General features: G+C 46.9%; 3 protein-coding genes across 6 annotated transcripts; 1 reads left to right on the top strand and 2 right to left on the bottom strand.

Annotated features, from left to right (window-relative positions):
* The first annotated feature begins 29493 nt into the window (after positions 1 to 29493).
* Positions 29494 to 34580, top strand: LOC136500813 (ethylene-overproduction protein 1-like). Its single transcript, XM_066496260.1, has 4 exons — positions 29494 to 31855; positions 32832 to 33123; positions 33195 to 33504; positions 33841 to 34580. Exons 1-4 carry the CDS (start codon positions 29793 to 29795, stop codon positions 34071 to 34073), a joined length of 2898 nt encoding a protein of 965 aa, XP_066352357.1. The 5' UTR covers positions 29494 to 29792; the 3' UTR covers positions 34074 to 34580.
* Positions 34581 to 35430: 850 nt separating this feature from the next.
* LOC136500791 (protein MALE DISCOVERER 2-like) lies at positions 35431 to 38319 on the bottom strand. 4 transcript variants are annotated; one of them, XM_066496226.1, is made up of 6 exons: positions 38036 to 38319; positions 37887 to 37944; positions 36905 to 37389; positions 36630 to 36820; positions 36421 to 36553; positions 35431 to 36286 (listed from the first exon to the last, which is right to left on the bottom strand). In XM_066496226.1, the coding sequence occupies exons 1-6, from the start codon at positions 38115 to 38117 to the stop codon at positions 35703 to 35705; spliced, it is 1533 nt and encodes a 510-aa protein (XP_066352323.1). In that variant the 5' UTR covers positions 38118 to 38319; the 3' UTR covers positions 35431 to 35702. The 4 variants fall into 4 exon arrangements, with proteins under 4 accessions (XP_066352323.1, XP_066352338.1, XP_066352330.1 ...); XM_066496241.1 differs by having other exon boundaries at positions 36905 to 37380; XM_066496233.1 differs by having other exon boundaries at positions 37887 to 37941.
* A 25930-nt stretch (positions 38320 to 64249) lies between these two features.
* LOC136500782 (ubiquitin-activating enzyme E1 3-like) lies at positions 64250 to 70332 on the bottom strand. The gene is made up of 7 exons (XM_066496213.1): positions 70151 to 70332; positions 69729 to 70020; positions 68873 to 69090; positions 67237 to 68043; positions 66288 to 67156; positions 65678 to 66110; positions 64250 to 65130 (listed from the first exon to the last, which is right to left on the bottom strand). The coding sequence occupies exons 2-7, from the start codon at positions 69901 to 69903 to the stop codon at positions 64534 to 64536; spliced, it is 3099 nt and encodes a 1032-aa protein (XP_066352310.1). The 5' UTR covers positions 69904 to 70020; positions 70151 to 70332; the 3' UTR covers positions 64250 to 64533.
* Between the last annotated feature and the right edge of the window lie 415 nt (positions 70333 to 70747).

The raw sequence follows: 70747 nt of genomic DNA, 5'->3' as shown, positions 1-70747 counted from the left end.
GGAGCCTACCCTCGGACGTTGGGCGAGGCGAAGCTAGCCCTCAGCCGTCGGGCGAGGCGGAACCAGTCTTCCATCGTTCGGGCAAGATGCGTAGTAGTGCTCTTTGTCTGACTGAAAGCATCAACATTCGATGGTCATTAGTCCCACCTCATTGGGTACCCCAATATTAGGTCCCCAACAATACGTATGCCGCATCTTCAGGCCCATGTGCAGGTGTATGGAGAGTTTTGTATTTTCGTATAGACCAAAATACCCCTCCACTCTATCTCACTTATAGATGGGCCCAATGTGTCATCCCCTTCCTCTCCCATGTCATCCCCTTCCTCCCCCTGAGCTGCCGATGTCCAACACAGCCATCGAGGAGCTCGGCCTCGGCTGCTGTTCCGTGCCCCAGCTCCAGCGCCCTCACTCACTTGTGCTCTCCCTCTTGCTCGCCCTCGCCGCTCCCCATCACCTCCCTCGCCCTCTGTCCGCGAGCGTAGTCACGACCACCATGGCCGTGCAGCAGAGCTTCGTGGCCATAGCTCGTTCCCCCACCACCGCCCTGTCGCGTAGCCCCAGCCACCACCAGCAGCTCCACGACCCTTTCCTCTCACTCGCGCACTCCCGTTCGAGCCAGCATCGCCATGCTGTGGATTTGGCTACCCCTGTCCATGGTCACCAGGAGATGCCGTGCCCCTGTCGCGTCACCGGGCGAGTAGGTGACCGGCTTTGCCGCGCCACCGCCAGGCGAGCGCGCGGGCAAGCTGCCGCGTCAGTCCAGCCGAGCCACTGCCGGGCGAGCGCGTGCACTCTGCTGCGCCGCCACCGACGAGCAGGCGGCCACACCATGGCCGGCAAGCGCAAGCGGGTGGCCCGCCGCGCTGCCGCCGAGAGAGAGCGTGGGGGGCTGCATCGTCGGGCGAGGCTGTGTGTGCTGTTGTGAAGCCACCGGACGAGGGGGTAGCCGCGCAATTGACGACGAGCGCACGCGTGGGTGAGCTGCTGCGCCGCCGCCGGGCTTGCGCGCGGGTGGGTCGCCGCGGACGAGGGCGCAGGTGGGCCACCACGCCACTGCTGCACTGCAGCCAGGCGAGCGTGTGGGAGGTGGAGTCGCGCCCCCGCTGCCAGCAGGTGACCGGAGACGAAGAAGACAACACAGAGAAGATGTGCATGGCTGATGAGTGGGGCCCATATGTCTGTGATGGTGAGAGAGAAGAGGAAGGGGGTAATCTTATCCATATGGATATACAGTGCCCTTCATACGTCTGTCAATGGGCCCAAGTCGCCTTCAAGCGTACATAATGGCGTATCCGAAACATCTGTAAAGTTATAATGGCACTGGCATAGTTTCGCGAATAGTAATGGTGTGTTTCAGAAACGGTAGAATTATAATAGCACAGATCCAATTAACCCTTATTTGTATAACACAAATATTTCACATGTATGTTGGTCATACATAAGGTAGCACCATAGTTACTACTGCGGGATCTACACTAAGCTCTAACTTAATGACTATCTTCAACATGCGTAACCAACATCATAAATTGAAACATACAGTCTACATCTTTTCATAAAATGACTACTATTAATTCGCATTCTTATTTACCAAACACAAGGTAGTACCAAATTACTACTAAGGATCTACGCTAAGTCCATAACTTAGTGACTATTTTCAACGTGCGTATCTAATTCGTTTGTGAATTACAATGGTCTACATCAACTTTTTGATGATTATCTTAAGATGTGTTTTTACAAATTGCATACACCTCTTGACATCTATATACTACTACTGCTTATAATAATCCTACTCCTACTGAACCCGAGTTTGGAACCATTTGTGGCTTCTGCCACACGAACCCGTATGGCATTGGCACCCATGACTCGTGATCATGCACACATGGATGCACAGATGCAGCAGTGCACCGAACATTCGGAGCCTGGTCACCTTTTCCTCCCGCGCTGCGTGGCCGCATAAAACAGGTCGACAGCGCACCGCGTCCTCCGTCACTCCGTCCGCTTGGTTGATGACACAACGAACATACTAGCTCTTGCAGCCATTTATTGGCCACGGACAAAGGGGTGCGAGCGTGCGGCCCATTACTGGGAGGACTCTCGATATAGCGAGTACTATTTCCATCTTCTTGAGAAAAACGAGAGAGCAAAAAACGCATGACGTTAACCTACCTGTAGCGTGAGATAAGCTCTTGCTCTTCTGAAAAGTCCGAGGTCGATTTGGACGCGTGCATGCGCTGCTTGCGCAGTTGCGCCGCACCGCACGAGCTTGTCGCGACGCGCCGCTAGCAGATCGCTGCCGTTATCAAAGCTGGGACCTGGGAGGCGGGGAGCTTGGATATGATGAGCAAATGGGGGCGTCCTCGTAGAAACGGTACATAATCATTAACCATAGATCTGACATAGATATATGATGAAGTGTAAACCCTAAAACATATACTAGTACGGAGAAATAGAGAGAGTGTGGGGATGCGGATGGCAAACCATCGACCGCCTTCGCAGAAGATGAGCTGGTCATCGCAGTGCTTGGTGGAGACTCGGTGGAGGGTGGTGGTGAGAGGCGACAGTGCAGTGGCGGCGTTGTCCACGGTGAAGTCCGGTGACATAGTCCGGTGGCGGCGAGGCAATAGAGCTTTCCGTCACTGGCTGCACACCCTCTAGATCGAATTAGGGTTATGTCGGTGGGACGACTGTGGTTGCTCACGGTGAACCTCGTGAAGAGAGTCACCGGCTCCATCTCTCTTTTTATAGCGCAGTGTGATAGAGACCCACCAACCATATAAAGCTAGATACTCTCGATTAGGACGTAGATCAAGAGTTCAATTGACCGGCAGAGATCATCTAACACGTCCGTCTCCCCCATCTTGCACAGCACAAGCAACCCATGATGGGTGGCGAGCTAGATTAAGCGTAAACAGTGTGTAATGCCCCCACCAAGGTGACGACGGGATCCACGCTAATCCCCGGTTGCTATCTCTATCGCTGGTAGTATCTGCTGATCTGCCCTCCTCAGCCTACCACTTCATCAGCAGCACCCCATGATTGCTGCTCCTCACGTACACGTACGTGACGTCCAACCTTTGCGGCTTTGCCCAGCACTGGTGGGCCCCCGCGCCCCTCGTCGTTCCATATCATGATCCCGCGCATTATTATCAGGAAGGCAAAACAGTGCCATTCCCAACTTACAACAACATTCCATCTTTGAAGTTTTATATGTGACGCTATTAAAAAGGTGGAGGTCGAAAAATGCAGTAAATGCATGTGGAAGCGTTTTTTTAGATCTCTCATCTAAGGTCCTGTTTGGAGGAGCGCCGGGAGGCTCAGCTCCGATACTGTTCATGCACTGTAGCACAGAGCCGGTGAAGCTCGAAATCGTGGCTTCGCCGGCTCCTCCTCTTTTCGGCTTCTTTTCAGTTCATTTTGCGCCTCGGTTTTCGAAACGGCTCCTGCTACAGTGTCGCTACAGTACCACGAGGTGAGGAGCCGGAGCCGCCAGGAGCAGCGCCAAACGCGTCCTAAGTACAGTTGTAATATCTGTTTGATACAAACACACACGCATACCTCACACACATACACCATAACACATACTATATACAAATCAACCTACAACTATACCTAGACAACGAACGCAGCTGAAAAGTACTCGAAGATCACCAGACTCCGAGCATAGCGGGCACGTCACTTGATCATGGTGACACATCTGCGTGAAAGGCAACTGAAATTATTAACGGAGAATAAATCTCCGAGGCGAGGCTCCTGGATTGATTCCAGGAAGCAAACCCAGGATCGGCCGCTCATACCACAGCGAGCAAGCCAAACGAGGCAAGGAACACACCCCCCACCGAAAAAAGAGGCCAAGAATATGATGATTTTTTCCATGAAGCAAGCTCCAAGCATGTTCTGGTATTGTCGGTACGGGACCCACGGGATACCCGCAAGGAAGGGAGAAGACGTAGTCTAATTAGGATTCTTCTCCTGTACTCTTAGTAGCAGTATTATTCTGTAATCCTACTAGGAACTCTCATTGTAAACCGACTAGGACTCTGGCCTCCTGACTATATAAAGGAGGGCAGGGCTCCTTGGATCGGGAAAAAAAGAACAATTGTACAACACAACACTTTACGATCAATCCAACGCAAAGGCTAACGCTGACTGGACGTAGGGCTATTACTCGATCAAAGATCGAGGGTCCGAACCAGGATAAATCGACTATCTCTTGCGTTAACCGTCGAGTTCCGCATACGCTGAAGCCCGAACAAACTGCCCCAGGTACCCCCGTGGTAGGCTATCGGTGGTCAAACATCGACAGCTGGCGCGCCGGGTAGGGGCTTTCGGTGACTTTGCATCCGAGAGTTTGATGGACCTCGACAATATGATCTTCTCAAAGGGATCAACCTTCATCTTCGGTTCATGGATCTGTGAGGCAAGTGACGATGGCAAGCTCCAAGGTCGTCTTCTCGAAAATTCAAATCATCATCAGGACTTTTTCATTTCGGCGACAACGACAGATCAGCTTGCCAAAAGATTCACGCAGCTCATGATGTCCAATCCAACTCAGATTTCATGACTTCACGCATCCGATTCAAACTCAGGTTCCGCTTCTGAGACGGAGTCTTATCCGAGTTCTTTCGGAAAACCGAGTTCTTTTCTGACAAAGCTCCGGAACACGACGTCAACCTATCAAGAATACTACTTGGAGTACACTCATAGTACTTTAAAGAAGTCGGGTCCTCTTTCAGGACTCTACAACATGGCAACGTCTTATCAGACACGGCCCGAAGGATCCACCAATCCGGTGCTTAGAATGCCACTGAAAGGAGCCCAAGAAGGTCTCATCTTAACTATAACATCTCAAGACTGCATCGTCCACTGGCCAGGTTATGTTCTTCAGGATAGCGGCACTCAACTAGTCGACAACACGACAACAATAGCTCTACCCTACCAAGAAGGAGACTCGATCTGTGACCTTGAAGCCTCTACTAAAGTTATCAACAACTCTGGCAGTACGAAAGCCAAAGACGATGACAGAACAACTCACGCTAGAGAAGTATTCATGATTTGCCATCCTCGATCATCATTGGTCCCCCTAGAAGCACCCGACGTCGGGTCTTCAGATGAATCCGAATCCAACATATCACCATTTATCCAGGGGCACGATGGTGAGACTGAGAGTCAGAGGCAAGCCAGAGAGAGAAAGAACAAATTGAAACAAGGACGTCAACGCCGTGCTAAGTAGCGAAAGTACACTTGGATCAAATATGAGTCAGACCTAGCCGAGTACAATAGAAGAATCAGAGCGAGAGGTCAAAGAAGGACGAGCAGTGAATACACCCTACGATAAGATCCGAGAAGCACTAGAAGAACTCAGGGCGACTTCACATCCCAATGAAAAACAAGAACAGCTCCGGGACTTCCTCGATCAATAGTCCTAAGGACGCACGATGGAAGGGCCCACTCAAGACTACCTGACAGGTCAACATCTCATGAGCAGGAAGATCAAAATCAAAGGAAGTCCGCTTTCGAGAGACTTGAACCAAGTGGAAGTCACAACAGAGAAAGTAGAAGAAATCATAGTCAAAATGATCGAGTCGAACAACCAGAAAGGCCAGAAGCAAAGCACCTACATGGAGAGCCACGCAAAACTACTCTCACCAAGACAACAGTTGGCAAGAAGGGGGCGCTGAATCAGAATACATAGAAGCCAGAACACACGATAGATTCCCTTATTTTGCAAACAGACTTGCTTTAATACTACTTGCCTCACAAGTTCAAGGCATCCAACCATTCCAAGTATGATGGCAAGACCGAATCAAAGCAATGGCTCAGGATTTACTCGCAATCGATTGAATTGGCCGGAGGAGACGATAACATCAAGACCTTGTTCTTTCCCATGGCCCTAGAAACCATGCCACTTCAATGGTTTGACAAATTGAATCCAAGATCAATCAGAAATTGGGAGGATTGCAAAGAGCTTTCTGTGAAAATTTTGCGGGTATCATTATACACCCAATCACCCACGTGGAGTTAAAAGGACCTCAAGCAAAAAGGAGGTGAAAGTCTTAGAAATTACTATCGACGATTTAGCGAACTACGAGCTCAAGTACATGACATCACACAACGAGAAGTAATCGAAGCTTTCTCTCATAGAATCATGGCTAGGTGGCAATTTCAAGATTTCTATAAAGAAAATCCAAGAAACAATGAAGAATTCAGACGAACAGTGGAAAAGATGATTACTGCAGAGAAAAGACACGTGAAAGATTCCCGGATAGAAATAACAGAGACAACCCAGACAAGCAAAATCCTCGAAACAATAGACATCAGGAAAGAAAACGTGGTCTAGACAACATCCGTAGCAGTGACTGACTAAATCAAGGAAGTTTTCAAAGCCAAGAAGGTATGACGACATTGAAAACATGCGTTGCCCCTTGCACCCCAAAGGAAATCACACCATCGGAGATTGCTATACCTTCAAAGATCGATACACGAGGAAAGATAGTAAGGAGAATACCAAAGAAGGCAATCAGAAAAAAGAAGAAGACAACCACGAAGACAAGGGATTCCAAAAATCCAGGGGGACAGTGGCAGTAATCTTTGCCGGGGTTCCTAGATTCTAGAAGCAAACATCAATGAAAAGCTAGCGTTACGAACCATCATGGCAGCAGAACCTGCTACACCAAGATATCTCAATTGGTCAGAGTATCCAATCCAATTTTCAAGAGAAGACCAATGGACCAGCGTAGGAAACGCAGGCCATTACCCACTGGTTCTAGATCCAACCATTGCTGGAATGACTGTTACGAAAGTACTAATCGACGGAGGAGCTGGACTCAACATCATTTTTTCATAAACTCTAAGGAAGATGGGACTACAACTCGCTAGGATGATCACACCAACAAGCACGCCTTTTTATGGCATAGTACCCGGCAAGGCAGCAATGCCACTTGGACAAATCACTCTACCGGTTACTTTTGGGACTCCCTTGAACTACCGTACAGAGTTCATCAAGTTTGAAGTCACGGACTTCGATTCATCATATCACGCAATCCTCGGGCGCCCAGCACTAGCAAAATTCATGGCAATACCGCAATTATCCATACCTATTGCTTAAGATGCCAGGGCCTAACGGTGTTCTCTCTCTTCGGAGTGATTTGAAGCGTGCATTTGACTATGATGTTCAGGCAATCCAAATTGCAGCAAAAGCACAGGCCAACGATGGAAGAAAAGAAATAACCATGTATTGCAGTAGAAATGAGCCCAGAAGAGCTAGAGATACCGGCTAAAAAACCCAGCATCCTAGCACCACCAAAAGAAGCCTAACGTCAAGCAAATCGACCTGGGCACTGGTGATCCCTCAAAAACGGCAACCATCAGCGCCCACCTAGTCGGCAAAATAGGAACTCAGCGCTCACCAACTTTCTTTGGGACAACAAAGATATCTTCGCTTGGAAGCCGGCCGACATGCTAGGGGTCCCAAGAGAGTTGGCTGAGCACAGAATTGATATCAATGAAGGCTCCAAGCCTGTGAAGCAACTGACTACGACGATTCTCACTAGACAAGAAGGCAGCAATTAAAAAGGAAATTACAAAACTAATGGCAGCCGGATTCATCAGAGAAATCCTCCATCTAGATTGGCTAGCAAACCCAGTTCTGGTATAGAAAAAGAATACGGACGAGTGGCGCATGTGTGTCGACTACACAGATCTCAACAAACACTGCCCGAAAGATCCGTTCGGGACTACCACGCATTGATTAGATAGTTGATTCAACAGTAGGATCTGCCCTATTATCCTTCCTTGATTACTATTCAGGATATCACCAGATTGCATTAAAGGAACAAGACCAGAGCAAGACATCTTTCATCACTCCATTCAGTGCCTACTGCTACAAAACCATGTCATTTGGACTCAAAAATACTGGTGCACGACTTACCAAAGAGCTATCCAAAAATGCCTCGGTGATCAGATCAGCAAAAACATAGAAGCATACATGGATGACGTAGTGGTAAAGACAAAGAACCCGGATACACTAATTGAAGACCTAAAGCAAACCTTCGAAAACCTAAAAATATGGAGGTGGAAATTGAATCCAAACAAATGTGTATTCGGAGTTCCTTCAGGACAACTACTTCGGATTCCTGGTCAGTCATCATAGGAATCGAAGCAAGCGCCAAGCAAATTCGAGCCATAATAGAGATGGGCCCTCCTTGAAGTGTCAAAGATGTGCAGAAACTAACAGGCTACATGGCGGCCCTTAATTGTTTCATATCTAGACTGGGCGAAAAAAGGGTTACCTTTCTTTAAATTGCTAAAGAAGACAGACAAGTTCGAGTGGACAGAAGAAGCCAACGAAGCTTTCAAGAAGCTCAAGGCATATCTCACATCCTCACCCGTTCTCACACCTCCGAAGAAATATGAAGACATGATGTTGTACATTGTGGCAACTTCTACTATGATCAGCACTGCGATTGTCGTAGAAAGAGAAGAAGAAGGGCGTGTATATAAAGTACAACGCCCCCGTATACTACATCAGTGAAGTACTATCAGAATCAAAAATCTGGTACCCGCATGTGCAAAAACTACTCTATGCCCTCCTGATCACTTCACGCAAGCTTTGTCACTATTTTGAAAGCCATAGGATTACCGTGGTGATAGATTTCCCACTCGGAGACATCCTACACAACAGAGATGCAACAGGGCGTATATCTAAGTGGGTAGTTGAACTTGGTGCTCTCAATATCGATTTCACCCCACGAAAGGCAATTAAATCTCAAGCCCTGACTGATTTTGTTGTTGAATGGATAGAAATTCAACAACATGTGTCAAGTACCATCCTTGATCATTGGAAGATGTACTTTGATGGATCACTCAAGCTAGGCGGAGCCGGTGCAGGCTGTCCTCCTAATTTCTCTAGACGGAAAGCAACTCAAGTACGTCCTTTAGATATTATGGCAAGCTACAAACAATGAAGCAGAATACGAAGCCCTCATCCATGGGCTACGAGTGGCAATTACCCTCGGAATCAAGCGTTTACTCGTTTACGGTGATTCAGCAGTGGTAATCAATCAAGTCAATAAAGATTGGGACTACACCAAAGAAAATATGGGCGCTTACTATACCGAAATACGAAAGCTCGAAAAACATTTTCAAGAATTAGAAATTCTACATATCCTACGCGATTCTAATATTATGGTAGACGTCCTCGCCAAGCTTGGATCAGACAGGGCGAAGATCCCACCCGGTGTATTCATAGAGGAGTTATCAGCTCCCTCTATCAAACAACCTAGTGAGATAACCCCTGAAATCTCAGCCAAAGGCACCCAGATCTTGGTAATCACCACTTCATGGACCCAGGTTTTTATTGATTATATCAAAGAGAATAAGTTGCCAACGGAAAAAGAGGAAGCTACCCAAGTTGTTCGTAGAAGCAAGAATTACGTCCTAATAGGAGACAAGCTCTATAGAAGAGCCGCATCATCAGGAGTACTCCTAAAATGTGTCTCATTTGAAGAAGGCAAAGAAATCCTAGACTGAAATACACTCAGGTTGCTGTGGAAATCACGCCGCTTCAAGAACACTAGTCGGCAAAGCATTCCTGCACCGGTTTCTACTGGCCAACCGCTTTGAAAGACTGTAGAAGAACTCGTCAGAAGATGCAAAAGTTGTCAAATGTTCGCAAGACAAGCTCATGTGCCAGCTCACAACCTCATCTGCATACCACCTACTTGGCCTTTCTCCTGCTGGGGGCTGGATCAAGTAGGACCTCTCAAGAAAGCAAAAGGCAGGCTTTGAGTACATCTTCAGTGGCAATTGACAAGTTCACCAAATGGATTGAATTCAAACCACTCGCAAAATACAGCGTAGCCAAAGCAGTCGAGTTCATCCAAGACATTATGCACCGCTTCGGCATGCCCAATCGAATCATCATGGATTTGGGTTCTCCCTTCATAGCCATAGAATTCCAAAGTTGGGCATAGGACTGCAACTTCATAATAGATTACGCATCAGTCGCACATCCAGAGGCCAACGGACAGGTCAAAAGGGCAAACGGACTCATACTAGCTGGATTAAAACCAAGATTGTATGAAGAACTAGTAGAATATGGATCAAAATGGATTGAAGAATTACCCAAGGTCGTATGGGGGCTACAGACTCAAATAAGCAGAGCCACTGGATACTCACATTTCTTTCTGGTTTATGGATCAGAAGCCGTACTACCTGTAGACTTGATCTGGACGTCACCAAGGATAGAATAATACGATGAAGGAGAAGCAGAACACACCCGAAGATTAGAACTCAACAGTACAGAAGAAGTTAGAGTAAACGCTACCCTTCAATCAGCAAGATACCTCTAAGGACTAAGACGCCACTACAACAAGAATACCCAGTCTCGATCATCACAAGTCGGAGACCTAGTACTAAGAAGAATACAAAAAACCGACGGACGCCATAAACTACTCAGTCTATGGGAAGGTCCTTTTATCATCACAAAGGTCATCAGACCGGGCACATACAAGTTGATAACTAAAGATGGAAAAGAAGTCAACAATATATGGCACATCAGTCATCTACGAAGATTCTACACATGAAAACTACTCAAGGGAAAATATGTATACAACACACAAGAGATCAACGTTCATGGTCAACAAAGATAGCGCTCATCAACAACATATGTACCATTGTGATCTATCAATATTCATGATCAATAAAGATGGTTCTATTTTCGACAAACACATGTCTCATTATGGCTTTCCCCGAGTTGTTTCCAATATGAACAAAAAGCAAAATGGTTGAAAAGACGCCTGAGCATACCGACCGAGAGCAAAAGAGCTAAAAACATGCTTGAGCCCGCCGATGAGGGTAGCTAATAAGCTAACACCCGAACTAAAAAGCAAAATGGCTGAAAAGACGCCTGAGCATACCGACCAAGAGCAAAAGAGCCTGAAAACATGCTTGAGCCTGCCGATGAGGGTAGTTAATAAGCTAACACCTGAACCAAAAAGCAAAATGGCTAAAAGACGCCTGAGCATACCGGCCGAGAGCAAAGAGCTGAAAACATGCTTGAGCCCGCCGATGAGGGTAGCTAATAAGCTAACACCCAAACCAAAAAGCAAAATGACTAAAAAGACGTCTGAGCATACCGACCGAGAGCAAAAGAGCTGAAAACATGCTTGAGCCCACCAATGAGGGTAGCTAATAAGCTAACACCCGAACCAAAAAGCAAAATGGCTGAAAAGACGCCTGAAGCATACCGGCCAAGAGCAAAAGAGCTGAAAAGATGCTTGAGCCCGCCGATGAGGGTAGCTAATAAGCTAACACCCGAACCAAAAACAGAACGACAGAAACTAAGCCTGAACATAAATCAGAGCAACTTCAAGACAAGACCCTCCAGCTCTTTGTTCCAAATAGCAAGTGGCTCGAGGGCTACACTCAGAAGGTCCCAAGAAGCACTACACGGTTTTGCTCAAGAAAGCACTCGGACGATGCTTGTTCCCGCTAGACAAGACTGGAAGGAACAAGACAAGGCTTCCACAACTCAACCATAAAGCGCTCGGGGGCTTGTCGATCCTAGGATGTTTTTGCAACCAAAGATAAGGACCAGATGCTAACCATGCTCTGAGTTAAGCCGAAAAGAAGAAGCTAGAGATGTCCTAAGTCTTTTCAGTACTAACAAGAACAAAAAGTTTGTCGAGACAACGATCTATACCAAGTTGTTTACAAGTCACGGACAAAAGCTAGACAAGCACTCGATAGATCAAGGAGGCCAGCCAAAACATCAACCTACATATACCGAGTTGTTTACAAGGCACAAACTAAAGCCAGAGAAGAACACAACAGATCAATAGAGTTTGTCAAGACAATGATTTACCTAACCTAGGTTGTTTACAAGATAAAGAAATACAAACAAAGAAGACATCAACAAAGAACAAAAAATCTCCATTCAGTTTTCAAGTATAGTGTTTTGTTACTAGAAGCTAGAATACTAAAAGTCGATTACATCAGGCATTATCATCAGGAGAAGAAACATCAATGTTAAGATTATCTACAATCTTCCTAGCTAAGTCATCGACCTCAGGCTCCAACCTCTCAATAGCATCCAAGTACTCTTGGCTCTCGGCTTCATCGGCAACCTTGGACAAAGGAAAGTCCAGAGGAAAGAACCCGGACCTAGGCAAGAACGTTCCTAGGTACATAGATGGGCGCACCTCTTCATGAACTCCTAGAAACGAGTTGGCACTTGGGGAATAAATTGAGCCCAAGATTGACCTGTCATCTGCTGGAGTCCGGAGAAGGTCGACTACTGACCGAAAAGACTTCCACAAAGCATTCTAGTTATTAGTAGCCGTTGCTAAGCTACCAGTCAAGTCTTGAATAGTTTTTGGGCCTGTATAAGATCCCTATCAGCTCCATGCCTAATCAACTTAGCAAGCGCAAGTTCTTCTTCAGCTCGAGTAATTACCTCCTCAGCTTTGTTGTGGTTAGTGCGGACTGAGTGCCTTCATCTCCTCGATACCCTCCGAGAGCTTCTGCTTTTCAACTCGGAGAGCTAGGCGAAGCAACAAAAAACAAGGCAGCAGAAAGGAAGTCAGAATACAAAAGGAAACAAGCGGAACCCGCTAATACCTTTGCACTCGTTCTTCATGGACTCCACCGCAGCATCCTTTTGCTTCTCAGCCTCTACCACCTAGGGCACGAAGAGCCTTCTCCTCCTTCTGATGCATCTGACGCTTAGTCTTCTAGCTCGGCCCGACTAGAGGTCAAGCTCTACCTTCAGGGTACTCACCTCAGAGGACAACTTTTTCTCATTTTCAGACAAGAAAAAGAAGCCGGTATGATCATGAGAAAAAGACTGAGCAAAAAGAGACAAAGAAAGACAAGACATAAGGACAGAAGAAAAATGGACATCCTAAAGAAAGAACTACTAGAAAAACTTACCTGGAGCCTTTCCCCAAAAGAAGTTCACAAGGGTCGATAAGCTTCCCCAGGCGGCAATTAGCTCCGACAATCGATGAGTGGCATCAAACTACTGCACCACATCATCAGCAAAAGGTGGACCACCAGAGGCAAGAAGAGGAGAAGGAGAAGCTAGCCGAGGCAAAGAAGGCACGACCAGGGCAATCTCCTAGGAAGACAAGGCCAATCCCTCAGATGAAACCGCCGCCATGGCCACGGTCACCTCAGGAGCCGGCAAATCAGCAGTTGCGGACTCTGTCCCCCTCACAGCCACCTCGGCGACCGTGCGTTCTGAGTCCTAAGACTCAGTACGCAAGGGCGCACTAGAGGTTTGACAAGAAGTCAACTAGAGGCTCGGGGAAGATGAAGGCCTGAAAGATGACAAGGAAACCCGTCAAAAAGAATAAGAAAAAAGAAGAACAGAAGCAGAGAAATAAAACCAGAATTCACTCACTCAGTTATCTTCTTCTTCATAAAACCAAAAGAAGACCTCGCAGGGGGAACCACTGACAGCAAAAATGTCACCGCCACTCGGCGGTAGGAGCGGCGTAACTGGTACCGGAGCCCTGAAAGAACTTAGTACCGGAGCTACGGAAGAACTCGGTACCGGAGCTATAGAAGAACCCGGTGCTGGAGCCTCAGAAGAACTGGTACCCGATGACCGCCTGCTACAAGAGAACAAGACCAAAAGTCAAAACAAGAAGAGGGTTTCAACAACAGGAAAACAAGAAAAGAACTCATCGACGAGTAACGAGGGGAGCATCATCATCCTCTTCTTCCTCACTCTCAACCAAGGACACCATAGCACCAGCTAAAAAAGGACAAAAGTACTCTGTCAAAGATATAAGCAAACAACAAAAGGATAGAGCGTATTAATATGCTCACCTAAGAGCATGCTAGCTACAACTAGAGTACCTAGACGAGTACTTGTCTGATGGGACTTCTTGGCAGCAGATGGAGCAGAAAAAGAACTATCCACTCTCCCCCTCTTTCTGGAAGTACGAGGAGCTCGAGGAACTAGACGAGGAACATACTCTTCATATATGTCAGAAAATGCGGAAGAAACACTAGGAAGCATCATAGTAGTTTGAGACTTACTGGTCAAGGATACCCCAGCAAGACTACCCCCAGCCTCCGCATTTGCAGGGAGATCATCAAGGGGGATTAGATCAGTGAAATTACGCCTCAATTCCTATAAAAGAGTAAAACAACAAGGCAAAGAAGATTAAGCAAAAGTGGATACAATGAAAGAGAATCAAAAGTACCCGAATAAAGAAAAGAACAACTCACAGTAGGGGGCGGGTTCCTTGCGCTGTACTCGAGGACAGCAAGCGGAACGACACTTACTCCTTTCAGCATCTTCTAGAGATGCTCGAGCACTTCCTCATCGGTCAACTCAAGGGCAGGGACCATACGAGAAGGGTCCTCCGCCCCTAGAGTACTCGAAACCGTAATGTTCATGCTCCTTCAAAGGTTGAACTCGGCGGCGAAGAAAACTTGAAACAATACCAAAGCCGGTCAAGCCTTGTTGCTTCAGAGTGCAAATCTTCTCGAGAAAGGGCTTGATTGTCTGGAGCTCAGCAGTCATCACCGGGTTCTTTTCCCATCAGTCATTAACCAAGGGACCAAACCCAGAGTGAACAGAAAGAGGAGGAATCAAGTTGGCAGCATAAAACCAGTCAGCATGCCAATCTCTTACAAAATCAATTAGGTCATGGTCAAAGAATTTACTTCTAAAACCCTGGTGAAACTAAATCCCATAGCCACCAAGAACGCTGGTGTCATCGTGGCGAGGTTGGGGCTTCAAACGAAAGAAGTAACGAAAAAGGGAAAGAGAAGGAGGAATTCCAAGGAAGGTTTCACAGAGATGAACAAAGACAGAAAGATGGAGAACAGCATTGGGAGCAAGGTGATTTAGGCTAATCCCAAAATAGTCGAGAAACCGATGAAGAAAAGCAGAAGCTGGGAGGCAAAGTCTAGCACGGACAAAGGAAACGAAGAGAATGATCTCACTAGGACCTGGAGCAGGGACCCGATGCTCGCCCAGAGCCCTCCATTCAGCAATGTCCTTGCTCTGGATTAGGCCATCACCAACAAGCTCGTGAAGCTGGTCTTCAGTCGTTGTCGGAGCCGGCCAAACCTTCTAGGCAGCCCTCATGGCCATGAACTCTTGGTTCTCGATCACGGAAAGTGATGATTCCTTGTCCACAAAGGCTACCTGGGACTTGCTCGCGGCTTTCTTCCTACCCATGTACTAACGGAGGCAAAAATACACTAGGGAAAGAGAAGGCTCGGACAACAGCGCTCAGATGGCGATGGCAATGGCGACGGTGGAGTTGCGAAGGCTAGGGTTTTCAAGGCAAAGGCAGGGTACCAAAGAAAAGGAGGAGAAAGGCCTTTAAATAGATTTTACACTGGTAAAAACGCGGCCCACCAGGCCCGTTTTAACATGGCATGAGGACACAATGGTCCATTTACCGACGTAGCTAAAATGATGGACGACTCAAATCCACACAATGGTATAGTTCAATGGACAGATTTTAGACTTATCCATCCAGCACCGTGGCAGAATTATCATATCACCACAAAAAGAACTCATCAACAATAAAGCAAAGAAGAGTTATCTCACAAAGAGCGCAACAACCCGGTCCTTATAGAAAGAACTCAGAAATATCATCAACAACCAGGACAATAGGAAAATAAAGAATTGCAACTCAGAAGACAAGATTATTTCCATTATAACTAGTTTCAAAAATAGAAGATTACACATCTTATAAGACCCAACGAACTCGGTACCACGAAAAGCAAAGAAGCAAAGAAGAACCCAGACATGGTTGGGCTCTGGAATGACTACGCATTCCAAATTGCTACTCAGCAGAACAAACCGCCCTCGGCTACACTATTTTCTTCAAAGGACGGGCGTAGTGCATCCAAGGCGAAAATCAACAGCACGACGGGACAACATGGAGCAGAGAAGGCTAGCAGGCATCTGTCTACCCAAGTCCGATGTGATGCTGGATATGGTGCTAATCTACACCGGATAGTCTCAGGGCAGGCGACAAGGATCAACCCAGAATTACCAGATGAAGGATCGCATCCCACATCACAAGACTCCCTCCAACTACCACCACGTACTTCCAAGTATAATGCTGCTGCGGGATTAGCCTACCTCTAATCCCTATCACAAGACTCTCTCCAGCTACGGCAAGACACACAAGAACTGCAAAATAAGCCCGGGGGCTGCTCTACTTCACAAACTACCATATTCATGACTACAGAGACTTCAGAACAAGCAACAAAACGCTCAACGAATCAAAACAACACTCCAAGAGGGTATTTATAGACCGAAGGAGCGGTGCACATGGACCAGGAGCACAAACGAAATAAGCCTAACAAAGGACACAGCGAAAAGACAGAATTCAATGAAAAAGGACTCAGGCGTGAAGTAACAGTACTCAAGGACAAGCATATTCGAAAGGATATACCAACACTATACAACTCGTGAACAAATAGCATTCACACTCAACCACCACCATACAACTACATCTGATAACAGCAGACTACCAGAGAATATGCCTAACACCCTGCATCCGAGTTCTTCCTGAACTAAAACAACCTGGATATATGCTCTAGGGGCTGCAATAGGAGAAGTTCTAGTCCTTTCGAACAACTCAGATTCAAGACCCTCCTAACTTTTGTTTCAAATAGCAAGAGGCTCGAGGGGCTACACTCAGTGAGTGCACTTTTTCCTTCAAAAAGCGCACAGTCACCAAGACGACTACTTCAAGACAACAGTTTTTCAAACTGACATAAGATTCAAGACCCTCCAACTTTTTGTTCCAAATAGCAAGAGGCTCGGGGGCTACACTCAGTGAGTGCACTTTTTCCTTCAAAAAGCGCACATCACTCAGAAGACTTCTTCAAAATAGATGACTTCAAGGCCACACGACAAAAAGAACCTGAGTATATGCTCGGGAGCCTTTCGACTGAAGAATCAGGAGCGATTTCAAGAAAAGACCCTCAAGCTCCTTGTGCCAAACAGCAAGAGGCTCGGGGGCTACATCCAAATGGGAGTACTTTTTTCTTCAAAAAAGGTACACACCACGCAAAGATCTCATTAAGCGCTACACGGTTTTGCTCAAGAAAGCACTCGGACGACGCTTGTTCCCGCTCGACGAGACTTGAAGGAACAAGACGAGGCTTCTAGAACTCAACCATAAAGTGCTCGGGGGCTTGTCGGTACGGGACCCATAGGATACCCCGCAAGGAAGGGAGAAGACCTAGTCTAATTAGGATTCTTTCCCTGTACTCTTAGTAGCAGTATTATTCTGTAATCCTACTAGGAACTCTCATTGTAAACCGACTAGGACTCTGGCCTCCTGACTATATAAAGGAGGGCAGGGCTCCTTGGATCGGGGAAAAAAGAGAACAATTGTACAACACAATACTTTACGATCAATCCAACGCAAAGGCTAACGCCGACTGGACGTATGGCTATTACTCGATCAAAGATCGAGGACCCGAACCAGGATAAATCGACTGTCTCTTGCGTTAACCGTCGAGTTCCGCATACGCTGAAGCCCGAACAAACTGCCCCGGGTACCCCCGTGGCAGGCTATCGGTGGTCAAACATCGACAGGTATCTTGGGCATTAAAGTTTTAATGAAATGTTGTATGCGCTGTTTTTTTTCTCTGAAACATTAAGAATTGGATAGTTGCAAGATAAGTTGAGTAATCATTTGATTCAAAATGTGAGATTATAATTAGTAGCTCATGTGCTATGGCCCTGTTTTGTTACTGGACTAAAGTTTAGTCACCTGACTAAAGTTTAGTCACCCCATTTGGCATTTTAGGGACCAAAAGTGACTAAAGTTTAGTCCCTGAAGTTTAGTCATCCCAAACCAAATAGGACTAACATATCAGAGAATGAAACCAACAATTGTCCTTTCAACCTACATTAACGACATATACGGAACATGTTCACAGGTTGGTCAATTCTAGAAGCCCGGTTTATTGGTCAATTATAGAAGCATGATTTATTAAAAGGTAAAGTTCATTTTCAACTTTAATCTTGCACGCAAGTTCAATTTTCAACTCTGAACTATGAAACCACGTCTTCCAATAGTAGGAACCGGATAAATTTGGTCCTCTAGCAGGTTTTAAAGGTTTTTCTATTTTCAAATAATAATAATAATTTAGTTCAATCTTTAAAAAATCATGCCTGATTTATTTAGATAAGGAAAATATGAAACTAGTACTTGTTTTTGTTCTGGAAATGTTATATGTCTGTTGGTGATCTATTCGGAGTAAATTCCAAATTTATTTATTTCTATTGCTATTTTTTTTCTCACACGACTACAAGCATGAAACGCTAAGAACATGAACAAGTAAGATCCAGATGACTCCAAATACATCACCAAAAGATACATGACAATTTTACAAAAAAAAATTGTATTACTTTTGTGTTTTTTCGATCTAAAATATATTAAACCCCATTGTTTATTATTTTAAAAAAGCAGAAAACCACCTTCATAACCAGCTAGATAACCAAAATCATACGGTTTTTGACAGTTGGAGGACATCCTATACTCGATTTGGTAGTTGAGTGTTGAAAATCTTACTTTTTATTTAGCTTTTCGTTTTTCTTTAAGATCATTTGGAATATTGGATTCTAGGTTTGTTGACGTTCATCGTAACATGCAGCACTTCTAAGATAACAAATTATTGGCTTGTATCCACGTGTAGTGGTTGAGTGAATGCATCAATCGACAGATCGGGTGAACGGGGATAAGAGGAGAAAATATGTAATGTTTCTTTTTATAAAGTGGGTCTGCTTTTTAAGATAAGATAAGAGTATATATTCGTAGGAAATAAATACTACGATTGATCGACGTCTTCGGCTTCTGTGGGCATGTTTGGTTGATTGTATAAGGTGGAGCCAGACTTACCGGATGCAGTTTTCAGCTGTTTGATTGCCTGGACAAAAACCTGAGCTTATGTTGTGGGATGCAAAAGAGCTCCCGAGAAACAAGTTTCATTTTCATTTCTCACGGCTCGTTGGATGCGAGGTCGCTCCCACCTAACGATGTGATTAGCTCATATTAGTATATATTAAGAAATTTAGTGTATTTAAGAGCTAACTAAAACTTAATAAGGAAAATTAAGACTACCAAAACACACTTATATATAACAAATATAAATAGAATAACTATTTTTGTCATACATTTTATCTCATGTGACATATCAAATGCCGTATCTACTAAGCCAGGATGCCTAAGGGCCTGTTTGGCAGGGATTTGGATTCACCAAATTCGGATTCATTAGCTTGGATCCACCAAAATATTTCTCAAACAACCTAGATCCACCAAATTCAGATTCACCAAAATGGTGGATCTGAGGGCTGGATTCACCATTTAGGTGGATCTCCTCGAGGGGTGCTCCACGAATGAACGTTTCGTACCTCCTCGTGGATTTGGGCGGAAATTACCCACCTTTGCCACTGGTTACACACTCCTTCCCACGTACCGGTTCGATTCTTTTCCTTCCCACACCCAACCGCGCCCCTTCTCCTCCCGTCCCGTCGCGCCCGTATGGTCCTCCCGTCGTGGCCACGGTGGCCGCGCTGCCCATCCCCTCCCTCCATCCCTCCCCTCCGGCAAGCTCCTCATGGCTGGATCCGGTAGATCCGGTCCTCCTCAACCTCCTGCACCCCCTTCTCCATCCTCATCCATGGGGAAGGCCACTCCTAGGGTTGGGTTGTCTCGTCAGCTATGGAGCGCAGCCACCGGAGCTCCTCCTCCCGGCGCCGATGCTAACGGCATTCCCCCTTCGGGCGGCATGCCTGGAGTCATGGCTTGTGGCATGCCCCCTCAGGCATCCGCGGCCGGCCTTGGCTCGGTCGACGTATAGGGAGTCATGGCAGGCGTCGAGCCCACCATGGGCGGCGCACAGGCTGCCATGGCTGCCTCCCAGGCCGCCACGGTCGGACACCAGCCTACCATGGCCACCGGTGGTTCTTCGTCGCAGCAGCAAGCGAGGACACGTGCTACGTTGACCAACAAGAGGGAAAGAGATGATGAGGTATACATTTCTCTTCCAATTTTTTTGCAGCAATAATATCATTGTGGGGAAATCTTGATTTGGGTTATGAAAGAATTGTGGGAAATTATTGTCAGGGTGATGCTATGGACTGGGTTGATGGTTATACCTCTCTTGTTTGTAACTTGTTTGCCGAACAAGTTAGAAAAGGGAATCGGCCAAACACTCATTCGAACAATGTAGGCTTTATCGAGGTATCTGATAGGTTTTTTCAGTCTGCCTGTCGGGTTCATAAACCCGGGGTCCCTCGTGGATCGGCTTCTGCGCCAAGGCTCGGCCCAAGAGTCTAAAAACAAACAGGGCAAAGGGCGGTCCAGCAACCGACCGGAAGGCCAGGCCCAAGAAGAGTAACGCCCGCTCATCGGCTACTTCGGCCCACCTATCCAACCGGACTACTCGATTCGGGCTCCAGCCGTCTCTGGACGGCCTCTCCGATCGGAAGGCCTACCTCGAGCCCTACTTCTGACTCCGACCCCGCATCCCTCCGACCGAGGCTCGTAGGAACCTTGCTCACCGCTCTTCTCCGACCGGCGCACTCAGAGCCGACTAGAGCCATCCAACCGGGGACGCCCGTTCTGTAGGAACCAGAAGACGTGCGGAGAAAGGCAAGGCACGGCTCACAAGTCAAAACCACTGTACCAGGGACCATACCCTGCATGGAACAATACTCTATAGCCATCCTGACACAAACAATATTGTAGGCGCCGACATCTCCCTCTACAGTATTGTAGGGGCCGCTAAAACTCCTATATAGTAAGACCCCCCGTGTGTCTCTGGATATCGATAGCGGTATGGGTACTAGGATTTGCCGTACTAGGTGAACATAGCGAGACTCCTCACATGCCTCTAGGCATCAAGCAGTATTTGCAGGTACCGACGTCCACCGTCCCTGAAAAAGGTAGCGTGACCTCCTGTGTGCATCTGACATTCTACAACGATAGCAACAGTATTGTAGGCGCCTACCACTATCTTGTACCCGCCGGTGTGGGCAACAAGGCTCGATAGGCGTGGGCAACAAGGCTCGGCAGCATACGTACCCTCACCCTCTCACTTGTAAAGCCATCCCCTTCATCTATAAAAGGGGGTGCGCTTCCTCCAACAAAGGGGACCGATTCCAGTAGGCCAGAGTTTCTTAGGTCGATAGCTCACAACCACAGAACCACTAGGTTCGGACCTCAAGCACCCGCTTGAACACTTAGCTCATAACGAAGTTCTTGTCACTCTCGGCCCTTCCGGTCGGAGCCGACCAGACCTCTTGTACACCCCATCTTTCTCCCTCTCGTTTGTAACCCCACTACAGACTTTGAGCACCTAGGCTCAGGAATAAAGTCATCGACCGACCCCGACTGGACATAGGGCACATTGCCCGAACCAGTATAAATCCTGTGTCATTGAGTGCTAGGCCACTTCCGATCATAATGTACAGCAAAACTACAAATAATCACTAGTTGGTCACTTTCTGTACCGATAGTTGGCGCCGTCCGTGGGGAAGACGTTGTATGTTCAACACTTTTTTGGTCATCGGATGGGCCATTTTTTCGCCACCCCCGTCGTGGCGGGCTCAGGCGATACGATTCGCTTCGGCTCGTTGGAGTTTCCTACACTCTCGCCCGCTGGGATGTGGGTTCCACCCATCTTCGAGCCATCCTAGGCCTTCCTCTTCGGAAGCCTAGACTTCAGCGCCGACCAACTCGGCGTACTCCACCTCCGTGAGGAGACTCGTGACTCGGCACCCGTCGGGGAGACGTCCTCCATTGATTTTGGGACACGCGACTTTGATGATGCGGCATCTGCGCTTCATTCTGAGCAAATTCTCTGCTCAAACCTCACTGTAAGTAATATGCGTACTACTATTCGCTCTTTATTTACTATCTCCCACCAATCACCCAGAGGGAATGTACCGCCCACACCACAAACACTATACGATCGGTTCTCCTATGGCCTCACGTCCTCCGTGGATGCATACGCTCGGGGGCTCCAAAGGATGCTGGCACCATTTGTTGGAGGAAGCGGTCTGGGGCTATCGAGCTAAGAAACTCTGGCCTACTAGAATCAGTCTCCTATGTTGGAGGAAGCGCACCCCCTTTTATAGATGAAGAGGATGGCTTTACAAGTGAGAGGGTGAGGGTACATATGTTGCCGAGCCTTGTTGCCCATGCCTATCGAGCCTTATTGCCCACACCGGCGGGTACAAGATAGTGGTAGGCGCCTACAATACTGTTGTTGTCGCTGTAGAATGTCAGATGCACACGGGAGGTCGCACTGCCTTTTTCAGGGACGGTGGATGTCGGTACCTGCAAATATTGCTTGATGCCTAGAGGCATGTGAGGAGTCTCACTATGTTCACCCGGTACGACAAATCCTGGTACCCATACCGCTATCGATGTCCAGAGACACGTAGGGGGTCTTACCGTATGGGAGTTTTAGCGGCCCCTACAATATTGTAGAGGGAGATGTCAGCGTCTAAAATATTGTTTGTGTCAGGGTGGCTGCAGAGTACTATTCTGTCTAGGGTATGGTCCCTAGTACAGTGGTTTTGACTTGTGAGCCTTGCCTTGTCTTTCTCCGCACGTCTTCTAGTTCCTACCGAACGGGCGTCCCCGGTCAGATAGCTCTAGTCGGCTCTGAGTGCGCCGGTCAGAGAAGAGCGGTGAGCAGGGTTCCTACGAGCCTTGATCGGAGGGACGTGGGGTCGGAGTTAGAAGTAGGGCTTGGGGTAGGCCTTCCGATTGGAGAGGTCGTCTGGAGACGGCTGTAGCCCAAATAGAGCACTCCGGTCGGATTGGTGGGCCAAAGTAGCCGACGAGCGGGAGTTGCTCTTCTGGGCCTAGCCTTTCGGTCAGTTGCTGGACCGCCCCCTTGCCCTGTTTGTTTTTAGACTCTTGGGACGAGCCTTGGCGTAGAAGCCGGTCCCTGAGGGACCCTGGGTTTATGAACCCGACAGAAGCCCCCAAGCCCCTAGGCGATTCGGGTAGAATCGTCCGAGGGATTTTTGTCTTGTCAACGTGTGCGCACGAGCGCACCCGCGGGTGTAGCCCCCGAGCCCCCGGGTGGTTTGGGTAGAACCGTCTAGGGGGTGTTCTGTGTCATCAGTGGAAGTTTTCTGTTTTGTCGACGGGTGCGCGCGAGCGCACCCGTGGGTGTAGCCCCTGAGCCCCTGGGCAGTTCGGGCAAAATCGTCTTTAGGGTTTTGTTTTAGCGGGCGTGTGTGTGTGTTTTTAGTCTGAGATGGAATTTTGTCAACCAAAGTGACATTGTGCAGCCGAGGCATTTTTAGGCGTGAAGATTGGATTGAAACAGAACTTACTGATCCCGGTGCCGACGTGCACCATGGATCGGGTGAGGAAGTTAGTTTGGACGCGAGAGAGCTCACTGATCCTGGCGTCGATGCACGCCGTGGGATCGGGTGAGGGAGTTAGTTCGGACAGACCCTAGCGTCGGTGCGCGCCATGGTTTTTGAAATGGTCAGTTCTAGGGATGGACGAGACGGAGCCCGTGGGTCCTAGTGTTGATGCGCACCGTGGGATCGGGCGGGTTGGAGTCGTGGATCCTTGGCCTTGGCGTAGCCTGGGTAGCCGAGGTAGTTAGTTCAGTTAGTTTTCACACGAGTTCGGAGTCGTGGTCCCTGGCCAGGGTTTTTTTGGAGTGCAGTCGGAAGTGAAGCCATTAGACGAGCTCGGAGTCGCGGTCCCAAGCCATAGCCGGATGTCGTAGATCCTATCGACGTGAGTTCGGGGTCATGGTCCTAGGGTTTTTGGAGCGCAGTCAGAAGTGAAGCCGTTACGTAAGTTTAGAGTCGTGGTCCCAAGCCATAGCTGGATGTCGTAGATCCTATCGACGCAAGTTTGGGGTCGTGGTCCTAGGGTTTTTGGAGCGTAGACGAAGCGCAGTTAGTTAGTTAAAGATCGGACGAGGCGGTGCTCACGGATCTTGGCGTCGGTGCGCGCCATGGGACGGGGCGAGTCATAGTCGTGGATCTGGCGAGTTCGAGGTCACTTCCTTGGCGTTTGTCTTGAGCCCCCGAGCCCTATCGAGACTTCGTGGGGGTCGATGTGAGTTGTGTGCATTACCCCCATCTAGTTCCTCACAAACTGGAGGGGCTGAGTTTCGTCGCTTGTCCCGATCGCTCGGGCTCGAAGACTAGCTCGGTGAGTTCGCTAACGGCTGTGATCGAGTGGAATCTGGGTCCGTCGTTCATGACGGGGTCGGCATAGCCCACTTGTGACATTCCACTACTCCTTTACCTGCAACCCGGCAGATGCCTAGGTCATTTTGGAGACCGACCCGGGTGGCCTAACGGCCTCCCCTCGATAGAGATTCTGTGGGCCTAGCGAGAGGTTCAGGATCGAACGAGAAGGTTGAGATGACTCGGTCTGTCGGACCGGGCTAGGGCCGCACGATGCTCATCTACGGTTTTCTCCCCTAGCTCTATTGTTTGCTCATGTCGAATGAGGCAACCGCCACTTTGTGACGCAACATAGAGCGTTCTGGTGCATTTCGCTGCACGTGCGATGCTTAGTTCCTGAGCCCCTAGGCAGTTTAGGGCCCGAATCATCTAGGAGGCACGGGCGTATGGAATGAGATGCGTGTATGGATGTATGAAATGATTGTAAGGAAATAGAGGGGGTTGATAGTGCTCACTTTGATGGCTTAAGTGATGGGGGTCGGAGAGCTTCAGTCAGAAATGTCCGACCGGGACCTGCGCTCATCAATCGTGGGTGAGCCCTTGTGTGAAAAGTTTTTGTATTAATGAACGCATGCTCACCTTGATAACCTGAGTGATGGGGTTCAAAGAGCTTCAGTCGAAAATGTCCGACCAGGACCCATGCTCGTCGTTCATGATGGAGTCACCATGGCCTACATGGGGTGTCCCTTCGCTTCCTACTCGTTGCGCTTGACGAAGCCAAGGGAGCAGAACCGAGCGGATCCCTTGCGGTCATAGTAGTATTTGCAGTAGTAGAAAATGTAAAAGTTAAGTTTGTGGGGGATCCCCCGTGTAAACATTTCTGTATGCTTAACGGTTATAATGGTATTTTTGTTTTCTGTGATGGAGTCACTCCGTTCAGGGAAGCTTGTTCCCTTTCGTTCCTTTACTTTTCCTTAGCATAACTTTGTTTTTTATTTCTTTCTTTCTCATACCTGTCAGTTTGTCCCGTAGGCTGCAACCTTGGGAGCCCATGGCATGGCCCGCGAGGCTCGGCCACTCGTAACTGTAGGAAAAGGCGGGGTGCGATCAGTCAGAATATTTTAAAGCAAAGCTACGTAAGGTAAATTAAAGGAATGAGCTACCCCTTTGCTAGGGTAGGAAGGAGTTTCTCCACACGACAGTAAACAAAATAGAGAGGTAGTAGTTAAGCATAATGATAGTAGTGTACTCTAGTGACCGGACCTCTTGTACACCCTATCTTTCTCCCTCTCGTTTGTAACCCCACTGCAGACTTCGAGCACCTAGGCTCAGGAATAAAGTCACCGACCGACCCCGACTAGACGTAGGGCATGTTGCCCGAACCAGTATAAATCATGTGTCATTAAGTGCTAGGCCACCTCCAATCACAACATACAACAAAACTACAAATAATCACTAGTTGGTCACTTTCTATACCGACACTACTAGAATAATGTTGTTTAGGCAGCAACTAAAAAACAAATGGGGCAAGTTGAGAAGGGAATACATTGCATGGCGAAAGTTAATGAGGAAGCAAACTAGGGTTGGTTTCAATTGGAATATGGGAACGATCAACATGGACCCTGAGTGGTGGAAAAAGATAACAAAGGTGAGTGTTATTTTGTAATGCTACGTACACATGCTGTTTATTTGGAATTTCAAAAAAATTCTTATTTGCAACCTCCTAACTTTTTTTAGGAAATTCCTGGTGTTCGCAAGTTTAAGAAGAAGCCTATCCAAAATGAAGATGACTTGAAGGTGATGTTTGGCAACATCGTTAATGAGGAGCAAGACCATTAGAATCCTATGAGTTCCAACCCCATCATACCCCTTGATGGAGATGAGGTTGATGGTACAGAGGCTGAGCAGCCAACTAAGGACCCCACTGAGTATCCTATGGGTGACAACAATTCTTTTGATAATGGAGATGAGGTTGGGGAGGTCACTCCTACCACAGTCAATGGTAAGAAAGGGCCCATGTGATTTTAGAGAAGCCCACAAAGAAACATAAGACAAGCACATCACTTGTTATCCAAGAGCACACCCCAGAGGTTTCTATGTCTGCTTCTTCTTTTGCGTCTAGTAGGCAAGCTAGGATCACCATTGACCAAGTCATGGAACATGTTAAGGCATGTGGTGCCAAACCAAACTCCGATGAGCAATTTGTGGCATCCAAGTTGTTTATCAAGAAAGAGCAAAGGGAAATGTTCATGACCCCCCCACCCCCCACCCCCACCCTGATCAGAGGCTCAATTGGCTTAGGAGGAAGTATGATGTGATGTATGGAGGAAAGTGAAGGCCAAGTTGTCTAGTGATGATTGGGAGATTGTTGCCATTTTAGAGATGATGTCATTTATTTATGCATGGGGTGGTTGCTAGAGACATTGCACACTCCGGGAGAATGCCATACTCAACTTTGTATGAGCAATGTTGGTGGAAAGGTACGGGCTAAAAGCATCCTATCATATGTCTACCTATGAGAGCCTTGCCATGTTTTTATTTACATGTGCTGGAAATGAGTCGAGCCGAAAAGTTCAAAATTGGTTCAAGCATTCGGGTGACACATGGTCCAGGAAATTTGATGAGGTCCTTAACTCTTTGATGGCCATGGCAAAGGATTTTATTAGACCTAAGGACTCTAATTTTCCAACAGTTCATAGGAGGATTAAAGATGATAGACGAGTGTATCCACATTAAGGATTACATTGGTGCTCTAGATGGTACGCATATTCCAGTTTCTCTTCACCCCGATGAATAAGTGAAGTATATTGGAAAATAGGGATACCCACCCAAAATAGCTTAGCAGTTTGTGATTTTGACATGTGATTCACATATATATCCACAGGTCAAGCGGGATCTATGCATGACACAAGTGTTCTATACAATGCAATAAATGTGGACGAAAAATTCTTACCACATCCTCCAAAAGGTAATACAAATGAATAATTAATCGTTTATTCTCTTTTGTATGATACATAATATTCAATTATATTGTTTTCACCGTGTTTAGGCAAATACTATGTCGTTGATGCCGGCTATCCTAATAGAGGTACGAAACCCAAAACACCTAAGGAAAATTCAATCGCATTCACTCTTCTATTCGAAATATTATTGAGAGGTCTTTTGGAGTTTGGAAAATGAAGTGACAAATTCTATACAAGATGCCCAACTACCCGATGTGGAAGCAAAAAATGGTGGTTCTTGCTTGTATGGTCCTTCACAATTTTATTCATGGGCACGATAGTGAAGATGCGGACTTTGCTCATTTCAATCATAATCCTCATTTTACCCCCAACAATACCGGAAAGGTATAACAAATATGCAGTTACATCGGATGGTTCGAAGCCAATACCCCCACTATGGATAAATTTTGTGATGACTTGGCCGCGGCTCTTGCTATTGCTTGGAACAACTAGCATGTAATGGATGACTAGTCGTCATTTTGTGTGTCATGGACCTTTGCTCTCTTTAGATATTTTTATGTATGAACATTTGTAATATTGTTGAGACGTTGTCATGGATAGGATTAATTAATCATCTATTTTGTGTGTCAAGATATTGCATTTCTGTTAAAAAATACAAAAGACGCGCTCTACATGTATCATATTACGACCCAAGGGCAAAATAGACCATTCATAACAAAACAGACATTCGTGATTCTAGGTTTGCTATTTTGCCAAACAGTTCCTTAGTAGATCCAGGGTGGATCTCAGATTCACGGTGGATCTGATCCACGATGAATCTCAGATCCAGATTCACTTTTCTAGTGATGAATCTCTGTCTAGCAGGCCCTGAATATGAGTAACCAAACAAAGCGATTTTGTATGTGTTCGGTCTGCCTTAACTGAATCTGGCTGAAATCACGCGAGCCAGGCTAGATGATAAGATGATACAACTATACAAGTAACAAACAGGCCATATATCTATATCTATATAAGAACTTTAAATTTGAGGCCTTTCACATCATCGTGTTACTGTTCATCCGGCGTTTTTACAGACCCAGAACACTGCAGATAAACAGTACCGGGTACTGGATGAACAGTACCAACCGATAAGTTTTCCCGGGAAAGGAACAGTGTCAGCCCGAAAAAAAAAATTTCCCACACAAAGCGTGGGGATACGGAGCAGTACACACCCGTTATGGCGCAGTACACACCCGTTACGCCTTTTTCCCCTTTTTTCCGCCCTCCTTCCCACGCGCAGCGTGTACGCGCCCGTTATGGCGCAGTACACACCCGTTACGTCTTTTTTTCTCGCCCTCCTTCCCACGCGCAGCGTGGGGGCTCACGCTAGTAAGAACTTTAAATTTGTCTGCGATTATTGTTCATCCGCGTGCCCCACAAGACTCATATCACTGTATATCAGCAGTATTGGGTGTCGGATCCGCGATGAACAGTGCTCAGCCCAATAAGGAATAGTACCACCCAATAAAAAACAGTATCAAACCGATATAGAACAGTACAACCCGAAACGGAACAGTACGCATCCGTTATGGAACAGTACACACTGTTACATCTTTTTCCCTTTTTTTACACACCCCTTACATCTTTTTCCCCCTTTTTTCTGCCCTCCTTCCCACGCGCAGCGTGGGGGCTCACGCTAGTAAGAACTTTAAATTTGAGGCCTTTCACATCATCGTGCACTGTTCATCCAAGTTTTCACGGACCCAGATCGACGTAGATCAACAGTACCGGGCGCGTTACTGTTCAGTACCGGGTACTGCATGAACAGTACTAACCCGATAAGTTTTCCCTCGACAAAGGAACAGGGTCAGCCCGATAACAATTTTTTTTTTCATTTTTTACCCACCTCCTTCCCACGCTAGTAAGAACTTTAAATTTGAGGCCTTTCATATCATCGTGAACTGTTCATCCGACGTTTTAGAAGACCATAACACTGTATGTCAACAGTACCAGGTGCGTTACTGTTTGCCCATCGTTTCCACCAGTATCGGTCCCGGATGAACAGCACCAACCCGATAAGTTTTTTTTTCCCGAAAAAGAAACAGTGCCAGCCCGATAAAAAAATTTCTCATTTTTTTTCCACCTTCTTCCCACGCGAAGCGTGGGCACCCACGCTAGTATAACTCTGTATGGCTATACATCATGTCGATGTTGATGTGAAATTTGAACATGTTTCCTGGGTTTTCCCTCCCCTGGGAGGTCCTTTTCAAGCGAAAACCCACGATTACAGCAGGGATGGAAAAAAAACTAGATAAAAAATCCAAAAGAAAAACTCCTGCAGAAGAGGGCGGCAGCAGCTACGGCCCCCCACCTTCCTCGGTGTCCTCCCCCTCCGTCCTCAACGAAGCGCCTCGTCTCCCCGCGCCCCCGGCCCACTCCCGCCGCCCCCCGCAACCAACGGCATTACACAGGTCACGCCTGGGCGCACGGCGGGGACGCGCGGCCGCGCGGGAGGGCGGGGGCGACGCGCGCGCGCACCAGCCGTTCCGCCGGGAACTCCCGCTCTGGCACGATCGTCGCCGTGCGACAGGCTGCTGGCCAAACGCGCGCGCTATAGCCGAGGGAAGGAGGAGGAGGAGGAGGAAGGGGGAAGGGGCAAGCCGGCTGCGGGATTCACCATGACCAATAACTTCCTCACGACGATAAAGAGCCTGAAGCTGATCGAGGGTTGCAAGGCCGCTCAATTATACGCCCTAAGCTCCGTCGGAGCCTCCACGTCCGGCTCGGCAGATTCCGGCGGGAGCAGCATCGGCAAGCCCCATCCCCCGCCTCCTCCAAAGACCATCTCGATGCGGTCCGGGTCGCTCTACTACCCGCACGGGGCGCCGTCCACGTCGGGGGCCTTCGTGCCAGAGCCGCACCTGCCGTGCGGCCTCCCGGTGGCCGATGCGCTCGAGCCGGCCCTGGACGCGTGCCTGCGACCCGTCGACCACGTCGGCGCGCTCGCCGCGTCGTACCGGCGGGTGTCGGCCGCCACGGCGGGGGCCGACGACGACCTCTGCGACGCGTACCTGGAGCAGCACGCGCTGTTCCAGTCGATCGGCGACGCGCGGCTGATCCGGCGGGCGCTGCGGGCCGCACGCGTCCACGCGGACAACCCGCACCGGCGCGCCGTGCTCGCAGCGTGGCTCCGGTACGAGCGCCGCGAGGACGAGCTCGACCCGGCGCCGCCGCCGCTCGCGCCCTGCACCGCGACGACACCGCTGCTCGAGTGCCCCCGCGCCGCGGTCTTCGCCAGCGTGTCCCACAGCGTGGACCCGGTCTGCCCGTGCCGCCGCCCGCCGCCTCCTCCGGTCACCCCTCCACCGCACCGCCTCAGGCACAACACGTCGGGCGCCGCCTCCGAAATGAGCGAGGAGGAGGAGCCGGAGACCAATGACCTGTGGTTCATCATCGGCGAGGAGGAGGTGGCGTGCGAGCGCTCTTGCATTGCGGCGCTCTCAAAGCCGCTCAACACACTCCTCTACGGCGGGTTCGCCGAGGCGCACCGCGACCGGATCGACTTCTCCCGCGACGGCATCACGCCGCGCGGCATGCGCGCGGTCTCCGCCTACAGCCGCCACGGCCGCGTGGACGACTTCCCGCCCGACATCATCTCCCAGCTCCTCGCATTCGCCAACAAGTTCTGCTGCGAGGACCTGAAGGCAGCCTGCGACAACCAGCTCGCAGCCATGGTGCGGGGCCTCGACAACGCCCGATCCCTCATCGACATCGGCCTCGAGGAGGCCTCCCACCTACTCGTCGCCTCCTGCCTTCAGGCGTTCCTGCGGGAGCTCCCCAAGTCGCTCACCTACCCGGACATCGCGCGCCTGCTCTGCAGCCCAGAGGGGCGAGAGCGCCTTGACATTTCCGGTAACGCGTCCTTCGCGCTCTACTACTTCCTCTCTTACGTCGCCATGGAGCAGGACATGAGGTCGAACACCACGGTGATGCTGTTGGAGAGGCTGAATGAATTCGCGGAGCAGCCTTGGCAGAAGCAGCTGGCACTGCACCAGCTCGGGTGCGTGATGCTGCAGCGCGGCGAGTTTGAGGAGGCGCATGAGTGGTTTGAGGCCGCCGTTGCCGAGGGCCATGTCTACTCGCTCTCCGGAGAGGCACGTGCCAAGTACAAGCGTGGGCACAAGTACGCTGCGTACAAGCTAATGAACAGTGTCGTCGGCGACTGCGACGAACCCGCCGGGTGGATGTACCAAGAGCGCTCCCTGTACTGTGTCGGCAAGGAGAAGCTGGCTGATCTGCAGGCGGCGACGGAGCTGGACCCGACGATGACATTCCCGTACAAATATCGTGCCTGCGCATTGTTAGAGGAGGACAATGCTGAGTCCGCAATCGCAGAGATCAGCAAGGTCGTCGGTTTGAAGATGGCAACCGATTGCCTTGAGCTTCGGGCGTGGTTCTACCTTGCCCTTGAGCAATGCGAGTTGGCTGTGCAGGATGTCAGGGCGATATTGACGTTGGATCCAACTTACATGATGTTCCATGGGAGAATGCACGGGGAACAGCTGATTGAGCTCCTCCGGGGACAGGTGCGGCAGTGGGATATGGCAGATTGCTGGATGGAGCTGTACGATCGGTGGTCGGCGGTGGATGACATCGGCTCTCTGGCGGTTGTCCAGCAGATGCTCGCCAGGGAACCCGGAAACAGCAGCTTGCGGTTTCGACAGTCACTTCTCCTGTTAAGGTACATCTGCATCTCTCTCTCTCTCTCTCTCTCTCTCTCTCTCTCTCCGTTCATGTGCTGAGATCTGAGAACAGATCCTCTTTCAAACTTCTGGTTCATATGACATGTTTGCTAAATCCAAAACTTCATGGAGGGCCAATATTTAAAATTCTCGAAAAACAAATATCTGGGGAACAGCAAGCTTCGAGGCATTTATGTTAGCCTATTTTACATTGTTCATTAGCTTGCTTCACAGGAACTGGATTTGGTTGCACAGATCTCCTTGCACCACTTTTCATCCTTGATTAGCCTTGTCCAGGGGATAATTTCATACATGGCTAATATTAGTGCTATTTTAAAAGGACATGTTTGATCCATCGGTAGCTAATAGTTAGTAGCTAATATTAGGTAGGTGTTGTTTGGATCCCACGGCTAAATGGCAAATGCATTATTGCTTTATATATAATGCCCTTTCTTTTTTTATTACCTACCAGGAATACACGTGGAATTGAGGTAGTGGGAGGCCAAAACTGTTCTCGTACAGTCTTTTAGCTCCTATCAGCTATTCTCTCCGTTCAAAAAAAAGAGAGTCATTTTTGTTATTGAATCTGGACAATAACAAAAACGACACTCTTTTGGGGATGGAAGAAGTAGGTTGGAATATCTAGTGAAATAGTTGTTAGCTCAATGTCCAGCTCATAATTAGTTGACCTATTAGCTGGGTTCATTTGGATCCACTCCGGCTAATCTTTAGCAACTAACTATATATAGTTGAGTGGATGGCCTAAACTAACCAGGGCCTTTGAACTAACTGTAGTTCTGCATATTGGATGAAAAAATTGAAACAACTGTAGGCAGCAAACCTCAAGTAAATGCCACAATTATGAATCCCATGTAAAGTGGGGATAAAAAGAAGAGAACAAGGAGGAGGTTTATTTGTTAATTTTTTGGATTATTAAGAGATTTAACATCTTCGTCGTGTCCTTATATATTGTAGGCTAAATTGTCAGAAAGCTGCCATGCGTAGTTTGCGATATGCTCGGAACAGTTCACTCCATGAGCATGAGAGGCTTGTACATGAAGGTTGGATTCTGTATGACAGTGGACATCGGGACGAAGCGTTAGCCAAGGCTGAGCAGTCGATTGGACTTCAAAGATCATTCGAAGCCTTCTTCCTGAAGGCGTATGCTTTAGGAGATTGTAGCCTTGACACAGAATCTTCGCTCTCCGTTGTACAGCTTCTGGAACATGCTAACAGTTGTGCTTCTGACAACCTTCGGAAGGGGCAAGTAAGAATCAATTGTTCAAAACTCTCGACTTCTGTTAATTGTTTGTGCTCATAACTAACGACGTTTTTTAGGCATACAACAACATGGGGAGCATCTACGTGGACTGTGACATGCTGGATGAGGCTGCCGAGTGCTACGGCATAGCACTGAACATAAAGCACACACGGGCGCATCAGGGTCTAGCTCGAGTCCATTACTTGAAGAATAGGAAAAAGGTTGCATATGAGGAGATGACAAAGCTCGTGCAGATAGCTACCAACAGCGCGTCGGCGTATGAAAAACGGTCAGAATATGGCGAGCGCGACGCTGCGAGGAGCGACCTGAACACAGCGACGCTTCTTGATCCCACAAGGACTTATCCTTACAGATACAGAGCAGCTGGTGAGTAATCATATCACATGGGCATCTTGCATTGTTTCGGACTTTCAATTCCTAGAAACATGTCTTAACTCTTAAGTAATGCAAGCTACACCATTAATTTCTGTGAAGTTAGTATGAATCTAATGATGCATCTTTTATATTAAACGTACTTTTGAATAATTAATGTTCAATTTTTACTTTCAGATTATAAACACCGCATTTTTTTAATGGAAAGAGTATAAGATTTGTTTTTGCAGTTCTTGTGCTCCCTCGAGTTGTGTGAATTAAGAATTTTCAATTTTACAAGGATACCTTTGGCGAGCACAGTAATGTTTGCATTTCTGTTTCGTCCCCCAGTTTTGATGGACGAGGGCAAGGAAGAGGAGGCGATCGCGGAGCTGTCAGGAGCCGTAGCTTTCAAGCCGGACCTCCAGCTGCTCCACCTCCGCGCGGCCTTCTTCGACTCCATGGGCGACAGCGAGAGCGCCCTGCGGGACTGCGAGGCCGCGCTCTGCCTGGACCCGACCCACGGCGACACACTGGAGCTGTACAGCAAAGCCTCCACCAAGGCCGACGAACCCCAGAGCTAGCCGGCCGGCCGCCGCCCTCCTCGTCGTTGATTCAGCTGCGATTTTTGCGAGGCAGAATGATGAGACGATCTCTTCTCTACTCTCATGGGGTGGAAGCAGACGGAGCACTGCAGATCAGTGAGGCAGGAGCACCAGAACATGCACATCTCTCTAAGAGTATATACAAGAGCCTTAGTTCTGTTACTGATAGTTGGACTTGGGAGGCAGCACCGCAGGAGAGGAAAAGCACGTGTTGCTTAAGGTAGACTGCGCAGGTGACAAAGAGCATGCACCACACCACATATGTGCATCGAAGGTTGAAGACGACCAGCACCTCCAGAAGAAAGAGAGGAAGAAAAGGCTGAAGAGAGAGAGAGAGAGAGAGAGAGAGAGAGGTCAGCAAGGTGTTCAAACCGCCGGCGGTATCGACGAATCTTCCTCTTTTTCTTCTTTTGTATGCCGTGTGACGTGCATTTGGTGGCACGACTGATTACAAAGAATTCGAGTTTTTAAAGTAATGCAGCGAAGGCGAATATTCTCTCTGCTTTATTTCTGCAGTTGGTGTATTCTGTATTCTGAGTTGTGGTTCCGTCGTGCCTCCAGCTACGAGCCCATGACATCTGCTGCATTGCATTTCTTGGTTGCATTTCAGAGTCAGCTCTACACGTTCATGTCCACAACCACGCTTTGTTCTTCGGTTCGAAATGTGCACGCATACCTCTGTCATCTATGGCCAGAGCGGCAATTTGGAGCGGATTTGTGTTATGCAGACGTTCGTTTAGAACAAGTAGATTATGGGTTAATTAAACCACTAGTTGTTTCTAGTCAGGCCCACGATACCAAACGGTTATTTATAATCCGGCCCACAGGAAACGAGGTGTGCTAGTGCTACCATCGTTTTATTAGTCCCGTACCGTTGAGCTCTAGCAGTCCTCTCCAGCGGAGTCTCTTCAAATAGCGCCCAAGCCAACCTTTGTAAGACATGCAGCTGCGTGGTGAGCACAAAGCGAACTATTCTTCCCCCTTTTAGAGGGATCCCTTCTCCGTGTGAGCCAATTTTTGGAGGGATCCCTTCTCCGTGTGAGAGGGTTACACCAATTTTTGGAGAGATCCCTTCTCCGTGCGAGAGGGTCCCACAAAGCCAAAAGTGAAAAACATTGCTATTTATTTCAATTTCCCACAAAGCCAAAAGTGAAAAACATTGCTATTTATTTCAATTTTTGGGCTACCATTTGCCGTAATCTATCTTAGGAAGAAGGAACATTGCTATTTATTTCCATTTTTGGGCTAACATTTAACATAATCTTTGGAAGATTGAACCATAAGGATTTGCCATTTTAACATCAGTAGAATATAAGGCAATACTGGTAACAATTGCTTGACAAAAGAGCTATTGCGGGAAAAACAAGCCACACATGCTTTCTATTGCTCACTTGGCTAGAATGCCTGCATATCAGTATGTTGTAATGTTAACCTTCCTGACATGTACAAGTACAATACCACTCCCTATATGCAATTTTGCACACATAACAAATTCTCAACTTCCTCTACCTAATCACCAATTCCACAAACAAGATTAGCAGCAACCAATAGCTCAAAGAATTCTCAGTCACACTAGGAGAAACAATATCATCTGGCATGCGTCCAAACTCAGCTCTTAGAAGACATGATCTCAAGCTCAGCCCACCAGAGCGGTGACACCTTCGGAGTCGCCCCATCAGGCCCCAACGCGGTGATCTCTCTCATCCGAGCTGCAACCTCTTTCATCTGCGGTCTCTTCTTTGGATCCTGATCAATGCAGGATCTTACAACCTCACAAAGGGCACGTGCAGTGTCTTCGGGGAAGAAACCGATGCTAGAGTCAATCAGCTCCTCAAGACGCATCTCACCTTCAAAATAGCGAGACGCCCAGTTTTCCAGTGGTCCATCATCCTCAGAACAAGGAACTCTTCCGGTCAATATCTCCAGCAACACCATGCCGTACTTGCGCACAATGTTCTCAGGGTCTGGGGAGAAAGCCAGTTCATTGTTGGTAGAATTATCTCCCTTTGCATCATTCCAAAATTCAAGATCTGAGACTTTTGCAGCGAAGTCATCAGTAAGGTATACTGTAGTTGAGTCAAAGTTCCTCAGCACAACTGGTGTTTTCAGCTGATGCATGTGCTCAAGACAATAAGCAATGCCCATGGATATCCTGAGCCGTGCCATCCAGTCAAGCTTCTCTGCTTCCCTGACTGCGGTGAAATCAGGAATGCATTGTCAAACTTTGATCAATAATACAGAAGTCATAGTGATAAAATTGTACACAGTGAAGAAAACAGTTTTGTAACAGATGAAACTGAGAAACTCATGACAGCAATGCGCTTACCATGGAGATGCTCAAAAAGTGTCCCATTTGGAGCATATTCAAATACCATCACCCTGGTAAAGGGATGCTCTTCCTCACAGTAGCCAAGCAAGTTCATAAAATTCTTGTGACTTACTTTGGACAAGCTTGTGATCTGAAACCATTATTATTTTCATCAATTAAAATTAAGCAAGTTGTATCTAAGCAGATTGAAGATAACTGTACAATACCTTTTTCCTGTACTGTGATTCATTTTCTTTCGACCAATCCTTTGCAGATGTTACCAAGCTTGAGGCCACTGCAATTTCAACTCCACTAGATAAAGTTCCCTTGTACAGCATGCAGGTAGAGGTAGAGCCAATTATATTGCTGAAATCCTCGCATGCTGTTTCCAATTCTGATCGTTTCAGCGAAGGTACACCTAGAAATATGATTACAACACTGTGATATAAAACTGGAACAGTACCACATATATGGTATATACATAGCTAGGAAAAAGTCATACCAGTTACAAAAGCTTTCTGCAATTGTCCACTTAGACCTGTCGCCCATGGCCTCACAGTTCCCATTTTCTTAGCTTGGAAGCAGAGAATACTAGCTGCTGATACCAAAAGGAAAACGACAATCCCTGCTGCAACTAAACCATAGGTTGTCCAGGAATGCTTATGGCGAGAATGAGGTGGAGTATCAACTATTGGATCATTTTCATCTTGCCTAGGCTCAGGCCTGACCAAATGTGGAGGGGCTACGGATGGATGATGATGCGAAGTTGATTGACGTGGCATTGATTGTGAACCATGTGGTGATGGAGACGGTGAGCCTTGTGGTGGCGACATGGATGGTGAGGGTGCTGGAGCAGACGCTGGTGCTGGTGCTGGTGTTGGAGCTCTTCTATGAGATCTGCTCTTGTGTGTTAGAGTCCGTGCATGTGGGAGATGAAATAGGCCATCTTCGTTTCTGTCTCCAATCTGCAGCAGTCTCCTGGAATTCCTACAGAAGGATTAGTCATATTGGCAAGCCAAGAAGACACATTTTCTATAGATGCCAGTATGAAAAATAATTCTCTTGCTTGTTTTTTATTCACATTTAATTATTTTTATTTTCTGAATGGACAATTATGTTTCAGAATTGAGGTTGAAACGTTTTTTTTTTGCTGGATCCAGTACAAAGAGAAGCATGACGACAGTTTAAAAGATTCAAATACCCTGTGGCTGATTCTGATACCAGTTCAACCCAGAGCCTGAGAGGCGACTCTTTACAAGGTCAAGAAACCAAATTCACAACTTTTTGCTATTTGCCAGCCCATGTGTGACAAGAGGCCAAAACCAAAAGCATCCGAACCTCCAATTCCAGTCCCAAGAATAACATTAGCTGAATATCAGAAAACAACTGTACCCATTTCTAGCAAGTACTAGACATACTTTTGAGAGTATATAACAAGTAGTAACAAAATGGAGATGTAATTCTAAGAATCTGAGCACACTAACCTAAAACTAGACGGAGCTCCATTGCTCTCCGCACCAACTCCGAAGCTTCCAGTCCCTGCTGCAAAGCAGGGAGGCAGCAGAACACCATAAGCCCAAATGCACACCCAATTACACCGACGAAATCCAAAGCTCAAGGAGAAGAAACAAACCTGAGCTCCCGAGCGGCCAAGCAGCGGCAATCAAGAAGAACACATGGAGCGGCAGCCTCGGTGGCCGCCGCCACCGCTCCATTACACTCACTCGACCGCAGCTCGGGTCGGCACAGCAAGTGCAGTGGCACGGGCGGGAGGGGAGCCCGAGGAGGTGCAGGCTTAGGAGGCTGTCACTGGAGGAGAGGAGAGGAGGGGATGCGTTTGGGAGGGAACGCGCAGTCGGTTGGGGCTTTGGAGAAGGGCGGTGGAGACGGCAAAAGTAGCAGCCGGAGGGTGGTGGTGATGGTCTGGTGGGGCGGAACAGAGAAGGAAAGGAGGCGGCACGAAGGCGACCACACAACTAAAGGACTTTCAGAATTCTTTTTATTTTTTAATCAAAAAATGTTTTGGTTGTTGTTGTAATCATTTCGCAGATATGAATAATCCCAGGTTAATCTAGCTACCCAATCATTTCGTAACGACATGTCTCTGCATTAGGTTTTGAAGACTTGCCACGCCGTAGATTAATGGAACAGTTGCTCAATCTTTGACACAATAATATCCCCACCTTGACGACAACATTATAAATTTTATTTGGTTTCAAAAGGATAATGGTGTTTGAATCCACAGTAACATCGGTTGGTTAGAGCATTTTCCTAAAAATAGTTTTCAAAATCAATAAGTTTTTCAAGTCACCAAAAAATTTGGGAGCACAATTATTAGGTTTCTTCAACCGTTTCCAAAATCTTACTCTTAAACATCAGTCCTAAATGAAGGTTTGTTTGACGCACGACCGTCATTCCGAAGCCTCGCCACGATCGCACCCAGCCATGCCCGTCCACCCTTAGGCACGTCCCAGCTAGCCACAGCCAAATAGTAGTTGCGGACGACAAGTGGCGGCTAGGGGTGGCCGTCTCCGGGCTTGGCTAGAGCACGCCAAAAGAGGCTAGGGTTTCTTTCTTGGAGCGAGAATGAAGAAATATCGGTAGAAGTCGTGCCAATGCCGATTCCACGTCGCCCTCACATACATATCTTTTCTCGTGTCTTGATTTTCTTAAGTGCCGAAATATTGCGACTTGGTGTAGGAAGTTGGAGATAACTTTTTTCAATCCCGCCAAAGAAATAAGATTGAGAATGAGTTTTGGAAACTCCTAGGGATGCTCTTACATCTGATCACATCCTAGTGGCCTGGAATCCTGGATGTTCTTAGTTTCATGCTACCATCTTGTATTCTTGTTCACACACTGCAGCAAGTGCTTTTGTGTTTGCGCCGTGTTTGGTCAAAAACTAAGTTTATCACTACTAAGGCCCTGTTTGGATATAAAGTATTTTTGAAGTTTTAGAAAAATACCATGGTTGTGCGAAATACTTTGGTTTTAGAGTGCCATAAAGTGTTTGGGTGCAACAAACTTTATGGTTTTGAATACCATGGTATTGCTGAAACTATAGTCTTTTGGGAGTTTTAAAAACTCCACTCTAGATCTCTTTTTTCTAAACCATGGTTTTGCACATCAATGGTTCTAAAACTATTATACTATGGTTTCTTAATGCTACAACATCCAAACGAGGCCTAAATGGCGGCTATATTTTTTTAAAAGGGTGGTTTTATAACACATGGGGTATGAGAATAAAAGAAATAGTATGTTATGACGTTAAATCAAAAGCACACCTAAAAGATTTTTGGTGTATGTAATAAGCTGTGATAACATGACAAGGCTTTATGTCTTGGCAAATCTATCTGCCGTGCACGGTGCACCCTTCCCGAGTTCCGAGGTCTACAAGACGCATCTTCGTGGATGTCGACGTGCCTGTCGAGAATGGAGGCATCACGTGAAGCAAGCAACGCACGGGATGCCGCAATCGCCATAACCCCCAGTGCCCCCCACCCCTGATCGCAGACGAGGGTCGAGGGGGACGCCTCACCCAGTTGACCGCGACCGCCCCAGCAGCAGGCCAGCAGCGCCAAGTTCGACGGAAACAGGCCACGATCAACCGAGGATCCACCTTCCACGTGACACGACAAGGGAGCGAGCACTAGTAGGCTTGGGCTTGCAGCCTGTTCGCTTGCTCGTAAACGATCGTAAATTTTCAGCCGGGAATAGTGTTTTTCTCTCACACCAAACCAGCCAGCAGTAAATAATCTACGATTGTTTACGGCCTCCCGAACAGACTGTTGGGCGCTCATCAATTCCCAGTCAACGGCAATCTCGGACGGGCAGAGGGATAGATAGGTGAAGGGTCGAGATGGCGACTAGAGGGGGGTGAATAGTCTTTTCTAAAACTTAATCGCGTCGGCTAACCGATATAAATGCGGAATTAAAACTATCGGTCTAGCCAAGACTATACCCCACTATATATGTTCACTAGCACCTTGCAAAGATAACAATTATGCAACAAAGGTGCCGGGCTAGCTAGAGCTCTCCTAAACAATTGTAGGAGCAAGGTCACACAAACCTATGCCACTAGTACTTTAAGCAACAAGGGAGCTCCTACACATGCTAGTAAGCAAAAGCACAAAGCTAACTAAGCTCACTAGCAATGCTCAATAACAAGGCAACCAATGCCTAATTAGAGAGCGCAAATACTTCGTTACACAAACTAAGCAATGTGACTAACAAGGTTACTAAAACCAAATTAGCCACGCAAGGGAGCTACTTCTATGCTACACAAGCAAGAAGGTAATTAGCAAGCTACACAAGCTATCTAATTACAAGAGCAACTACACAAGCTTAATGTGTATAAAAGTAATTGCAAGCTTGTGTAATGGGGATGCAAACCAACGGGAAGAACAAGGTTGACACGATGATTTTTCTCCCGAGGTTCATGTGTTTGCCAACACGCTAGTTCCCGTTGTGTCGACCGCTCACTTGGTGGTTCGGCGGCTAATTAGCATCACCCGCTAAGCCCGCACGTCGGGCGCCGCAAGAACCCACCCCGATTGTCGATGTTTTATCACCGATAGCCTGCCACGGGGGTACCCGGGGCAGTATGTTCGGGCTTCGGCGTATGCCGAACACGATGGTTAACGCAAGACACAGTCGATTTATCCTGGTTCAGGCCCTCGATCGTAGATCGAGTAATAACCTTACGTCCAGTCGGCCTTAGCCTTTGCGTTGGATTGATTCTCAAGTGTTGTGTTGTACAATTGTTCTCCCTGTCTTAGGAGCCCTGCCCTCCTTTATATAGTCAGGAGGCCAGAGTCCTAGTCGGTTTATAATGAGATATCCTAGTAGGATTGCTTAATAGTTATACTACTAAGATTATAGGGGAAGAATCCTAGTTAGACTAGATCTTCTCTGTCCTTTGCGGGGTATCCTATGGGTCCCGCATCGACAAGCCCCCGAGCACTTCATGGTTGAGCTCTGAAAGTCTCGCTCTGCTCCTTCAAGTCTTGTTGAGTAGGAACAAAATGTCATCCGAGTGCTTTCTGGAGTGAAACCTTGTAGCGCTTCTTGGGATATTTGAGTCGCGAGTGCTTTTTGAAGAAAAACTACATCCATCTAGTTGTAGCCCCCGAGCCTCTTGCTATTTGGAACAAGGAGCTGGAGGATCTTGTCTTGAAGTTGCTCTGATTGTTCGTTGAAGTTTTTAAAAAGAGCTCGAATATGGATCGTTCCGGGTTCTTTTTGTCGTAATGTCTCGAAGTGGTCTGCGTTGAGGAAATCTTTTGGTGACGTGCGTTTTTTCGAGGAAAAAGTGCACTCACTGAGTGTAGCCCCCGATCCTCTTGCTATTTGGAACAAAAAGTTGGAGGGTCTTGATCTTTTGTGTTGTTTGAAGAATTTGTGTTCTGAAGTAGTCCCCGAGACTTGGATTATTTCGTTATCCGAGTAGTTTCGCGGCATGTAGCCTCCGAGCTTATGTCCGGGTTCTTTTTGTTTCAGGAAGAACTCGGATGCGAGGTCTTGGCGTATTCTTTGATAGTCTGCTGTTGCCAGATGTAGTTGTATTGTGGTGGTTGAGCGTAAATGCCTTTTGTTCACGGGTTGTACTGTGCTAGTATATTCTTCCGAATATGCCCGTCTTCGAGTACTGTTTCTTCTCGCCTGAGTCATCCATTATTGAGTCCTGTCTTTTCACTGTGTCCTTTGTTGGGCTTATTTCGTTGGTGCTCCTGGTCCATGTGCGCCGATCCTTTGGCCTATAAATACCGTCCCGGAGTGCTTGTTTTCATCCATTGGACATTCTGTTGAAACCTTCTTGGTTGTGAACATGGTAGTTTGTGAAGTAGAGCAGCCCCCAGGCGTATTTTGTAGTTCCTGTGTGTCTTGTCGTAGCTGGAGGAAGTCTTGTGATAGGGATTAGAGGTAGGCTAATCCCGCGACAGCATTGCGCCAGGATGTACGTGGTGGTAGTTGGAGGAAGTCTTGTGATATGGGCTTCGTTCCTTCATCCGGCAGTTTCGGGTTGATCCTCGTCGCCTGTCTTGAGACCGTCCGGTGCAGATCAACATCATATCCAGCATCACATCGGTCTTGGGTAGACAGATGCCCGCCGGCCTTCTCTGCTCCATGTTGCCCTGCCGTGCTGCCGATTTCCGCCTTGGATGCACTGCGTTCGTCCTTTGAAGAAAACAGTGTAGCTGATGGCGGTCTGTCCTTCCGAGTAGCAATTTGGGACACGTAGTCGTTCCAGAGCCTAGTCGTGTCCGTGTTCCTCTTTGCTACTTTGCTTTTCGTGGTGCCGAGTTCGTTGGGTCTTGTAGGGTTTGTAATCTTCTATTTTTGAAGTTGCTTGTAATGTAACGAATTTTGTCTTCTGAGTTGTCTTTGACTCTTCTGTTGTGATCCCTGTCATTCATGGGACTACCGAGTTCTTTCTTACTTAACCGGGTTCTTTTGTTACTCGTGAGGTAGCCCTTTCTTTCTTCTTGGTTCAACGAGTTGTTCCTGTGGTCATCTGATAACCCTGCTGTGTTGCTGCGCGGATAAGTCTGAAATCTGCCCATTGGTTCGTACCATTGTGTGGATTCGTGCCCTCTGTCGTTTTAGCTGCGTCGGTAAATGGACCGTTGTTTTCCCACGATGTGCTTTAACGGGCCTTATGGGCCGTTTGTATCACTGAGAAATCTATTTAAAGACCTTTTATCTTCTTTCCCTTGTCACCCAGCTCTTTCCTTTAAACCCTAGTTCTCAGAAAACCGCCGCCGTCATTGTCGTTATCGCCCGAGCTCCATCGTTCTAGCTTCATCCTCCTTAGCGCCTTTGTTGCTTCCGCCAATTCATGGGAAAGAAGAAGACCGCAAGCAAATCTCAGGCGACCTTTGTGGACGAGGAGTCGTCGCTTTCTTTGATCGAAAACCAGGAGTTTGTGGCCATGAGGGCAGCTCAGAAGGTTTGGCCGGCTCCAACAACCAGCGAAGACCAGCTGCGCGAGCTCGTTAGTGATGGCTTGATCCAGGACAAAGTCATCGCTGAATGGAGAGTTCCGGGCGAGCATCGGGTTCCGGCCCTGGGTCCTGGTGAGATTGTCCTTTTTGTCTCTTTTGTCCGCGCTGGTCTCTGTCTCCCTGCTTCTGTCTTCCTTCATCAGTTTTTTGGGTATTTCGGGGTTAGTTTGAACCATCTAACCCCCAATGCCGTTCTCCATCTTTCTGTTTTTGTCCATCTTTGTGAAGCCTTCCTTGGGATTCCTCCTTCTCTATCTCTTTTTCGTTTTTTCTTTCGCCTGAAACCTCAACCCCGTCGCGAGGAAACCAGTGTCCTTGGCGGTTGCGGGATTCAGTTTCGCCAGGGTCTCAAAATCAAGTTTTTTGATTATGACCTGGTCGATTCTGTCAAGGATTGGCGCGCCGAGTGGTTTTACGCTGCCAATTTGATCCCTTCTCTTGTTGTCCACTCCGGATCCGGTCCTGTGGCGAACGACCGGTGGGACAAAAAGCTTGAGTCTCCTGCTGAAATTCAGGCGATCCAACCTCTCCTTGATAGGATTAGTACGCTGAAACAGCAAGGATTGACCGGCTTTGGTATTGTCTCAAGTTTTCTTCGTCGTCGGGTTCAGCCCTTGAAAGAGCGGGGACATCTCGGCTTTGAGTATTCTGGGGCCGAGGATTCTTCGCGCATGGTCCCAGCTCTTGAGCTGACCGGTGAGGAGGTACTCGAGCGTCTCCAGAAAATGCTGAAAGGAGTGAGCGTCATTCCTCCTGCTGTCCTTGAGTACTCGGCCAACAACCCGCCACCAGCTGTGAGTTGTCTATCCTCCTTTTTCTTTTTATTTGAGTTCTTTGTGTGCTCTTTCTGCGTCCGTTCTTGCTTAGTTCTTCTTTGTCTTGGTGTTTTGTCTTTTCTTTGTAGGTGCTTGGTCGGAACTTTGTTGATCCGATCCGCCTTGATGTTCTCCCTGCTGTGGCGGAGGCTGGGGATCATCTAGCCGGTACTTCTGTAATTAGTAAGTCTCAAACTTTTACAGCCCTTCCTGGGGTATCTTTCGGATCTGATGATCTATATGAAGAGTATGTTCCTCGTCTAGTCCCTCGCGGACCTCGTAGCGTCCCGAAGAGGGGGCGGATGGACGGGTCTTCATCTGGCTTGCCTGTCTCCAAGAAGCCTCGCAAACCAAGTACTCCTTCAGGTACTCCAGTTGTTGCTAGCATGCTCTTAGGTGAGCACATTTAGTACTTCTTTGTTCTTTTATTTTCATGTTTCTCTCTTGAACCGAGTACTTTTCATCTCTTTTTCAGCGGGTGCTCTGGTTTCGCTGGCTGAGGAAGAAGAGGATGATGAAGTTCCCCTTATCACGCGGCGGTGAGTTGTTTTTCATATTCTTGTCGCATTGAATTTTTCCTCTTTGTTTTTAATCTTAGTCTTGAACTTTTTTGAAGTAATCGGAGGTCGGGTGTGAGTTTTTCCGATGCTCTCACGCCGACTTCTTCCGAAGCTCCGGGGTCGAGTTCTTTAGTTTCTTCCGCCCCGAGCTGTATTGCTCCTCTGGTGCGGAGTTCTTCCACGGCTCCGGCTCCGGCTTCTTCCGTGGCTCCGTTGTCGGCTGTCCCGCTCCCGTCGCTGGGTGATGGGGACGTCTTCGCCGTCGTGGTTCCCCCTGCGAGGCCTTCTCTTGGCTTCGCAAGGAAAAAAGTAGTCGGGTGAGTAGATTCTTGCTTCGTCTTTTTGTCTTTTATCTTCCTTCCTCTGGTTCTTATTGGTGCTTCCTTTTATCACTTTTCAGTGCTTCGTCTTCTCTAACTTCTCCACCGACTTCTTCTCTGCTTCCCGCTGTGCCAACGAGTTCTGAGCCTCGAGACTCACATCATTCTGTTGATGAAGTCGCGGCGGGGGCTTCAGAGCTTCCTGGCGGAGTTGCGGGCTTGGTCGCTCCGGAGGTAACTGTGGCCGTCGCACCGGGTTCTTCTGGGGATTTGGCTCCGGCTTCCCTGGAGGTTGCTCTGGTCGCTCCTGCTTCGCCCTAGCCAGCTTCTCTTTCCCCTTCTTTTGCCTCCGGCGGCCCTTCCCTGTCCGATGATGTGGTGCAACAATTCGATGCCACTCATCGGTTATCGGAGCTGACCGCAGCCTGGGGGAGCTTGTCGACCCTCACGACTTCTTTTGGTGAAAAGCTCCAGGTAAATTTTTTTGCCACTTTTCTTTTGCATGCTTGTTTTTCTTCTATCCTTACGCCCCGTTTCTCTTTGCCTCTTTCTGCTCAGTCTTTTTCTCGTGATCATTCTGGCTTCTTTTTCTCATCTGAAAATGAGAGGAAGTTGTCTTCGGAGGTGGACGCTCTGAAAGCCGATCTTGACCTTCTCCGGGCTGAGTTGGAGACGGAGCGCCAGTTGCACCAAAAGGAGGAGAAAGCCCTTCGCGCCCGGGTTGTGGAGACGGAGAAACAGAGAGATGCTGCGGTGGAGTCTGCGAAGAATGAAAGCAAAGGTGCCGCGGGTTCTGCCTGTTTCTTCTTGTATTCTGACTTCTTTTTCTGCTGACTTGTTCTTTGGTGTTCTGTTCTAGCTCTCCGAGTTGAGAAACAGAAGCTCTCGGAGAGTATTGATGAAATGAAGGCCCTTGTCCGTTCTAGTCATAATAGAGCCGAGGAGGTAAATACTCACGCTGAGGAAGAACTCGCCCTTGCTAGGCTGATTAGGCGTGGAGCTGACAGAGATCTTGTGCAGGCCCAAAAAACCATTGAAGGCCTATCTGGGAAGCTGGCGATGGCTACCGAGAATTGGAATGCCTTGTGGAAATCTTTTCGTTCGGTAGCCGACGTCCTCCAGACTTCGGCGGATGACGGGCAATCTTGGGCGCAGTTCATTCCTCGGATTCCGACTCGTTTCCAAGAGTTCGCGAAGAGGTGCGCCCAAGTATGTACCAAAAATGTGCTGGCCCAGGTCCGGGTCCTTGCTCCGGAGGCGCCTCTCTCCAAGATAGCGGAAGAAGCTGAAAGCCAAGAATATCTTGACGCCGTTGAAAAGATGGAGCCCGAGGTCGAAGATCTAGCCAGTAGGATTGTAGATGGTTTAAATATTGACCTTTCCCTCTCTGATGACAATGCCTGACTCGCTTGAGCATCCCCTTGTAATATTAAACTCCTTTTTAAATGAAGATTCTTTATTCTTGTTGATGTATTCTTTGCTTGGGTGCGGTTGAAGTTATTTGACTTGTTGAGTACCTTGTTCTGTTCCCGTCTCTGCTCCGCAAAATGGCTCTATGTGTTATTCTTACGGGGCCCCTTGATTTGTCGGGTACTTTTCTTTTATCGTTCCTTTGTGATTCGTTGAGTGCTTTGTCCGTGTGATGACTTTGTTAGATGTAGATCTTCGCGTTAGCAACCTTTCGCCCGCACTATGTAAAATGACTCGGTATAGAATGCAGCTTTGATAAACTTTGGCATCCGAGTGCTTTCTTGAGTGGTGCTTGTGCTTTTTTGAAGAAGAAGTACCTCCATCTGGTTGTAGCCCCCGAGCCTCTTGCTTTTCGGAACGAAGTGCTGGAGGGTCTTTTGAAGTTAGATTTCGGTCGGCTTGGTTCATTTGCTTTTTGTTTCGGGTGTTAGCTTTTTAGCTATCCTCATCGGCGAGCTCAAGCGTCTTTTCAGCTATTTTGCTCTCGGCCGGAATGCTCAGGCATGTTTTCAGCCATTTTGCTTTTTGTTTCGGGTGTTAGCTTTTAGCTACCCTCATCGGCGGGCTCAAGCATCTTTTTAGCTATTTTGCTCTCGGCCGGGATGCTCAGGCATGTTTTTAGCCATTTTGCTTTTTGTTTCGGGTGTTAGCTTTTAGCTACCCTCATCGGCGGGCTCAAGCATCTTTTCAGCTATTTTGCTCTCGGCCGGAATGCTCAGGCATATTTTCAGCCATTTTGCTTTTTGTTTCGGGTGTTAGCTTTTAGCTACCCTCATCGGCGGGCTCAAGCGTCTTTTCAGCTATTTTGCTCTCGGCCGGGATGCTCAGGCATGTTTTCAGCCATTTTGCTTTTTTGTTTCGGGTGTTAGCTTTTAGCTACCCTCATCGGCGAGCTCAAGCGTCTTTTCAGCTATTTTGCTCTCGGCCGGAATGCTCAGGCATGTTTTCAGCCATTTTGCTTTTTGTTTCGGGTGTTAGCTTTTAGCTACCCTCATCGGCGGGCTCAAGCGTCTTTTCAGCTATTTTGCTCTCGGCCGGGATGCTCAGGCATGTTTTCAGCCATTTTGCTTTTTTGTTTCGTGAAAACAACTCGTTGGAAGTCATGACAAGACATGCTGTGGATGAATATCATCTTTATTGATCATGAGTATAAACTAATACATATGTTTTTGAAGAGTATTGTCTTTCGTTGATTGTGAACATAGGTCCTTTGTGGCTTGCATGTCTGCTTTTCCCTGAGTTGTTTTTACGCATGGAATCTTCTTAGCTGGCTGATGTGCCATGTATTGCTGACTTCTTTTCCATCTTCGGTTATTAACTTGTATGTGCCGGGTCCGGTGACTTTTGTGACAATGAACGGGCCTTCCCAAGGACTGAGTAGCTTATGTCGTCCATTAGTCTTTTGTATCCTTCTTAGCACTAAGTCTCCGACTTGTAGTGATCGAGGTTGGGTACTTTTGTTGTAGTGCCGTCTTAAACCTTGTAGGTATCTAGCTGATTGAAGGGTAGCGTTTATTCTGACTTCTTCTGAGCTGTTGAGTTCTAATCTTCTTGTTTGTTCTGCTTCTCCTTCATCATATTGTTCTATTCTTGGGGATGTCCAGATCAAGTCGGCGGGTAGTATGGCCTCTGACCCGTAAACTAGGAAGAAAGGTGAGTGGCCTGTTGCTCTGCTTATTTGAGTTTGTAGCCCCCATACTACTTTCGGTAGTTCTTCAATCCATTTGGACCCATAGTCCATTAGTTCTTCGTATAACCTTGGTTTTAATCCGGCTAGTATGAGTCCATTAGCTCTTTCTACTTGTCCGTTGGCTTCTGGATGTGCAACAGACGCATAGTCTATACTGAAACCACAGTCTTGTGCCCAGCTTTTAAATTCTGTAGCTGTGAAGGGGGAGCCTAGATCTGTGATGATTCGATTTGGCATGCCGAAACGGTGCATAATGTCTTGGATGAACTCGACTGCTTTGGTTGCGCTGTATTTCGCGAGTGGTTTGTATTCAATCCACTTGGTAAACTTGTCAACCGCCACAAAGATGTACTCGAAACCGCCTTTTGCCTTTTTCAAGGGTCCTACTTGATCTAGCCCCCAGCAGGAAAAAGGCCAAGCGGGTGGGATGCAGATAAGATTGTGAGCTGGTACATGGGCTTGTCTTGCAAACATTTGGCAACCTTTGCATTTTCTAACAAGCTCTTCTGCGTCTTTCAAAGCGGTTGGCCAGTAGAATCTGGTGCGAAATGCTTTGCCAACCAGTGTTCTTGAAGCGGCATGATTTCCACAGCAACCTGAGTGTATTTCGTCTAGGATCTCTTTTCCTTCTTGAAACGAAACATATTTTAGGAGTACTCCTGATGATGCTGCTCTTCTGTAAAGTTTATCTCCTACTAGAATGTAGTTTTTGCTTCTGCGAACAACTTGGGTGGCTTCTGCCTTATCTGCTGGTAATTTGTTTTCTTTGATATAGTCAATGAAAACTTGAGTCCATGAAGTGTTGATTATCAATATCTGAACGCCTTTAGCTTGAATTTCATGTGTTGTTTCACCGGGTTGTTTGATAGAGGGAACTGATAGCTCTTCTATGAACACGCCGGGTGGAACCTTTGCTCTGTCTGATCCGAGCTTGGCAAGGACATCTGCTGCAATGTTGGAATCGCGTAAAACGTGTAAAATTTCTAATCCTTGGAAGTGTTTTTCAAGTTTCCGTATTTCAGCACAATAAGCACCCATGTTTTCTTTGGTGCAGTCCCAATCTTTGTTGACTTGGTTGATGACCACTGCTGAGTCGCCGTATACGAGTAATCTTTTTATTCCGAGTGTAATCGCGACTCGTAGCCCGTGGATGAGGGCTTCATATTCTGCTTCGTTATTTGTAGCTTGCCATAATATCTAAAGGACGTACTTGAGTTGTTTTCCCTCTGGAGAAATGAGGAGAACGCCTGCACCGGCCCCGCCTAGTTTGAGTGATCCATCAAAGTACATCTTCCAATGGTCGAGAATGGTATCTGATAAGGGCTGTTGAATCTCTGTCCATTCGGCCACGAAATCGGCGAGGGCTTGAGATTTGATTGCTTTCCGTGGGGTGAAATTGATGTCCAGAGCTCCAATTTCAACTGCCCATTTGGATATGCGCCCTGTGGCATCTTTATTGTGTAGGATGTCTCCGAGTGGAAAATCTGTCGCTACGGTAATCTTGTGGCTTTCGAAATAGTGGCGAAGCTTCCGAGAGGTAATGAGTAGAGCGTAGAGTAGTTTTTGTACATGTGGGTACCGGATTTTGGATTCTGACAGCACTTCGCTGATGTAGTATACTGGACGTTGCACTTTATACGCGCGCCCTTGTTCTTCTCTTTCTACGACTATTGCTGTGCTGATTACGGTGGGAGTGGCCGCGATATATAGCATCATATCTTCATCTTTCTTTGGAGGTGTCAGGATAGGCGATGAAGTGAGGTATTCTTTAAGTTTTTTGAAAGCTTCGTCGCCTTCTATTGTCCACTCGAACTTGTCTGTCTTCTTTAGTAGTTTAAAGAAAGGTAACCCCTTTTCGCCGAGTCTTGATATGAAACGGTTGAGGGCCGCCATGCATCCTGTTAGTTTCTGCACATCTTTGACATTTCTAGGTGGGCCCATTTCTGTTATAGCTCGAATTTGCTTGGTGCTGGCTTCGATCCCGCGCTGACTGACCAAAAATCCGAGTAGTTGTCCTGAGGGAACTCCAAATACACATTTATTTGGATTCAATTTCCATCTCCATTTCTTCAAGTTTTCGAAAGTTTGCCTTAAATCTTCAATTAGAGTGTCTGGGTTTTTTGTTTTCACCACCACATCGTCTACGTATGCCTCCACATTTTCACCGATTTGATTCCCCAGGCAAGTTTGGATAGCCCTTTGGTACGTGGCGCCAGCGTTTTTTAGTCCAAACGACATGGTCTTGTAGCAGTAGGCACCAAACGGGGTGATGAAAGATGTCTTGATCTGGTCTTCTTCTTTTAGTGCGATCTGGTGATATCCTGAATAGCAATCGAGAAAAGATAATAACGTAGATCCTGCTGTCGAGTCGACTATCTGGTCAATGCGTGGTAGCCCGAACGGATCTTTTGGGCAATGTTTGTTGAGATCTGTGTAATCGACGCACATACGCCACTCGTCCGTGTTTTTCTTCTGTACAAGGACCGGGTTTGCTAGCCAGTCTGGATGTAGGATCTCCTTGATGAACCCGGCTGCCATCAGTTTTGTTATTTCCTTTTTAATTGCCGCCTTCTTGTCGGGTGAGAATCGTCGTAGCCGTTGTTTTACAGGTTTGGAGCTTTTGTTGACATCAATTCTGTGCTCAGCCAACTCTCTTGGGACCCCTGGCATGTCGGCTGGCTTCCAAGCGAAGATATCTTTGTTGTCCCGAAGAAAGTTGGTGAGCGCGAGTTCCTATTTTTCCAAGAGGTGAGCGCTGATAGTTGCTGTCTTGGAGGTGTCGCCCGTGCCTAAGTCGATTTGCTTGACGTCGGCTTCTTTTGGTGGTGCGATGATACTGGGTTTTTTGGCTAGTATTTCTAATTCTTCTTGGCTTGTTTCTGCCGCGATTGTGGCTATTTCTTTTCTCCCATTGTCAGCTTGTGCTTTGGCTGCAATTTGGATTGCCTGGACGTCGCAGTCAAAAGCGCGCTTTAAATCGCTTCGAAGAGAAAGGATACCGTGGGGTCCTGGCATCTTTAGTAGTAAGTACGGATAATGTGGTATTGCCATGAATTTGGCCAGTGCTGGACGTCCTAGGATTGCATGATATGATGAATCGAAATCGGTGACTTCGAATTTGATAAACTCTGTTCGGTAGTTCGAAGGAGTCCCAAAGGTAACAGGTAAAGTAATTTGTCCGAGTGGCATGGCTGCTTTGCCGGGTACTATTCCGTAAAAAGGTGTGCTTGTTGGTGTAATCATCCCGACGAGTTGTAGTCCCATTTTTCTTAGAGTTTCTGAAAAGATGATGTTAAGCCCAGCTCCTCCATCGATTAGTACTTTGGTGACAGTCATACCAGCTATAGTTGGATCCAGAACCAATGGATAATGGCCTGCGTTTCCCACGCTAGTCCATTGGTCTTCCCTGGTGAATTGGATAGGATACTGTGACCAATTGAGGTATCTTGGAGTAGCCGGTTCTGCTGTCATAATGGTCCGCAGTGCTAGTTTTTCTTGATGTTTGCTTCTGCAATCCGGAGCCCCTGAGAAAATCACTGCTACCGTTCCCCTAGGTTTTTGGAATCCTTTGTCCTCGTGGTCGTCTTCTTCTCTTTTCTGATTGTCCTCTTTGGTGTCTTCCTTATTTTTTCTTGTGTATTGATCTTTGAAAGTATAGCAATTTCCAATGGTGTGTCTCCCGTTAGGGTGCAATGGGCAACGTATGTTTTCAATGTCATCATATCTTCTGGGTTTGGTAAACTTCTTTGATTTGTCGGCCATTGCCACAGTATTGTCTGGTCTACGTTTTCTTTCTTGATGTCTGCTATTTCGATGATTTTGCTTGTCCGAGTTGTCCTGGTTGTTTCTGTCCGGGAACCTTTCTCGGGTTTTTTCTTCTGCAGTAATCATCTTTTCTACTGTTCGTCTGAATTCTTCGTTGTTTCTCGGATTTTCTTTGCAGAAGTCTTGAAATTGCCACCTAGCCATGATTCCGTGAGAGAAAGCTTCAATTACTTCTCGTTCGGTTATGTCATGCACTTGGGCTCGTAGTTCGCCGAATCGTCGATAATAATTTCTGAGACTTTCACCTCCCTTTTGCTTGAGTCCTTTTAATTCTGCATGGGTGATTGGATGTGTAATGATTCCTGCAAAATTTTCACAAAAAGCTCTTTGCAAATCCTCCCAATTTCTGATAGATCCTGGGTTCAGTTTGTCGAACCATTGGAGAGGCATGGCTTCCAGTGCCATGGGAAAGAACAGGGTTTTGATATCGTCATCTCCTCCGGCTAGTTTGATTGATTGTGAATATATTCTGAGCCATTGCCTTGGTTCAGTTTTGCCATCATACTTGGAGTGGTTAGACGGTTTGAATTTGTGAGGTAATCGTGCCATTGCAAGCCTGTTCGCGAAACAGGGGAATCTGTCGTGTGTCTTGGTTTCTCTGAATTCGGATTCGGCACCTTCTTCTAGCCAGCTGTCGTTCTGACGGGAATAATCTTGCGAGATTGTCTGGGTAGGTATCCTACTCCTAGTCTTCCTTGGTTGTTCAAATCGGTGACTCTGATTATGTTCCTTCCTACTTCCTTCGTCATGGCTTCTACTCGGCCCAAGTCTTTCGAAAGCGGATTTCCTTTGATTTTGATCTTCTTGCCTGTGGGTTGTTGATCTTGCGGGTAGTCTTGATCGAGCTCTCTCTTCATGCGTTTTCAGGATCGTTGGTCGGAGCAAGTTCTGGAGCTGTTCATACTTGTCACTGGGGTGTGAAGTTTTTTCGAGTTCTTCTAATGCTTCTCGAATCTTATCGTAAGGTGTATTCGCCGTGTGTCTCCCCTCTACTTCTCGTTGCGATTTTCTTTTGTCGTACTCAGCCAAATCTGACTCGTATCTGATCCAAGCTTCCTTGCGCTGCCTAGCACGGTGTTGACGCCCTTGCTTTAACTTGTTTTTTCTTTCTCTAGCTTGTTTCTGACTATCTGTTTCTCCGTCGTAGCCTTGGGCAAAAGGTGATATGTTGGATTCTGATTCATCTGACGATCTGACATCGGGTGCTTCTGGGGGATTTAGTGGTGACCGCGGTCATCGAACCATGAGCACTTCTCGCGCATGAGTCGCTCTGTTATTGGTGTTAGCTTTCATGCTGTCAGAGTTGCTAATGACTTTAGTGGATGCCTCGGTGTCGTAGATCGAGTCTCCTTCTTGGTAGGGTAGAATTGCTGTCGTCGTCGTGCCGACTAGTTGGGTATTGCTGTCCTCAGGAACAGAACCTGGCCAATGGATGATGCAGTCTTGGGATGTTATTGTTAGCACGAGGCCCTCCTGAGCTCCTGTCAGTGGTATCCCGCATCTTGGATTGAAAGATCTTTCGAACTGTTCTTGATAGGATTTTGCCATGTTGTTGAGCCCAAATGGAAAAGAACTCGACTTTTTGGAAGAATTCTGAGGGTAATCCGAGTTGTTTTGGGATGTGCTCTGGAATCTCGCCAAAAAAGAACTCGGATTCTTAAAAGCACTCGGATAAAACTTCGCCTTGATGTTTGAATTCGAATCGGATATGAGTGGCCGTGAAATCTGATTTGAATCGGATACTGTGAGCTGTGCGAATCTTCTGGTGAGCTGATCCGTCGTATTTGGTGAAATATGAAATTCTTTATGATGATCTGGATCTTTGAGGAGATGGCCCTGAAGCTTGCTGTTGTTGTCTGCCTCGCAGATCCATGAGCCGAAGATGAAAGTTGATTCCGTCGGGAAGATTATGTTGTCGAGGTCCATCGAATTCTTGGATGCAAAGTCGCCGAAGTCCCCTACCTGGCACGCCAGCTGTCGATGTTTTATCACCGATAGCCTGCCACGGGGGTACCCGGGGCAGTATGTTCGGGCTTCGGCGTATGCCGAACACGATGGTTAACGCAAGACACAGTCGATTTATCCTGGTTCAGGCCCTCGATCGTAGATCGAGTAATAACCTTACGTCCAGTCGGCCTTAGCCTTTGCGTTGGATTGATTCTCAAGTGTTGTGTTGTACAATTGTTCTCCCTGTCTTAGGAGCCCTGCCCTCCTTTATATAGTCAGGAGGCCAGAGTCCTAGTCGGTTTATAATGAGATATCCTAGTAGGACTGCTTAATAGTTATACTACTAAGATTATAGGGGAAGAATCCTAGTTAGACTAGATCTTCTCTGTCCTTTGCGGGGTATCCTATGGGTCCCGCATCGACACCGATAGTGAGGGTAGCTCAATGACACGCTTTACTAAAGTTGCTCTTCGCGACTCCCGCGGGGCGAGCACAATGCCCCTCACAAGCTCTTCTCTAGAGCGCCGCACAAGCTTCTTGCGGGCTTCCACGGAGACCACCACCAAGCCGTCTAGGAGGTGGCAACCTCCAAGAGTAACAAGCACCACCGGCTTGCAACTCGATCACCTAGTGCCACTCGATGCAACCTCACGATGAAATCGCACTAGATCGCTCACTCACACAATCGAATGATCACTATCAAGTATATGTGTGATGGAGGGCTCTCAAGCACTCACAAGCATAGACACTAAGTCCCTTGAGGTGCTCAGCACCAGCCATGGCCGAAGGCCACTTCTATTTATAGCCCCAAGGGCTAAACTAGCCGTTACCCCTTCACTGGGCAACGGTCGGGCCGACCGGACGCTCCGGTCGTGTTGACCGGACGCTGGACCTCAGCGTCCGGTCGCCCACAGACGACCACGTGTCCCGATTCCAACGGTCACTTGACCTGACCGGACGCTCTAGCTTCAACTGACCGGACGCTGGACCCTCAGCGTCCGGTCGTTTCCAGTAAGCTCCCGAGCATGACCGGACGCGTCCGGTCGAACGTGATCGGACGCAGCCAGCGTCCGGTCACTCTCTAGCTACTGCGTCACCGTACGTCAGTGCGACCGGACGCAGCCTGCCAGCGTCCGGTGCATTCAGATCCAGCGTCCGGTCAGTTGACCGACGCCAGCATCTTCTCCATTTTCTTCACCCTTGCTCAAGTGTGCTAACCACAAGAATTTGCATCCGGCGCAATAGAAAATAGACATTCCATTTTCCCGAAAGCGCCGAATCCCGCCTCACAAGCTCGGCGGGAGGGAGAGAGGGACCCAAACCCATCTCACCCCTACAAACACCACCGCCTTTGTAAATGTGCCAACACCATCAAGTGTACACCACCATGTGTATGTGTGTTAGCATTTTCACAATCATTTCCCAAAGGATGTTAGCCACTCAACTTGCCACGCCACTCGATCCTAGCGACAATGCAAAGTTAGATCACTCGAGTGGCACTAGATGACCGATATGCAAACAAGTTTGCCCCTCTTGATAGTACGGCCTATGACCGGGTGAAATGAAATGCCCTAGGTTATACCTTTGCCTTGCGCATTCCATTCCATCTCCTCCAATGTCGATGCAACACATGCACCAACACGATCAACAATGATATGATCCACTTCATATCATCACATGATCATATTGGTTCATCGATCTTGACTCTACTTGCTCTTCACCGTTGCCATCGTCCATCGGCGCCAAGTCTTGCTCAAGCTTCACCGCCACGCGGTCCATCACTCCAAAGCCTTCGACTTGCCCTTCACGCTTGCAACCGGTCCATCAAGCCAAGTCTTGTCTTGATCTTCTCCACCTTGATCACATGACTCAATGTCATGTCTCATGTGCATTTAAGCTCCTTCATCATCACATGTGTGAGCTTTGCAACATCTCCAAGCCATTTTCACCTTCATGGCATATGTTGCTCACACACATGTACCTATGGACTAATCACCTGTGTATCTCACATAAACACAATTAGTCCACCTAAGTTGTCACTCAATTACCAAAACCAAACAAGGACCTTTCAATAGGGGTCGGTTGAAGCTGAGCCAAACAAAAGGGCGCCACGTTCGTGATCCCCAAGTGAATCGGAGGCACACGTTCTTCTCGACCGTTGCCGCTGATCACGAACGCCTCCCTTGGGCTATCCAGGAGATCTATCGAGGATACAATACAAACGTCTGTTAGAATCGTTGGATGTTTGTACCTCTCTATGTATAACCCGTAGATCTGGGGAAGACCTCATTCTTGTCTTCTCCGTAGATGTACCCCAGCGGGTAGACGCCGGTGCCGCGATAGCTCCAGCTCAGTGGAGTCCGTAGTGGTACTGCAGTGGTCCAGTGGTAACCTGCAGGGGGCGACGATGTCGTCGGTGGACACATCACGTCGCTGGCAGCACCTCTTTAGGATCGGATTAGGGTTTTCTATAGGTGGGATGGTGGCTCCAGTGAACCTCGTAGACCGAGCCTTGATCCCCACCTTTCTTTTATGTGTGTTGTACGACATGGGCCCACCAACCGTATTAGGGTTGAGCTCCCCCGATCAGGGAGCAGATACAAGGGCCCAATAGGCTGTTGGGCCTATTAGTGGAGATCAACTAACATTCTCCCCATTGATCTCATTTCATCTTTCAATTTCATATCATTTATTTTTGTTCATTCTATTACAGATTAGCGCATAGAGCATGTCTCATCGTCACGGTCCATTGCCGATAGACTTAACAGCTACAACACACTACTCTGCTATGAAATAGATATTTATCTTTGTGCCTTCTTTTGTCTAGAAATTTTAGGCTTTCCCTTAAACCCATGCTAGCTACATGTTCTCTGAACATGTTGGGTGGTAAGACTTTTGTAAGCGGATCCGCGAGCATCTTTTCTGTACTTATATGCTCAAGACTTATGACTTGATCCTGAACTTTATCTTTCACAACATAATACTCTATGTCAATGTGTTTGGTAGCACCATTTGATTTATGTTGTGAGCATCATATACTGTCAGATTATAATTGTAGTATAACTTTAGTGGTCTATATATATCGTCAACCACTTTCAAACTAGGTATGAACTTCTTTAGTCAGTTCACCTGCCCGTTGCCTCATAACACGCTACAAACTATCATACATTGTGGACGATATAGTGACAGTTTGCTTTGAGCTTTTCCATGAAATAGCTCCCCTTTGCGAGATGATAGAAAATCCACGTCTAGATATATATTCACTCTCGCATAATCAGAATCTGAATATCCCACTATGTGGAATCAATCATATCTTCTATACGTCATTATGAGGTCTTTCATTCCTTGTAAATAACGCAAGACTTTCTTTATCAATTTCAGTGTTTTATTCTAGAATTGCTCTGGAATCTGTCAAGTAAAACCCGGTAACAAATGCCAAGTCAGGGCACGGACATACTTTAGCATGTTGCAAGCTTCCGATAGCTGAAGCATATGGAACCACTTTCATTTGTTTGAGCTCATATTGGTTCCTAGGGCATTGAAAATTCCCATATCTGTCGTCCTTGACTATAGGAGCAGGTGAGGGACTACATTTGTGCATACTGAATTTCTTTAAGATTCTTTCTATGTATGCCTTTTGTGACAGTCCTAATACCCCTTTTCTTCTATCTCGGTAAATCTCGATCCCTAGAACAAACGAGACTTTACCAAGATCTTTCATATCAAGTTTTGAGGACAAAACTTCTTTGTCTCCTGTAGTAGACTGACATCACTACTAGCAAGTAAGATATCATCCACATACAGGACAAGGAAGATAATCTTCCCATTCTTAAACTTTGTATAGACACAATTGTCCTCTACATTCTCTTTAAACCCAAAATTCTTTATTTGCTGATCAAACTTCAAGTACCACTGTCTTAAAGCTCCCATTCGTTCTTTTCCTTCCATGATAAAACCTTTCGGTTGTGCCACGTAAACATTTCCCTTCAAGTTTCTATTGAGAAATGCCGTCTTTACATCCATCTGATGTAATTCTAAATCGTAATGTGCCACTAATGCCATTATGATTCTGAAGGAATCTTTACATGAGACTGGAGAAAAGATCTCATTGTAATCAATCCATTCTCTTTGCATAAAGCCTTTTGCCACAAGTCGCGCTTTATATCTCTCTATATTCCCTTGAGAGTCAAGTTTTGTCTTGTAGACCCATTTACAGCCTACTGTTTTGGCTCCTTTAGGAATTATATCCAAATCCCAAACTTTATTGACATTCATTGATTTCATTTCATCTTCTATGGCCTCAAGCCATTTTGATGAATGATCACTACTCATGGCTTCTTCAAACGAGGTGGGATCATCCTCCATTTAAAATTTCTTAGTGTTGTACACTTCATAATCAGCAGGAATAACTGATTTTATAACTCTTTGAGATCTTCTAGGGGCCTTCACATTTGGCACATCTTCTATTTGAGGCTGCTGTTGCTCCCCTCATATGTGGCAATAGGTTCTATATGATCCTGAGGAATAGGTTCCTCATCGTCATTCATTGTTGCCACAGGTGGAAAAACAATAGGTGCTGGCACCACAGTATCTAGCACTGTCGGTGCAGCTACAGCAGGTAGTGAGAAAAATGGCTCATGAATCATTGGAGTGGGCGCTTAAGCCCGCTTCACTTCAAGGTCAATTTCTCGAGCTACCATGCTCCCCCTCATCTTTTCATCCTCTAGGAAAACAACGTGTCTCATTTCCACAAACTTTGTGTCTCTCTCTGGACAGTAGAAATGAAAACCTTTTGACTTTTCTATGTAGCCAAACAAATGGTAACTTACTATTTTGGGATATAACTTCTCAATGTTTGAGTTAAATACTTTAGCCTCAGCAGAGCTCCCCCACACACACACGCAAGTGGTTTAGTGAGGGTACTCTTTCTGTCCACAACTCATACGGCGTTTTGGGCACCGACTTATTTGGTACTCTTTTGAGAGTATGAATGAGGTTTTTAACGCCTCTATCCACAGGCTCAACTGTAAGGTGGAGTAACTTATTATACTGCCCACCATATCCATTAGGATACGATTGATTCTTTTAGCTACTCTATTCTACTGAGGTTCGTCCGGTATAGAATACTGGGCTACTTTGTCATTCTCTTGTAAGAACCTTATATAAGGTCTAGGAACTTTGGCCATATGGGGTATGCCGACCGTAGTACCCCCACGGTCAGACCTGACTATCTTTATCTTTAAATTGTGTTGGATTTCAACTTTTGCCTTAAATATCTACATTTATCCAATGCTTCTATTCTTTCTTTGATTGAATAAATATAGACATAACGGGAGTAATCATCTGTGAATGTTATGAACAAATCATTACCATCCACACTCTTTATAGAAAACTGACCACAGATGTCTGTGTGAATAATCTATAAAATTCATACGCTTCATTTGTCATCTTTCTTAATCTTCTTTACATACTTTTCTTTTATGCATTCTCTGCGTTGTTCTAAATCTGAGAGCTCTAATGGAGGAAGAATATCTTCTTAACTTATCTTTCTATTCTCACCCTCAAAATATGGCCTAAACGACAATGCCATAATTTCGACAACGCATCGTGAGCTCTCTTATGCCACCACTTCCAGATTAACAATCTGTCACCAGCTGCTTCATCAGCTGAGTGACATATATCTTTGAAGAGCCAGTGAACTGCCTCTTTATATGTCTTTGAAGAGCCAGTGAACTGACTCTTTATTCTATCGAGGTACTCGATGACCGTGTCATATTCTGGGATTGAGCCCACAATTACAGATTCAATCATATTTTTTATCACAACCAAACATTTTTTGTTAGCAGTGACCCACTTTCTATGCACAAAAGTCATAGGACTATCTTTTTAGGATTCAAAATCCCTCTCTTTAATTTCCTAAGTGGCATCATTCTCTTTTGTCTCCCTCACCGGTGTCACAAACTCAGTGGAACACGGTGAGGTGACTACCCAGTTCATCTTAGACAAGATAAAAACCAGGTCAAAACTTTTCTTAACATAAAAAAAATAACACCATTTGAATGCCTTGATTCCAACGTTGGTCAAAATCAAAACATACAATTATTCTTATACACTAATTCTATATCACTGTTGGACAGAAATAGAACTAATGCATAAATCTTTAACTTTTACAACTGTTCTTACACACTAATTCTACATCACCATTGGGCAGAAATAGAATTAATGCGTAAATCATTAAAATTAACATATGTTCTTATACACTAATTCTACATCACCGTTGGGCAGAAATAGAATTAATGCATAAATCATTAAAATTACGATAATGTTATTAACAACATTGGTCAGAAAATAACAACACCATAATCATGTCAAAACTCTTTTTCTCCTATTAAATACCACATTAGTTCAAATAACTGGAGAATCAACATTTTCTTTAGCAGCGGAAAAAATCTCTTTTTCTCCAATTAAATACCACATTGGTTCATAATAACTGGAGTATAAACAACTTTTCTTTGACTGTGGAAAAACTCTCTTTTCTTGAATTTTACCCACAGAAAAAATTGCTTTTTTTCTATTTTCTTTAATCCATTAATCAATTTTCAGGAAATAAACATTTACTGAAAAAACTTTCCTTTTCTCCAATTAAATATCACATCGGTTCAAAATCACTGAAAAATATACTTTTTCTTTAGCAGCGGAAAAACTCTAACTCAATTTCTTGAATTTTACCCACAGGTAAAATACCTTTTTCTATTTTTCTTTTTTATTTTTCTTTTGAGCCAATCTGCATCTTCAATTTTCTAGGAAGTAAAACCTTTTCTAGGAAATAAAATTGAAAAATGACTCCTTCGTTTTGGGCTCAAAGCCCCGGCAACGGCTCAGCCCAGCCTTATTCTCAGGCCGGCCCATCTGTCTCGCGCGCGTGCTGCCTTCCCAGGCCGCAACGTGGGCCTGGGCCAGCAAAGTGTCGCTGCGCGCTCGCCCGCCTGGGCTAAAAGCCGGCCCGCTCAGTCTAAGCCGTCCGATGGAGATCGACGGCTGCGCGTCGATTTCGCTCCAACAAAAACAGGGGGAGCGAGGCAGTCATGGCGCCGTCGTCGGCCCCTTCGCCGGCGCGCGTGCTCCCCAACGGGTGAGCACGTCGCCGTCGAGCGGCCTGGCCGCAGCGCCCTTCTTCTCCCGCGCCGGCGAAGGGTTTTCCCGACGCCCGGCGAGGTGTTTTTTTTTTCGTTCCCCTTTCCCTTTCTCCTTTCCCATCCCCTTCTTCTTTTCGATTTGGATTGTTCTTCTCTTTTCCGAAGAAGTGGACGGGAATAGGGTTTAGATCTAGGGTTAGGGTTCGGAATCCGACCTACCCCTTTTCCCTTTCTCTGATTTGAGTTTTCTTTTCTCTTATCCGAACTGATGTGGGGAATTTGGGTTTGGATCTGGGGTTCCTTTTCTTCTTCTCCTTCGGATTTGAGCGGGTCTAGGCCGAATCCCACTTCTTTCTTTTCTTTTCGCTTGTTCACCCGAAAAGGGGATCTAGGGTTAGGGTTCGGTTTTCTTTTGATTTCTTTTCTTTTCTTATTTGTACTGAATCCCTCTTTTCCCCTTCCTCGTCGCGAGTTAGGGTTAGGGTACTTTTGAACCTTTTCCTTTTCTGTTCACTGTTGTTTCACCCGATTAGGGTTAGGGTTGGGATTCTTAAGATCTTTTTCCCCTTTCTGTTCTCTGATCCAAACAAGGATCTGTTCTTTTCTTGTTTTCTTGTCGCGCGCCGGTGAGGACGGCGGTGCGGCATATTTTCCCCCCGCGCGGTGGCGGTGGTGACCGGTAGACAGTGACGTCCGTCATCCCGGTCTTACTTCTCTTTTCTTTTACCCTGTTAGGGTTAGGGTTACACAGAGGCAACCTGGCTCTGATGCAATTGTTAGAATCGTTGGATGTTTGTACCTCTCTGTGTGTAACCCATAGATCCGGGGAAGACCGCATCCTTCTTCTCCGTAGATGTACCACAGCGGGTAGACGCCGGTGCCGCGGTAGCTTCGGCTCGGTGGAGTCCGTAGTGGTACTGCACTGGTCCGGTGGTGACCTACAGGAGGCGACGATGTCGTCGATGGGCACACTCGCTAGCAGCACCTCTTTAAGATCGGATTAGGGTTTTCTATAGGTGGGATGGCGGCTCCAGTAAACCTCGTAGACCGAGCCTTGATCCCCACCTTCCTTTTATGTGTGCTGTGCGACAGGGGTCCACCAATCGTATTAGGATTGAGCTCCCCCGATCAGAGAGCAGAGACAAGGACCAAATAGGCCGTTGGGCCTATTGGTGGAGATTAACTGACATCGTCTACTTGACGCAGCGCATGCAGAACCGTTGCGTCCAACGGCGACCTGATTCCCATGCCGCCATGCGGCCGTGCAGCGCAGGTGGCGAGGTGCCGGGTCGTTCGGTTCCGCCGCTGGGCGTCGCCTTTCACCAGAGATGGATCCAGGAAGGTGGCGCGCGGCCGTGCGGCGACAGCAAGTGACGGTGGAGGGTGTGGCGACGGGGACGCGCAATCGTGCCGTGCGACAGGGACACTGGGACTGTGGTACAGGCCTGCCTCATCTCATCTGGTTGGCCTCGCTCGGTCGGTGGCTTCTGCTTCTTGATCATGACGATTGACGAGCAGTAGCAGTGCTCCTGCATCTTCCTGGGAGTTCTGTTGTCTCCGGATGATTAGCGCCTGCCAGCTGCAAACTCGGGGCTGTCTTCGTTCCATTATTAATATTAGCATTAGTATTAGGAGAACAGATAGATATTCTTGTCAGGTTAGGTAGGCAGCTAAGCCAGCCTGATTGCATGCCTGCTGTCTCATTCCATCACGAATAACCCCAGTGTACGGCACGGCCTATGACGAGTGAGTAAATGCGCAGGCAAATCTGAGACCCTCCACTGCACTGCAGTCGTCTGCAGCTGCGGTGCGCAGGAAGTCGTGAGGTGCATGTTGCTGCCTTGGCGGTGACGAACGCTCGCAGGCTCGCTGAGTCCCCATGACATCGCCGCCCGACTTGTTTATTGTCCACCACACCTATCTACGATCACGATCGGATACGTGTGGCAACGACTTTCCGGAGCCTAAGATATTGCCGTGCTGCCGGTGCCCGGTGACGGAGGCAGGAGGGGCGGCGTCTGGTGGTTGAGCGCTACCGCGTCCGTAGTAGTAGTGGCGAGTTGCTGCTTTGGCTAGTGGAGCGGAATGCAGCGGCGGAGACGGGGAAACGGGCATGCATCATCGCCATCGCCCGGTGACTTGGAGTGTAAATCACGGGCCATCCATCCTGATCCATGATCCCTCCATGTGCCGTCGCGAACTCGTCGTGATGGAGGGAGGGATGGGTCGTGGTGCTTCGAGTGGTGGAGTGAGGCGCAAGCCAGAGACAGGCGTCGGTTGCGCGTGCCGGCGTGCGCTTCGCTCGCTCCTGGAGTCCTGGTCCTGGCCTCCCACTGAGACAGAGGCATGTGCCGGAGGGCGGAGGCAATCAGATGACGCTGGGGTGACCCTGCCGGCCCACGCGCCGGCCACGGGACACGGACACTTCCGTCGCCACTGCCCAGTGCCCAGCCCCAGCCCTCCTATGCGGGAAACGCGTGGATTGGGCTGAAATGAGTCCCAGTGAACACGGGCACCGTGCAGCTTACAGTTTACTTCACCGGAACGCTGCCGCGCTGCGCACCGAGCCACCGACGCACCTGCTGGCCTGCACTGGCCAAGATGCCTTAGGTAATTCAATTCCAGTCCACTCCAATACATGTGGATTGAAGTGAATACATATGCATCCAAACAAGGCCTCAAGGTGACACTAGAGAATCTCAACGGTGACAGCAGTTGTATCAAAAGCGCTCTGGCTACTCTCCCTACTCATTCAGAGAATTAACTGTGTTCAGCAAGGCACGCTGAAAAGGAAAGGAATGGAATTGACGTATATCAGTATCATATATATGTCATGTTAATGATTGACAAAGGTTGAAATTACTGAGATTGACGATTGCAGTGAGGTGCAACGATGACTTGCGGTAGGCTGTCGTTTTGGGTTTCATTTTGGCCATGCTGTCGGTGTTAGTTTTTTTTTTCTGCTGGTTTTCCTTTAATTAACCATGCAAGTGTAATGTCTTCAGGCCTGGTTTTCTTATAAACCAGATCAACTCTTTCCACTTAATTGAAAGACAGAGCTGTTCAAAAAAAGATTGCAGTGAGGTGCAACGTGAATAGAACTCTGAAGCATTCATTCATCAAAATATCCAGATCACATTGCACACCTGCAAATATTTGGCATGCAGCAGCAGGGACCCAAGCACCCGTACAGAACCGTAAGGAGAATAGGAGATGCACTACAAGCAACTCCAGCTGTGGTCACTTCGCTACCGATGTTTAGTAACAATTGTGAAAATATTAAGAACTTATGAATCTACTCAAATCTCTTTTTCACGGGGACCTTTTTTTTCCTCCCATTCATCATCTCTTTTCACAGTGCAACTTACCGGAAGTAAATGGAGATAAGAGGGATGTCGACATCGTTCCCGTTGTCATCCTCACAAGCAACGACGACATCCAGATGCTTCCTGTATTCTGGAATGTCCACCTTTGCCACCTCCTTGGCAACATCTGCGATCTTCCTGCTCAGTCGATCCTTGTACCTTGGGAACATTGTGTTGTAGAGCAACGATGTGCCGCAAGAGACACTGTATGCACTCAGGCCCTTGTCGCTTAACCACTTCAGGAGCTCTGCGACTGTGATGTCTCCCTTGATAGACCACCGATCCCATACGGTCCACCTCATATCTCGATGCTTGATCACAGTGGGGGGAACAGGTTCAGATATGGTGAGCATTGGTAGGGCCAGGTTAGCAAATGTATTGTGGTAGTCTTCAATTGGGTGCCATCTGGCCAGAACCTTGTAAAGCTCAAGGCACACAAGTCCTGTGGCCATGGCAGTTGAAGTTGCAATGGCTGGGATGATCCTTCCTGCGATAAATTTTGCCTTCAGCTTGTCAACCTCTGGGATGCCATAGTTCCTGGCACGCATATTTGCAAGACCAGCAATTAAGTCCATGTGGAAGTTTGTATCATCATCCTGTAATGAACCATGTATAGAAAGTGGTGTTAATTAAGATAACAAAAAGGATCGACAGGTAAAGTTTCTATTAATTTTATTTTTATACACAATGTTCAACAGTTCACATTTAAACAAAAATGCTCATATATTACTATAGCACTCCTCTTCAATATTTCATGTTAACAGAAACCACAATACGTAATTTTTTTCTCAGCTGGATAATGAAACAGAAGCATTACACAAATTTGACAGAAAACAAACATGAGAGATCAAGTGAAAAGAGCTAACTGACTTTTATCTCGCTGGAGCCATGTAATGTAAATAATGGATTACTACTAGCAAGGTGTCAGAGGCAACTAACTTCTGTAATCCAGTCTAAAGCACGAAGTAACATGACAGAACAATAGAACCTATGTTAATCTTTATGCTTATCAGGCCAGGACATATCCATTGATTTGTATTTAAAAGAATGTGAAGTTCTCCCAGATTCAAAATATTTTCAAAAGAGTTAAAACATAATGTCTTAGCCTTAAAATAACAGAAAGAATATTCAAATAAGGCTAACCTTCTCAAACTGAATAGGTTTCATTTGGAATCTCGGAGGTAGTTTCTTGGCACATGCTTCCAGCTTGGTTAAAAGATCTTCGATAACAGCAGCATCGTCAACTGAGGCACTGGACATGTTTTTGGTCTTCTCATCTGTCTCAATCTTCACCCCGCTCTTTGGCTTAAATTCAGGTACTGCAACTTTACTGACTGCATCAGCCAGATTATCAGTGTCCTTTGCCCAATCAGGTATAGAGATTCCAAAAGACACTGCCCTCAATATGGAAGCAGACATTATAAAATGAATGTGTGATGAATCAGCAGCTGAAAATTCCAGTGGGTGAGGGAAACGCTTTGGGGCAGACCAGAAAGGGGCTCCCATGCTAGTGGCAGCATCTTCAGGAAACGTGAATGTTAGCTGCTTCACACGATTGGAGAAGTAATCATCAAATCTGGGGACAAAAGGAGGAGGGCGGTAATTAGACAGCATCTAAAATGAGTACCATCCCTAGTCCTATTTTCTTCAATGATACTCAGTAAAATCAGTCAAGCTCTAAGATAGAAAAGATTATTCAAATAAACAAATAAATGTTGCTAAAGAATGAACAAAATGGGGAGATAAATCATACTTCAGTCTTGCCCAGGTTATGCAATCGTCAAATGTTTCACAGCACTCCTTCTCAAGGCATTCACATACGTGATCAAGCAACTCCCTGGCCTGAGCATCACCTGCCTTTTTCATGACGGCAGCATATTGAGCAGGATTAGACAGAAAAGAGTTGACTTCATTTGGAGTTTTCTCGAGCAAACCCTCAAACTCTGAGCGAGCCCATGTTAGACAATGGTCAATATTGTGTGGAAATGAATGGACTGTGCACATGGGTGCCTGCTTCTCAGGAGGGTCTCGTGAAGCCCCATAATTTTCAGTAAGGTGAGGAATTACCACTTGAGTGTTACATTTTGTACCCAGTGTTCCAGATTCCAGGAGTGGTTTCTGGAAGTACAAACATCTCATGTCCATGTACATCCTAGCATTAACATTATCAAGTGCATTAATGACAACATCAAGGCCCTCCCAGAATGCATCATGGAACACATGCTCGGTCTCTAGACAGGCACGGTTCTGGAGAGCATCAATGTGCAGTAAGGAATTGATAGCACTAGCAGCTGTGGCAGCTACTGTAGATTTAGGCTGTCCAATATTCCAATCACGGAACAGAAATTGGCGGCTCAAGTTACTTTTCTCAATGACATCATCATCTGTTATAGTAATTTTCCCTCTACGGCTGCAAGACACTCCCATTAAAGCTAGGTTCTTTAAGAATTCACATCCAAGAGCGCCAGATCCCACAACAAAGACATTGGCATCCCGCAGTTTTTTCTGAAGCTTAGAGCCAAAAACAGAAATCTGAGCATCATAGCGACTACTCAATGGCTTCAAGTCTTTAGGGTCCAATTGGTGAGTTGGCAGAGACTCGACCGAATCGAAGTAGAAGAACTGATCAAGACAAACTATCAGATAGTAACAACATTCTGTACTAGACAACCAAAAAATATCATGCAAGTCATGACAATTACCTGGTACAGCGGATGAAATTTCCCAGAACATGCCTTCACAACTTCTTGACCGACAATTCCACCAAACATAGTAGCCATTGGGTTCAGCACAGCTTTAGAACCACTCGCAAAAAGCCGCAACAAATTCTCATCAAGCTCGTCTTCTATCTTGTAATCAATTGTGGCTTCATTGATAGAAGCAGTGAACTCCACAAACCTTTGGGCATCCAGACCACAAGCAACACCAGGGAAGCGTCCAAACTCTTTCCTAAATTTATCCAAAGCTATAAATGCAAAATGAAGCAGAGGAGGGCGGGTAAACTTTGAAAAATCACTCAAAGGGAAATCCCCAGGTTCTCTAATTGAATCTCTCAAACTCTTAAACTTTAAGATCTTCCGTTCTTTCACCTGTGTAACAATTCCACCTTTTGTATAAGTGCCAAAGTTACTTGTATCCTCAATGCAAAAGGAAAATGGTCCTGCGCACATTACTGTCCTTGGCTTGCCACCATTCAGTTCTGTCATACCCTGGACCTCTGAGAAAACAACAAGATCACCATCCTGAAAATCAAGGCGCTCATCATCAACACAGGACACTATCGTATGATTGTCACTGTCAGTGCTGATGGTGATGGATGCAATTATGCCAGTACGTGGATCTTCACCATCGACATCAAGAACAGTGAATTCCGGCCCAAAATCACAAAACACACTACCAAAAAGACCACAGACTTCTGTCTTGATAAAGGAAACTGGAGGCTGGTGGTTACGACAATAATCATCGAACTCAAACGCCTTGTCCAAACTAATGTCAGTGAAAACAACCACCTGAAAAATCAGACAACTATAAGTATGATCACTATATAATAGCTGGTGAGTTTACGAAGTTGATGATTTATGATACAGATAAAAAAAAACTTGAACACTGTAGCAGTATATTCAGTGATGCTACCAAGCATAACATTATCATTTGCTTTACACTTATCTAAGCCAATAGGCTTCAATCATATGATGTTACTAATCAGCAGTTTAACCATGGTCACTTGAGGAGTTCTAAGTTGGCTGAATATGGAATGTTATCAATACTATCAGCTATTCTGCAGATAATGACCAGACACAGGCCCACAGAGCAAGATACCAATATAGAAAGTTAAGGGGTTCTGCAGGAGAAGGAACAACCACCCTTTTCACATAAGTAGGTTGGAAAAGGTAGATCATGGATGTACATGATAATACCATGAAATAATATCTGAGGCATATGCAAACCCTATACTGCAATTGGCAAAGAGATACAGTGATACACACAGATTTGCACTACATTCAATTTAATTCCGTATTTCATTTTTTTAATTCAAGAAAACAAATTCAACTAGGCCCTACAAAAGAAAAGCATTTGGCACAAGACAGTGCTCATATGAGTTTATGAGAGAACATATTGCTCACAATCATATGCTCAGCCACTTAAATAAAAAAGGAGAGCAGGAGAAGAAAAATACAAGGTCACATAGAAGGGCAACATGGATTTTCTTGCTATTACCAAAACAAATTAAACTGAACATAGTTATACAACACGTCATCCCATACACTTGAAAACAGATCCTGAATGCAAACAACAATGAGAAGTAACAAATTTTAGCACAGCGGAGAACCAACAGACCTGGAACTTTGAAAGGTGCTCAGTGGTCAATTCTTCTGTTAGAGTATGTATGAGAACAGCATTGTTAAGTTCTTGAAGCTTTGCAACACAAGCAACAGCCCTGTTCTTCCCGATGTCATCCTCAGATAGAAAGAAATTGCTTGACAGGTCCCACATTTCCACATTTCCGATATCATGTAGGGTGACAGATTTAACACCAGCCAGAGCAAGATTCTTTGCTGTTGAGAGGAAATATTAGCTCCAAAGACCTCACCAAGATAAAGCTTATAAGACATTCTAGCATTAGATTATGAACAAATGCACATGGGAAATACAATGATAGTTATCTAACAAAAATGATTAATTACTGGCTGGCTCAAGAGAAAAGGAAAAAAACATTATGTTCCTGTGCTGACAAGAAGGTTTTTGTTTTGAGGGGAGGATACAATTTGCTCATCGTGTTGAGTGTTCATCCGAATTATATGACTATACAGGTAAACAAGTGAGAGGCAGTGACTTGCGCAGTTATGCTACTACACCATATGTCTTATAATGAGGACGGCCATTAAACAGAATAGTAAACAAAATATGTACATAAAAATCAGAAAAATGGCCGCACCATTTGCATTTCTAAGTTGACCAGAAACTTTAACAGATTAAACATTGGAGCATAAATGTCTAAGGCCGTCAGTCTTTTTGCTTTGCCCAGTTGCAATCAGCTGTATTTTGCAACAGTCCCAGCTGTATTTTGCAATCCAGCAATCCAGCCTGTATACATACTATTGTATTGTATATTGACTATTGTATTGCCGAACCATAAGGATACACAGGAAAACATTAAACGTACGACCAAACAAAAACAAAAAGGGGCACGCACCGATCTCGGCCCCTAGCCCGTTAAGGCCGGAGATGAGGACGTTGGAGGCAAAGAGCTGCCGCATCGTCTCCCTTCCGTACACAGCGAGCTGCCTGCTGTGCAGGTCCTCGTCGATCTCCACCACCCCGCTCCCATTGCTGCTCCCGCCGCCGCCCACATCCGCCCCGGCCACCATCTCTTCCGCCTCCGCCGCCGATTCCCCCACCCCGAGCCTTCTTCACGACAGCGTCACCGCCGTCCTCAGCTCCCTCCGCTCTCTTCGTCGTAACTCGTAAGCATGTATCGAAAACCCCTGCACCGCACAGCAATAACATCAAAACGAATAAAAAACCAAAAGCAGCCCAAAACCCCAGGAATGGCGACCGGGAACACGGATCGAATAATCGAAACGGGTCGACTCGACGAGGGGCAGTACGGCTTACCAGCGGTGGCGATCGGAGTGGCGGCTAGGGTTCGCGCAGCGGTCGCGGCCGCGGGTCGCCTCTTCCTCCCGGCTTGGAGGCCAAGCTGATGCCTGATGAGATGGAGGTACATATACAACCGTGGCGGCCGGGCGGGCAGAGGAGAGGAGAGAGGGGTCTTGCGGCAAGGTGGTGACGGTGGATACGCCGATACGGTACGGGTGGCGTGGCTGAGGCGTTAGCTGCCGGAGTGGGGAAGGTCCCGAGTGATCAGGGCCGTTCGTTGTTTTCTTGTTGAGAACGACGGTTGTGATTCTGTGGAGGGCATGTCGGGTCGACACGGTCCATATCTGAGCAAAGGTGCGACTGGTCAATCGGAGTCGGAGGCATCACGATGCTGACATAGACCTCACTCTGATTCGCGCGATGATCATTAGGAGAACATTATACTTTGTGCTTCTCCGTTTCAAATTTCGCCCTAAGTCAAATCTCTTTTACTTTAACTAAGAATTTAATATATATATATATATATATATACACTATCATATAGCTGGCTATAAAATAACTTATTCTATAGCCACTTTGAATTACGATAATTACTATATTAATTTACAAGAT

This window comes from Miscanthus floridulus, chromosome 1 (genome assembly GCF_019320115.1).
Source record: "Miscanthus floridulus cultivar M001 chromosome 1, ASM1932011v1, whole genome shotgun sequence".
NCBI lineage: Eukaryota > Viridiplantae > Streptophyta > Magnoliopsida > Poales > Poaceae > Miscanthus > Miscanthus floridulus.
Note: the sequence above shows the minus strand (reverse complement) of the source record. Positions and strands in the feature narration are given on the sequence as shown.

What these genes read in the sequence shown, in the direction of transcription:
- LOC136500813 (XM_066496260.1), top strand. Translation starts at nt 29,793, where the DNA reads ATGACCAATAACTTCCTCACGACGATAAAGAGCCTGAAGCTGATCGAG. An exon ending in CAGTCACTTCTCCTGTTAAG is followed by an intron (nt 31,856 to 32,831) that starts GTACATCTGCAT and finishes TATATATTGTAG; the next exon opens with GCTAAATTGTCAGAAAGCTG. An exon ending in TTACAGATACAGAGCAGCTG is followed by an intron (nt 33,505 to 33,840) that starts GTGAGTAATCAT and finishes TTCGTCCCCCAG; the next exon opens with TTTTGATGGACGAGGGCAAG.
- LOC136500791 (XM_066496226.1), bottom strand. Translation starts at nt 38,117, where the DNA reads ATGGAGCGGTGGCGGCGGCCACCGAGGCTGCCGCTCCATGTGTTCTTC. An exon ending in GCAGAAAGCTTTTGTAACTG is followed by an intron (nt 36,821 to 36,904) that starts GTATGACTTTTT and finishes TCATATTTCTAG; the next exon opens with GTGTACCTTCGCTGAAACGA. An exon ending in AATCACAGTACAGGAAAAAG is followed by an intron (nt 36,554 to 36,629) that starts GTATTGTACAGT and finishes TAATGGTTTCAG; the next exon opens with ATCACAAGCTTGTCCAAAGT.
- LOC136500782 (XM_066496213.1), bottom strand. Translation starts at nt 69,903, where the DNA reads ATGGTGGCCGGGGCGGATGTGGGCGGCGGCGGGAGCAGCAATGGGAGC. An exon ending in AATTTCATCCGCTGTACCAG is followed by an intron (nt 67,157 to 67,236) that starts GTAATTGTCATG and finishes TGTCTTGATCAG; the next exon opens with TTCTTCTACTTCGATTCGGT. An exon ending in ATAACCTGGGCAAGACTGAA is followed by an intron (nt 66,111 to 66,287) that starts GTATGATTTATC and finishes TTTTGTCCCCAG; the next exon opens with ATTTGATGATTACTTCTCCA.